General features: G+C 42.9%; 6 protein-coding genes across 10 annotated transcripts; 3 read left to right on the forward strand and 3 right to left on the reverse strand.

Moving 5' to 3' along the window:
* The first annotated feature begins 8,995 nt into the window (after positions 1-8,995).
* On the forward strand, positions 8,996-12,455 carry nkx2.5 (NK2 homeobox 5). The gene is made up of 2 exons (XM_057042546.1): positions 8,996-9,591; positions 10,002-12,455. The coding sequence occupies exons 1-2, from the start codon at positions 9,234-9,236 to the stop codon at positions 10,610-10,612; spliced, it is 969 nt and encodes a 322-aa protein (XP_056898526.1). The 5' UTR covers positions 8,996-9,233; the 3' UTR covers positions 10,613-12,455.
* Positions 11,908-14,309, reverse strand: bnip1a (BCL2 interacting protein 1a). Its single transcript, XM_057042547.1, has 6 exons — positions 14,161-14,309; positions 13,791-13,883; positions 13,623-13,714; positions 13,416-13,520; positions 13,197-13,315; positions 11,908-13,059 (listed from the first exon to the last, which is right to left on the reverse strand). Exons 1-6 carry the CDS (start codon positions 14,239-14,241, stop codon positions 12,863-12,865), a joined length of 687 nt encoding a protein of 228 aa, XP_056898527.1. The 5' UTR covers positions 14,242-14,309; the 3' UTR covers positions 11,908-12,862.
* Positions 14,310-14,466: 157 nt separating this feature from the next.
* On the reverse strand, positions 14,467-16,306 carry atp6v0e1 (ATPase H+ transporting V0 subunit e1). Of its 2 annotated transcripts, none has more exons than XM_057042550.1 (4): positions 16,093-16,306; positions 15,687-15,734; positions 15,015-15,129; positions 14,467-14,785 (listed from the first exon to the last, which is right to left on the reverse strand). In XM_057042550.1, the coding sequence occupies exons 1-3, from the start codon at positions 16,194-16,196 to the stop codon at positions 15,036-15,038; spliced, it is 246 nt and encodes an 81-aa protein (XP_056898530.1). In that variant the 5' UTR covers positions 16,197-16,306; the 3' UTR covers positions 14,467-14,785; positions 15,015-15,035. The 2 variants fall into 2 exon arrangements, with proteins under 2 accessions (XP_056898530.1, XP_056898529.1); XM_057042549.1 differs by having other exon boundaries at positions 14,467-14,788.
* A 741-nt stretch (positions 16,307-17,047) lies between these two features.
* rpl26 (ribosomal protein L26) lies at positions 17,048-19,558 on the reverse strand. Its single transcript, XM_057042548.1, has 4 exons — positions 19,443-19,558; positions 18,644-18,815; positions 18,419-18,559; positions 17,048-17,213 (listed from the first exon to the last, which is right to left on the reverse strand). The coding sequence occupies exons 2-4, from the start codon at positions 18,809-18,811 to the stop codon at positions 17,085-17,087; spliced, it is 438 nt and encodes a 145-aa protein (XP_056898528.1). The 5' UTR covers positions 18,812-18,815; positions 19,443-19,558; the 3' UTR covers positions 17,048-17,084.
* A 605-nt stretch (positions 19,559-20,163) lies between these two features.
* Positions 20,164-53,757, forward strand: ppp2r2ba (protein phosphatase 2, regulatory subunit B, beta a). 4 transcript variants are annotated; one of them, XM_057042543.1, is made up of 11 exons: positions 20,164-20,572; positions 37,695-38,012; positions 44,832-44,929; positions 45,473-45,638; positions 46,226-46,338; positions 48,030-48,207; positions 48,292-48,456; positions 50,473-50,642; positions 51,172-51,263; positions 51,353-51,476; positions 51,973-53,757. In XM_057042543.1, the coding sequence occupies exons 2-11, from the start codon at positions 37,943-37,945 to the stop codon at positions 52,126-52,128; spliced, it is 1,332 nt and encodes a 443-aa protein (XP_056898523.1). In that variant the 5' UTR covers positions 20,164-20,572; positions 37,695-37,942; the 3' UTR covers positions 52,129-53,757. The 4 variants fall into 4 exon arrangements, with proteins under 4 accessions (XP_056898523.1, XP_056898521.1, XP_056898522.1 ...); XM_057042541.1 differs by lacking the exon at positions 37,695-38,012 and having other exon boundaries at positions 20,165-20,572; XM_057042542.1 differs by lacking the exon at positions 20,164-20,572 and having other exon boundaries at positions 37,340-38,012.
* Positions 53,758-53,877: 120 nt separating this feature from the next.
* gpr151 (G protein-coupled receptor 151) lies at positions 53,878-56,759 on the forward strand. The gene has a single exon (XM_057042545.1). The coding sequence runs from the start codon at positions 54,915-54,917 to the stop codon at positions 56,232-56,234; it is 1,320 nt and encodes a 439-aa protein (XP_056898525.1). The 5' UTR covers positions 53,878-54,914; the 3' UTR covers positions 56,235-56,759.
* Positions 56,760-57,860: the final 1,101 nt, after the last annotated feature.

Genomic DNA, 57,860 nt, shown 5'->3' on the forward strand with positions numbered 1-57,860 from the left:
TAAAAGGGGAAAAAAGAGCAAATAACAGTTCTTAGAATGTTTGGATTGTGAAACCAGAACATTAGCACAAACCATAATGGCTGGCCCAGAGAGCCCATCATCTCTCCAGAACTTCACTCTTACATTCAATGATGTAACGCCAGCCATTTCATGAAGCGTTCGCTTGTTGCGCCCCTCAAAGTCTATTTATACATTTTTTCGTCTACTTAAAATAAAGCAGCCTATGTTAGCCTGATGCCCTTTAAATAGTCTGTTTGTCCAAGCTGAGGGGAATTAGCATCCCACTTACTGGTGGTGGTAGCATAGCTTTAATCCTGGAACTTTGAATCATATGCTTTCATAGCCTCATCAAATGACGATGCGTGCAGTACCAGCACGCGCCACCACCTCTTTACCCCAGACTACGCTATGCCACAACTAGCAACGCTCCCTGATGCAAATGCGTTCTGCACTGATGTTTAGAAATGCTGGATTCCAGTGTTCATGAGAGCAAACAAGGGCACAGCAACACCATCCCAGAAACACTCATCTTTAACCCCGTTATCTCTGCTATAAGCTTGTGTTTCTTTCTAATATATTTAGTAATTTCTCTTTTGGGTCACTTTGGCTGCAGAGACCCTCAGGTTTGCCATATTAATGCCCTCATACACTCAGATCTGGTGTTTAACCAGAAGAATCTCTGTGTTCTTCTGTCTGGCTCTCCAGAGTCGTCATGCCATTGGGGCCATAATTGTTTGAGCTGTGGGTGTCAGAATTAGCGTAGGAGGAGATTTCCAGAGCAGTAACAGGGCGGTAAAATGAAGACTCAATATGCTTTTAACTGCTTTTCTTTTGGGGGTATTTTGGGTCGGGGCCTTTATTTTTGGAGCTTGGGTGGTTGTGTGGGTTTTGTCAAAGTGTTACAATTTCCTCCCGCAGTCCAAAAACATGCAAAATAGACTCTAAATCAGTGCTTTAGTGAATAGTGAATGTCCTGTGATGGACTGGTGACCTGTCCCGGGGGTGTTGCTGCCTCTCATCCAGTGACACCAAGAGCAGCTGTCAACACAAAATAGATGATTGGATTATGGTGCAGTGATGCCAATGTTAGTGCACCTGAATGTGACACAGTAAGGTTTGTTTTTTAAATCTTATTAGCATACATGTGATCATGAGCTGGGGTTTTATGATGTCGGCCCAAATGTTTGCCCTCTAGTGGTGCAGTCTGGTCAGCGTTGGTAGTGCACCCCCCCTTGTCAGCTGAAATGCCCCAGCAACAGCTGTAGGGCACAGATGAATGAAGAGATTTTAATGTTTAAGCAAAGGAATACGATACACACTGAAAAACACACTCGGGCACATCTGGACCCGGAAATTTGGAGTCTTATAAACGTCCTAAAATAACTGCAGGTAACATCTGCATCTGTTCTAATGGAAGAATTCCATAGCTTCCATAGGGAAGGACGTCAAAATGAATAAATAGCTGCACATTCTGCTCGGGGTGTGAATGTGTATCCATGAACATGTGTACATCCGCGTGTGCGCGTCAGTCACCAAGCAGATCCCTCTGGAGCCGGTGATGGTCCAGAAGTCCCACGCAGTTCCCATGCTCGCTGACACCGAGCAGCGAGTCCCACCTCTCGCTCGCTCTCTCTCACACACACACGCACTCTTTTTCTCTCCCTCTCTCGTTCGCCCCTCACCACTCTCACCATCACCAACACTTTGTTTTCAGCTGATTATCAGCCTGTCCCCATCTTTGTGCCAATAATTACCAATTGAGGGCACCGTGATTTCATATGATTTTTGAGGTCAACAGCTTGGTCACAAGGGCTTGTCTCTTTGGCTTTTTGCGAGTGAAACTCACCTTCGCTTCCATACATTAGTCTGTGGTCAGGACGAGCCCGAGGTCTGGAGTCTCCCACCGAGGAAGACGGCACGGCACCACCCTTCACTGCACATTAAAGATGATTATTAATCCACACCCTCCGTGTCTGCACTGTTTAAGTAATTCCTGCGAAGTCCTTACATCAATGTGCAGTACGTACATTGCATATGCAGCAGCTGTTCTATTTCTGGATTGCTGCCAGAACTTTTCTAGCAGGTGAGGTCTTCCAAGATTTATTTTATTTTCCACTTATAATGTTTGAAACTTAGGGGCCAACCTTCCACTTCCATTCCCCAAAATTACAAATTTCTTGGTCAACAAACAAATATCAAGTCCTGGAATGAGACCGGGTGTTGGACTCTCGCCAGTCTGGTTTCCATAAAGTAGCTTCCATTAAAATGACATTCCTGAAAGGATCAGCTGTAGTGTGATTGTCCACAGTTGTCCTTCAGTTCATGTCTTAGTGCAGCAATTTTGATGCTATTGACTATCAAACCTTCATTCACAGACTAATTGAATGCATCACTGACACTACATTAAGGTGGTTTTATAGAATCATCTCAGTGTTTGTTGCTTTATCCTGTGGCCCCCCACACCCTCATTAAGGCCAATTATACTTCCTGTTTAAATGTTGCCTTTCACACTAATACTCAACAATCTAATCAGTATTTCACCTCGTTTGTATGCTGATGACATTTATCTATATTCTACTCAAATAACTTTCATAAGTTGTTTGTACTGAAATGTCATTTTAAATGTGACGGTAGTGTTCAACTACAGGAAGATAAAACATTTTTGGTTTTTGGATGGCTTTGAAGTTTAGGTCCTCGTCTTTACATTTATATTTATTCCTTTGAATATTGTTATTTCTAATGTCATATCAGGAAATGTAAATATCCTACAAAATCATCCCAGCCATAGAATGGCCAAGATTAGTTTTTTCTGAAATATTATATATCCAAAAATATAAATTTAAGAACAGAACAGAGTATTTTCTGGCTGTGTTCAGTTAAACTGATTTAAATGATTCCCCTCCAATAATCCACAGCCATCACTGCCCCATTTGTTCCACAGCAGCACCCATCGCTGTCCTGATGTGTCGGTGTGAAGGAGCAGCATTCATGGAATGCGAATCATGTCGTACGTGCCTCGAGGTGGCCGCAGATATTAAGCACGTAGGTGTAAAGAAATGCCAGGCAGCCTCTCCATGGCTGTTTCATTCCACGTCCTGGCAGAACTCTGGCAGGGCCTGCGGCCCAGGAATGCTGTACCCATCCGTCAACGTGAAGCTACCTTCCCCAGCAGATGTCAGAGAGGATTTTTGCGACCTGGATTTTCTGGCTGGACAGCAAGACAAAGGATGCATACAGTGTGTATAGGTGTTATTAACTGGGAGGGGTTTCAGAGTGACGGGCAGTTGAAGCCTTACTTCTTTAGAATATAATGAAATAAAACTTAAAATGGACATTAGCAGCACTGCCCAGCTTCCTCTCATATCTATTCCCATCACTCTGACTCTGCTGTAGCTCTGATATTTATAATGAATGGCGCTCTCTATGTGGAGGCTGAATGTGTGTGATGGAGCCAAGGGAGCACCACCTGAGTGATGATGCTGTCCAAGTCTCTCTCCCTCTACTCTCTATATCTCTGTTACACACACACACACACACACACACACACATACACGCCTGAACTGCCTGGAACACAGGGTCTCGCTGTATCAGGCCTCTGTGGCAGGGGCAATTAGAAAGGTCCAGACGGAGGACAAGCTCTCTTCTCATACTGTCCCCATTAGAGCGGGTGAGATAGGCGGTGACGAAAGACAGGAAGAGAACAAATATAAATACACACACACACTCTCACACACACACACACACACACTGAGTAACCCTGCAGTCTCTTGCAGAGGCGGCTTCAAGTCACTTCGAGCTTGGCATGCTATAATTAGCTTTTCTTTTGTTTCCTTAGCATTTTAACCTGCTCAACAGACATCTTGCGGAGTGGCCAAGCTGTGGGTCGAGCCATCGTGCACCAAGTGTCTGCATGAGCCACATTCAAATTCTGAGAGGATTGTAATGACAATACAATTGTGGATGAATACTCTATAAGCTGAGTGACCCACTGTACAACTAGAACTGCCAAAAATGGATTACCAGTTATTGAATGAATGCATGTATCTGTACACCACCAGAGTTCTTCCAGGCGACAATGCCAAGGACATAGTGGCCTCCCCAGAAAATATATCACTGTGTGTGTTAAGCACTACCTGATGCGTGTCATATTTGACCAGAGACGTGTGGAGAGACCAGTGCCACCATATGAATTATCCATCAGGCCAAACTGGTAATCAAGCTGCTCCAGCAAGCCTTATTACAACGTTGGTCATTTAACCTATTAGCAATGCTCTTACCTCATTTCTTGGTCAACTCCAATTGCATGGAAAACAGAGTAGTCAGCATGTTAAGTGGCTCTGGGATTGCTTGGCAAATTAAGGGTAATAAAGGGATGGCAGCTGATACAGCAGAAGCAGACTTGCGGCATGGTGAGCTCATGAAAACTAATATTTAAAGAGGGCACAAAGGAGAATATGGGGTTACGGTTTTGACAAACACGCTGAGCTTTTATAGCTTCTGTAATTCCTAAAATGCCAATAAAACATATTCTTAAAAAAACTACTTTAGACCAGTCAATTATACAAGTCATTTTAATATCATCAAATGATTTCATAGTTCTTTTCTCAAGACCTTGCAAAAATGTAAACTACTGTGTGATCCTGCCCTCTAGTGGTAAGTTTGAGTAACACAAACAATAAAAATTATGGGGGGGACTAAACAGACGTCTGTTACATATGCAATGAATGTATTATATATGGATACTAGTATGCAGTATGAATAATAGGTGTAAATACTGTATATTGAATATTCAATGTAAAACTTTGTTTTGAGTTTTCTTCATTGGTTGTTTGTATTCACGTTATGGAAAAAACCCAAGCGAGAACTACAGACCTACATTACGTATCACCGTAAATATGTATATAATCTGTAATTATTCACTGATTATATGTGAGAAATTTTGAATGACATCAAATGATTAAAAAAGAAGTCTTTATTCTTCACACAGTAACAGCGCTCAACCTGTCCTCCAGAGTCCCTTCATCACCTCTCTGGCTACATCGCAGCAGTTCCCTCACATTGACCTCAAACATCAGCTGTAGACAAAACTAACGTGGGCGTGGAGAAGGAAGCGTCCTCTAATGTCCCTGGGGTGCTTAGACACCACCTTGAACCCAGCAGAAACGTTTGTGAAGCTTTGCCAAGCCTGTGAACATGACCAGGGAAGTGAATAAGAGAGCCGTATAGGGAAAGATTAAGGGGATGTTGCTGACTTCACCCCTGACAAGACAAATGATGCTCAGACAGATGGTACTTGACTTGGATGCTGTGTTCTTCTGAGTTTTCTGTTACAACCAAGCTAGCCCAGATCGGATGAGGCATGTCATGCAATATAAATAGTCGCCTTGTGCTGACTGTAATCAAGGGAAACACTGCTCATTTCCCCCTAAAATAAATAAATAAACAAATCGTTACACAAAATGCAGTAATACAAAAGGCCACATGGTGGGAGTGTAACTCATAACTCTGTTGGTAGATTCAGTCAGGTCTCCGTGGGAGTCTTTTTTATACACAAAAACAAACACTATTTTAAGTAGCCTCATGCTTCTGAAGAAACTGAATAATAAGAGCTGATCACAGTAGAGAGGGTGAAATATTCCCATGTGGGAATATTGAAGCAGGATGGGAGATTTGATACTGTATGTAGTGCTCTTTAGAAAAGAAGGATGGAAAAAGACAGGTGGAGCCACCAAATATGCTTTATCTAGCCTTACATGATCAACAAATGGGGCAAAAAGGAATTAAAGGGGTATTTTCACCTCAAATGAAAACCAACTTTTACCAATTGGGAGAAAGGGTGGTCAGTTTGTTTGTGGTCAGTGATGATTCAGGAGTGCACATTCTCCTCAGCTTTCTTGGCTCTTTTTTTTTTCTAATTTGCTGATGGTCAACTCCTCCGCACCTCAAATCACTTGCATGTGTTTTCCAAGAATCATGCAAACAGTGAGCAACAGCAGAGAGTGATTAGTGATAAAAGTGATTAGTCCTCGTGTTGCTCTCTCACTCTGCACATTGTCTGTGCAGAGTGACCGTTCTTGACTTGCAAACGTGTGTGGCTCCAACTCTCAGGCCCCTGAGCAGCACATCTTTGAAAAGCACGAGGTGAATGATGCTGTTTTCAGCTGAATTTGAATAATGGTTTTTGGAGCAGACATTTAGCAGACACTGCCCCCCGCCCCCCCCCCCCCCCCCCACACACACACACACTTACACACATTTGAAGTAAGTCAGAATTCACTGGGACTCTGTGTCTCCAGAAGTTCGTGTGTTTGATCTTAGAAACCTCTCCCACTCTATAATCATCATGGTGGTGAAATTTTAGTGGAATACTTCAAATCTTTTAATTTTCCTTTCAAAAGCTGTTGATACTCGCTTCACCACTGGGTCTCAGTGACAAAGAAAATTGTTTATATTTTTAAATGCTGGATATGATGGTGCTAATTGAAGATTATCTTTTACCACTGTTATTTTAGTCATTCATTTGGCAGGTATAATACAGAAATGTGATGCTACATCTATAAAGTGCACCTCATACAGTTATCTGACACCTATATCTGCTTTCAGAGTTTGCCACAATTGTCAGAATGAGTATAAATCAAACAGACTTTACAACTGTAACTGATCTTTCATGTAATTGTTTTTAAATGTTATAATATGTACAGTTGAAATACTAGATACATGAGGTATGGGTGCAATTGGTTGGACATTATAGAATATATATAAGGTATCATACAAGTATTTAAGTGTTTTATTTATGCTGAATTATCAGTATTCTTAACCATAATTGTTGTCTTTACAGACTGTTAAATTATCTGCCTAACTGTGATTAAGGGTAGTTTATGACACGTGGGCCCTTTTCTTTCGGGTTCTCCAGAGATTTGATTCACAATAAATGACTTTCTGATGACATGTAAAGCCTGAGAGCTTCCTGTAACAGGCCAACGTGCCACGCAGGTAATGGCCATTCTTATTCTGTCACGGATGAGTCTGCTACGTCTAACTTTGCCACATAACTACTCCGTTAACGGATCTAACTCACCCGGAGGACCCCGGATGACCAACCCGTTAACGGCGTCACATACCACCAGGAACGTTTAAGTAAGAGACTATTTTTTTTTTTTTTTTTTTTAAATTTGGGGCACACGTGCACGCGTACACGCACGGGCTCCTTAAAATACACACGCGTCCTTGCAACGGAAGTTTTTAAGCAACCTTATCAGGCGCTTTATCTGAGCTGAAGATGTGCTGCAGAAAGACAGGTCAAAGGAGCCCGCGGGGCCGCTGCGGGACGAGGGACGCATTAAGGATACGAAACACACGCCTGGGCTGTCATCTTAAATTTACAGTCAACGCCACACGATTTACTATCCAGCAGACTTTAGTATTTGCTTGGACCCTCGTGCGGACTTTGCGTTAAAATCGGGAAAATGTCACTGTCAAAGCGCGCCACTCAATCATGGATAAAACGTTTTCCCATGCCTGCGCCCCCCCTCGCTGCCGTTTACTTATTTCACTAATTATTACAGCATAGGCCGGGACAGTGTTGACTCGCTGCGTCCGAGAGACTTAACGGCCATTCATCAGCTGGCGAGGCGCACAAATAGTCTTTAAAACTATAAACACCGCTGCTGGGTCGGAGACAGGGGGACCCATTTACCCCGTGGCTGTGCTAAACGCTCAAGATAAAACAAACGATAATACTGTCTGTCTCCTGTGACCGTCTCCACACGCATTAATAGCAGGTTTAGTGCCAACCCTACAGAGGAGAAGCGCAGCGGCTATGCGTCATTGCGCACAGATGTCCCGATTTAACTGCTGTCGAGCAAATTGATATATGGTGTTATTGTTAATCTGTAATTGCTCATTAATTGACAACAAATGTAGACAACATGCTATGGAGTTAGAAAGGACGTTAAAATGTTTAAGGTTTCGTGTTAAAGGTTTAAAAGCCGTATATGACGCATCTTTAACATGGCTTGCAGCGTGGGTGGGATGGTGCATTATGTGTGTGCAGGTTTGTTGGCATCTGTTATCACGTCCTGATAACGCAGACAGTGGCTCCAGAATCTCTTGGAGGCAGACAGCTCACAGTGCGTCTCCGCTGGTTTCAGGTTCCGTGTTTTGGGGCCCGACCTGTTGTCTGCTCGCCTCTGTTGATGCTTGTCTGCCTCGTTTCCCGACGGGCGACGGACGTGCCAACACCCCAAACACCAAAACCGGACCTGACGTCCCCCACCGACCCCCCCGTCGATCACCAGAACAACGGAAACTGATGTAAACACATTTAACTTAAATATCTTAGATATGCATAAAAATGTCCTGCTTTAATTTGCGCAGAAGTCGGAAATGTCATTAATACTCCAGTATCATACGCGTAGTTTACTCAAATACAAGTTGACTCAAATTACCCGGATTCCACTCAGAACAGTTGGCAACATGTGTTGAATGCATAAACCTTTCTGTCGCAGTATATTTTTCCACCCCATTTTTTCACCCTATACAACGTTCAAAAGCAGCCAAACAACTTTAGAAATAACTTCTGGGGATCCCTGGCCAGCGTCTAAACTGTCAACACTCCAAAAAGTGTCGGGTCATCACAAAACAGTCAAGTGTGTTTGAGCCATTTATGTTAAATTAAATAAACCCGATTACGCTTCATATCAATAAAAATCGGCCACATTTGAACATCAATTTCACATTATACAGATGGACATTGGTTTATTTGGGAACCATCTCGTATAATCACTACGGAATTGCTAACTTGAAAGGACAAATATAGGAGATACCAGTATATATAATTCATTTTTCCAATTCTTTCATTATCCACGTTCAACAGATTCACGCCACAATCTGGAACTAAATTAGAAATGAATGAGCTCTGTTTCGGGGATGGTTATAGGTGTGCGCCGCGCAGTGATTGAACACACAACTTTACGTCATAAAATGGGAGTACTAATGGCTCCATACAGAGGGTCCCACTGGTTTCCCTCCTTCCCTCCTACCATGCGTCATCGGGAGGAGAGAGAGGCTAAGAAAAAAAGTGGAGACAGGGTTGACTTTCAAAATGCACCCTTCACTCAAGATCGGCCTGCTGTACCAAACTGACACTTAAATCTGGTAAATATTACCGGGAAGCAGAGGGAGTCTTCTGCTGTCATATGACAGGTTAATAGGTTACTCTGGAGCTCTTGGCAATGTTTCCTAGTCCCAGCACATCCACTCCCTTCTCTGTAAAGGATATATTAAACTTGGAGCAGAGTCATGATGTTATAGTGTCTTCTCTGGGTGTCTCTCCCCGTATGGACTGCTGCGCCGCGCCGACCTCTTCCTCCTCCTCTTCCTCCTGCATGCTGGCTCGACTGAAGCAGGAGCCTCCCCGGGACATGTCCACCACCGCAGCCTCGATGTTTGGAGAAGACCCGCAGGACACTACCAGAGGCGGCAGAGGCAATGCTCTCTGCTTCCCTGCTACCTTTTATGGGAAATCTTTCATGGAAATGGATGCAGTGAAAGGTGGGAAATCAGATGCGTTTGAAGAAAAACGGAGAAAAGGTGAGCTAAATAGAGACTTTTTAATTTTTTTACGATGTGGCCCTGTACCAATTGGGGCCTGCAGGCTGTTTCATATGTGCAACACTCACTTCATATGCGCGAAACTGGTATTTGCAAAATAGGTAAACTACACACAGATGTAACACAGTTTAAAAGTTTGCTTTTGTAGGAAAGAGGTGCCTTAATTTGGAAGCAAATCTTAAAGGTCAAAATTGAGAAAAATTAAATCGCGTTTTTTTTCTTTTTGAAATAATTCGGTCTTGTTTTAGGGGTTGTCAAAAGAAAATGAACAACCAAGCGTAGATGTAAAAGTAAAAATAAAAATAAAAGTTAGAATGGTGCTGCGTATTCGGGTGAATGTGTTTTCAAAAAACGAATTTCATTGTTTGGCTTTTCTGTGGTGCCATCAGAGGACTTCAGTCTTCCCTCCGAGTCCTTGGGGGATATAAAGTCTGAAGATCCGGAGCGGCCAAAGGCCCGGCGACGCAGGAAGCCCCGGGTACTCTTCTCTCAGGCGCAGGTGTACGAGCTGGAGCGTCGCTTTAAGCAGCAACGGTACCTGTCCGCCCCGGAGAGAGACCATCTGGCCGGTGTGCTCAAACTCACTCCGACCCAGGTGAAAATCTGGTTCCAGAACAGGAGGTACAAGTGCAAACGGCAGCGGCAGGACCAGAGCCTGGAGATGGTGTCTCTGCCGCCGCCCCGGAGGGTGTCGGTGCCGGTCCTGGTGCGGGACGGGAAACCTTGTCTGGCGGCGGACACGGCCAGCTACAACCCGTCCTACAGCATGAGCCACATCAACCACTTCACTTACAACAACTACCCAGCCTTCAGCAACTACACCAGCCCCGGCTGCAACACAAACTATGCGTGTAATTATCCCGCAGCGGCCACCATCCAACCCATGCAGGGGTCCCCCAACAGCGGCAATTATGTGAATTTTGGAGACCTGAATAATGTCCAGAACACATTTACCTCCACTAATGGAGTGTCCTCCTTACACGGCATTAGGACGTGGTAAAGAAAATACCAATCATCCCTGTTCAATATTTTGTTTTTTGATCGCATGGGTTGAGACTTGGAAGTTTAACTTCTTTTATATTTAATAGCTTTTGTTTTTTCCTCGCACAATCTTCGCCCAAATGATCCAAAAGAGACTTATTTAAATGTATTTTAGCGACGCACGAGAGTAAAAAATGTAAATATAGTTATTTTAAATCTCAAATAGTAGTTCCAGGGGCCTTGTTGAGGTTTTATACGGTTCGATGATCACTAAATATATTAAAAAAAATAAAGCTAATTTACATCTAAGATTAGAGAAATTAATTATTTTTGAAGTTTAAAAAAATATATTGTTTTTTATAAATATATATGTATATACGCCAACTTAATGTGCCGATCAGCCCCAACATTTTTTCAGATTCAGATTCAGGTCCTTTATTGTCCCACATGGGGAAATTTACAGTGCAACAACAGCAAAGCACGCAGAGAAAAATAAGATAAAATCCAAACCAAACTAGGAAAATGTTAGAAAATTGAAGCCAATAATAGTGAGTTAAAACCACGAAAAAAATCCTGGTTGAAGGTCGAAATAAAAGACCCCGACCCGCGCAGCCTTCAAATGGTTTGTGTCAGGTTAAATTGTTCAAGTGGCTGTTAGGGAACTTCCTTCAATGTGCTTAAACAAGGTTAAAAGGTTGCTTAAAGTTTACGCTTTTTTACAGCCCGCTGTCAGCCGCACAAGCTCTGCACGCATGTTTAAAGTTGCTGCCACAGAGGTGGCCTGACCTTGACCCAGCAATGATGTGTCAGAAACTCAGCTTCTGCTCATTCAGTCTGGAAATTCAGCTTTTGTGAAGCATCCTTTACAATAGATATTTCAAATGTTGAGTAATTTAAATTAAAAGTAAGAATGGATATTTAAAGAGAAAAAAACTCAGTAAATAACAGCAGTCTAAGTTATCTAAGTTACCTTTTTACAGTGTACAGTGCTGTGCTGAAGCTGATGCTCTGATGCAGAGGTGCTGAGACCCTTTCCTGCTTATCCAGACACAAACTTAAAAAAACACTTGATCGACACTATCGCAGCTCTAAATGCAAGAATAGTCCAATTTGCTTTACAGAGAGCTGAAGTCCTCGTCTAAGTGTGCAGTTATATGAACAGGCTCAGAACTATAGCTCCGCTCAACTGCCACCACTTTACATGAGTATGAGACGCTTAAACGTCTCTCAAGTCACTCCACACTGTACTGTGTGTTTTTCTCCATCATTTTGGTCAACACATGCTCACAAACTGAGCTAGGGTAAAGGCATTGAGTCAGTTAACGTGCCATTTATTGAAGATCGATGTTGACATTTATATAAAGTCAAAGGAGACAGCAATGCAAGGGCAATCACTGAAAGGGTAACAAGGTCATGTGATTCCTCTGGGCACCGTCTCCTCCCAGGTGTTGAAAAGGCAAAGTCAGATAACGGCGCCACACAAACCTAAAAATATCTGCTCTCGCCCTCCACCCACATCGGGCTGGGAGAGGAAAACAGGTCGCAATAATCTGCTTTTCCGGGTCTTATCTGAAGAAAGGCAGGGATGCATGCTGCTCTATCTCTGCCAGTGTGACCAGTGGCACTGAGTTTTTTGAACTTTTCTCCATGGCGGGCAGAAGTTTACCAGCTGTGGAGCTTTGGTTGTAATGTTTAAGGCCATTTCAGTATTCTGTAATCTTAAAAAAGGTGAGATTTTAAGTATAATGTAAAAGCCATCTACCTTTAAGTGCTCAAGTTTGATTAGATAGAAGGATCTCTTTCTGTTACATAGAAAATTCTGATATAATATTCTCAACATTTAAATAAATTCAAATAACTACTTTTCTACATTATTGTATAATTTGTTATTGTTTTAATTACACGCATGCTAATAAAACATTAAAATGGAATTTATGAGAAGTGAATTTCATTTCTGGAAGGAATTTCTGTACTTATTGTGCACTTAGAAAAGTAATTACACAGAAAAGCACACTAGTTTATCAGAGGAATGGTTTTAAAAAAGAATGGATCTTTAAGGAGAATCAACTATTCTCATAGCAGATTTGGGGAAACGAAATGCACAGCATTAATTGCACAAAGAGGAAATATGAGCCCTCTTCCACATAAGGGATCATCGCCGTTACGACTTTCAGAATCACAAACAGGCATTTGTCGTGCAGCGCGCGACATTTGGACTCATGCACTGATCACAAGGTGAGAGCTCCTATCATGCAGTACGGTATTTGGTCTACAAGAAGGGGAACAGTCTTTTTTTGAGGATGTATAAAACGGTGGCAAGGAAGAGGGCGAGTGCCAGGAAAATGAGCAGTTTATCAGTGAGCTCTCTCCGGTTGTACTTGGTAATGAGCTTCCTCCCCAGTTGGATGGTTCCCGTCATGGTTTTAAATTCATCGTTGGTCTCTTGGATCGTCCTCGACGAGGTAGCTTTCAACAGAATAAAGAAAAAAAAAGCAAACATTTGTGGACAATCTATCAATTTATCTGTGGCATATTTACTTGAAAGGAGAAACAGGAATTTTGCAACACTCTGTTTCTCAATTGGTTCTGACTTCTTCATATACCTAATGAGGTCACTGTCTCCTCACTCTGCTGAACCTGCTGCGCCATCATGCGGCTGATGCTCATGAGGTTCTCCGTAATGCCACTGGACGTCTCAGCCAAGCACTCTTTTGTCATCTTCCTGCAAAACAGAAGCAGAATGTCAATAATTGCTCAGTAATCATTAGAGCTGGTCAGTTCATCTCTCTGAATGCAATCAATAGAGCGTTAGCTAGCCTTACCGGTGCCTGGCAGCACCATCTGGTCCACAGAGAAGTTCCTGCTTCTCCTTGTTGTCGATGGACAGCTTGCTGGCCAGGTTGGCTTTCCTCCAAGATGTCTGGTTACTGCAAAACAGTGAAAATTTAAGAACCACACATTTTCTTAAATAAACAACTGATCCTCTCTGCATCACTTGGGCAGTTATTCGGGAGATGACGGGACATTACCTGAGCATCTGCTTTCTGTGTCCCTCTACTTGACTGAGAATAACCTGCTTGTCTGATTCTCTGTCCTGCTCCATGGCCATCTGCTCTAAGTCCTTTAAAACACAAGAAACTTGCTGATGGACAGTTCGGCTGCTGCCTTTTCATGTATGCAGAATTATAAGTTCTTACCTGAATTCTTGACCTGAGATTGTGGAAATTCTTTTTCACATCTGCATTTAGCTCAGTCAGCTTACTTTGAGGACCTGGGCACTCTTTGACGTCCTAGAGACACATTGAAATTCTACTTATAACAGGTTTAAGGATTTCAAGTCAAATTTGCTGGTATTGACTTCTGGATAGTGAATTTTCCCCTGTGCTTAAGAATTAAATAATAATGGCATAAGAAAAATCAGTTATTTATTTTTAAGCACCTGACAGCAGTTGCACAGTTGTAGCGCGGATGCTAAAAAGCTGCAATGCGACACTTTTATACGACAAGCTAATTGTCAAAGGTGTCGCAAAACAGCAGTAAATAGTCTTACCAATGAAATACTCGCACCTGGATGAGGGCTTTGATTTCCAAGTCATATTTGAGTATCTCTTGTTCACATATTCGTACGTGGACATCGGCGGACGCCATGTTGCCAACGCTATCAAGAACTACGGCAAGCGGGATACCGCATCGTTCTGACCTTCGACATCCGTCAGAGCTTTTACGACCATTATAACGTACGGTAGTCATAAAACTGCAAGTAGAAAGTTAAGAGATTAATAAGTGAATCCTGTCACAAATGCATGTTTTAAGAGATGACATTTTCAATACTGCTTCACTATATTTTCAGCAAAAGAAAGAGTAGACACAAAACACTATTTGAGTATTAGTTTATTAACAGGTCACTTAACGCTCAAATTACACTGCACAGCATCCACTTTAAAAAGGCCAGGGCACTTATGGGGACAACAGCAATAAACACAATATACACAAGCAAATAATAACAGTATATTTTTCATTTTAATTTAATGAAAGCACATTCAGTGAAATCTCTCAGAAGATCCTTCAGGAATTACTCTGAAAAAAGGCACCAGTGTTGATAGCCCTCAATCACACATCCATTTGTTTAAGGGTGATTTAGAAGAATGTCACGCTGATGAAGAGTGCATAATGCAGCAGGCCCACAGCTCTCCTGAGAAACATAGAGAGAGCTCACGTGAATAGAATAGATGTATTTTATTGCTCCCAAAATGAGACGTTGCAAAAGAAAGCCCAACAAGGAATAATTATATATATATATACACATACACATATGTATATACACACACACACACACATATATATATATATATATATATGCACAGGCCAAATGTGACAAATGTAGGGGTTGTTATAAACTCTTCGCTTAAAGCATAATTTACCTTGGAGTTCTTGAAAATAAATTAAGACCAGTGATAGTTCAGGTACCAGATAGTGTCATTGGACAAAGTAGGTCCGAGAAGTGGGTTGAGCTGGGCCAAAATTGCTATCAGCCAGCTGAAAAGATCAAAAGAACATCATTATCATCGCATTCACAATTTTTTTTTCCATTAATTCAATCAGGCAAGGCAAAGACTCAAAAAGATCCCAAACTCTGATGATAAAGATGCATTTGCACCTTTGATGCTTACAGCTATATGCTGAGAATGTTCTACAGCTTGCTATTCTATTTACCTTATCTAGCAGCAGATAGACAAAATAGAATTTTAAAAAATGAGAGCCCTCCATTTTCTTAATGCGAGGTGTCAAACAGGAGGCGCCAGGTTGGGCTTTACTTTATCTGGGACAGCCTAAATGTGGACTGGAGAGGATGAGAAACAACTGCGACAACTTCTTAATATTTCACAAACTTACAAATGCATAAAAGCATTTGTTGAAAGTAGCAAGAAATGTGGGAGTAAGCCACATGTAACTCATCTACAGTGTCTGACAAAAGGAATGCATTCGATTTCATAAGCAGGTAGAGATAGATATTCTGTTTAATGTCAGAAAAGCCTGTCCCGATGGAAATTCTAACGCTGCTGATGTTAAACACATGTCCAGGGGTTACTTACAAGAGATAACAGCAAACTGCAGTTAACACCAGCATTGTGACAATAACTCTGTAGAAATAAGAGACAGAGTGTGAAAAGAATACGCTAAACGTCATGAATAAAAACCAAATAGCAAATATATTATTATAGCAGCTTGATCCCGTGATGCGAGTGACAAATGCGCAAATAAAGGAAGTGGGGGGGGGAAGATCCCCACGTTAGCTTCAACTAGCTAACCATCACTTTAACTTCGTGATTTTACCAGATAAGGTTTACATTTCTCAAACTGCTCAAGTGACACTCAGAGAAAATGCACTGGTTGATGTGGCCACTTTCAACAGTTTAAATGCGACTACCATGCCATTAAAGACGAAACTAAAATTTTAGCTTTCTGCCATTGAAGCAATGAGTTAGCTAACAAACTTACCCTCTGTTCGGTCCTTTCGGGATGAACCAGGGAACTACTCCTCCAACAATTCCCCAAAACAGAGTCATCACTGACATGGCGATTATAAACCTTAGTTCAGCCATTGTGTTCGTTTACTTTAATTCGAGGATGTTGGAGAAATAAGAACTATTGCAAGCACAAACTTGTGTTTCCTTCAACTCCCAGCGTGTCACATGACCGGTGACCAGAGGGAGGAACTACAGCGAGCCAGGACAGTACAGATGTTCAGTCTTCTAAAATATGCTACTTTTATACTCTTTCTCTACATTTAACCCCAGAAGAAAATAGGCAAAAACACCAGTAGCAATGTCTTGCGACACGCTTAGTGCGGATAATTTAATTGCCGTTACTATTGCTTTTCACCCGCTTAACTGTGAAAAATGCGACACCTATCGCTCAAGTTAAAAACTACAACCTCAGCAACGGGTGGATATGACGAGTGCCCTTTTGTCATTTAAATGAGCCAGATTATAGTAAAATAAAGTGATTCCTTCCATGGGAGGGGGGTGCTCAGTCTCTAAGGGACTGGGCTGACTCCCTGGGATAAAACGGTGAAGAAAAAAAGATTCCTTCCATAATTTAGCTCTGTAAAATCACATACATCTAGCAACAATCATTTTTGGCATTTAACAAGTGCTGGTTAACCATGGTAACTTAAATTACTTCTAATTACCAGTGGAAATACAGCCAAGATGGTTTAGCTTTAACATATGTCATTAAAATCTATTTTAAAGATACCACCAGCTGAGGCCCTCATCAGAACAGGTGTGTGGTGCACAGCTCCCGTGTTACGCCTGTACTCTGATGATCCTCGTTCATACAGGCTCCCACAAATATAGAACTAAAATATAAATGCTAATTTAAATATAAATGTTCAATTGGAGACACAAGACAAAAGCAGCACTCTAAGAGAAACGAGGCAGACAAGAAAGAGTCCATTTTTACAGTTTATTGATAGCAAAAGTTCCCGTTCACTCCTGCATCTTCTCGATGGTCTCCTCCTTGTATTTGCCCTTCTCCTTTCCATCACTGCGAGATTTGGCCTTGCGCTCCAGGATCTTCTTGCGGTCTTTGTCCAGCTTTAGCCTGGTGATCACCACCTACAAAAAAAGGTAAATGTTTCATTGACAGGGATAAAATCTCAGAGATTCTAAAGTATGTAACATTTATAATATTTCTCCTAATTAAAAGAAAACATATTTAACAGCCAAACTGGGCTGCCTGTAGAGCTGATCCATTCACCATTAGGTAATCAACTACACCGATACTGCACATGCTGAGATAGAAAACATGTTTTTGTAGAAATGCAGTTATGTAAATAAATTAAAATGTATCATTTAGAAAACTAATTTAATAATGTGCTCCCTACAACAGGAGCACATAACTGCTCCTAGAACACACATGCAGGCACAGATCCCAAACTGTCAGGCTGCTACCTGAGCTAATCAAGTACCAGGAATGAAGCTCACAAATGACAGCGAAGGGCAACTATCAATGAATGGTATACCAAAATGAACACCACTCTTTAAAACACGCATCAGCTCAGAAAGGACACACGGCAGGATTCCACACGTCACACCTTTAAGGTGCACTTCCAGCATGGATTTAAATTTTTAGTCAACCTTCACTTAATATGCTAGGTGCAGATCATAAAACAGAACTCTAGTTAGTTAGTTGAGGCTCTGTCCTCATGAGGATGTAGCAAAGGTAAAGTTTGGTTTTTAGTTTGCACCAGTTCTTTACATTATCCTGTAGTAACTACACACAGAGTGTTTTATCCTGACAGCCAGTGATTATGCATATCTTAAAACACTCTACTTCCAGGAATGCAGATCTGTTTGTCACTATACTTTTTTGTACATCCCAAACCACAGACCACACATTTACATATGCTATCCAATTCCTTTGAAACAGCCCAATCTGCCCTGCACCGACTTATCACAACCAGGGATGTAATAGATGTGAAATGGTTGTGTTGGAGTGGTTGCAAAAATGAAATTACAAATGTTACAGAACCAATGTCAGCAACACAAAAAAGACACAGAACAGCTTTAAACATTTAGTCTCACAATAAACATGAGCGCCAGTTGTCACCAATCTTTCCATCATTCTACCTGACACCAAGTGGTAGTTTCTTCAGACAAACCCATTGATACATGTTATTTATGCTAAAGCAATGCAACCTTTTATGACTTGATTTAAATGTTGAATGGGACAGAGTGTTATGTCCATGTGTGTTGAATTCCATCAGGTATGCTGGAAAAGTCAATGCCAACACAGACTAAAATTTAGACATCCGTCTCACCTTGCTGGGGTGAATTCCGACATGGACTGTGGTTCCATTGGCCTTTTCTCTCTGCACACGCTCAATGTAGATGACATACTTCTTCCTGTAGACCTGCACTACTTTGCCGATCTGCTGGCCTTTGTAGTGTCCACGGACAACCTGTTGTCAACATTACAATGAAATCAAGCAAATGCATAAACACCTGTGCTATTCGGACAATTTTAACATTTTAGGCTACAGTACCTGGACTTCGTCATCTTTCCGGATGGGCATGGACCTCACATTGTATTTCTGGCGAAGTTCCTTAGACAGGGGGGAAGACATGATCTTCCTCCTGATGTGTGAGGGGGCATTGAAGTGCCTCTTGCGATTCTTGCGGCGGGAGGATGTTACAAATGGGTTCAGCTTCATGATGCTAAAAGGACAGGATAGCTTGTTAGTATGTGAAATGCATGTTGTTTAACATACTGTAGGAGAAACACCCAAACTGCACTTCTTACACTTTGGACAACTAAAATTATCAAGTGAATGATACTCTGGTCTCAAATGCATCACATGTAAACATCTCACTCCATACCAGAACATTTATATGCAAAAACAACACCGATACACGCAGTTAGGTACTAGGTCTTGGATAGCTAACCCAAGATGTTACGTCGCGTCTATGCTAACTGTGCTAAGCTAGCAAAATTACACAGTTCCCACTACACAACGGACAAGCAATTGCGTCTCTACGTGTAAATGAACAAAATCATGCCGAACTTGAGACAACAAATCAGGTCGACCGAGAGCCGTGTATCGACAAAAGGAAACATTTTCCTACAGCAGATAGGCAACATGCGGATACAAATGGACTGACAGGGCGCTCTATACGGACTCGTTTTAATTATCATTCTCCCCACAACATAGGTTCAATATTAGTCGTTCTAGAACTGCTTTATTGCCTTCTGTGCGTTGAAACTGTAATATGGATGAGAAAAGTATATTGTGGTGTGGATGGATAGTGATTACTGTTATAGATTTATCAGCCAGGAATTCTTACCCTGCCGTCTACTCCTCTATGGCCGGCGGAAAAGAGACTCACAAACTACTTCCGCTGGCATTAGTTCACACTCAAATCTCGCGAGAAGTCACTTGTTGGACCGGTCAGAAAGGGAACCTAGCAGAGAATAAAATACATAAAATCAATTTATGTGAAGGGGTAATGTCTCCGCGTGTAGTTACAATTTTATTAAATCATTTTGCATCACGATTAAATCTTTCTTTCATTTAAAGTCTAAATTACCCAATACCTTTAAAGGAACATTTAACATATCTATGGCATTTTGTGTCTAAAATAAAAAAAATTCGTTATTCACATTTTAGTTAATCATACTAATGCAAATTATTAGTTCATGTGCCTAACTACATGCAATTTATTGCGGCGTTTTAAACACATACCTAATGCGGCCACGAGATGGAGCTAACAGCAAAACCAGTAACCTGGTAAACAGTTGGTAACAAGTTGTGTCTATTACTCGTGAAGTTTTGCCTCGATTCGCCTCTTCTTTACGTAACTCAATGTTACAGTGCACTGGTCTGCCACGCTGACATTTATAACAAAACACATATAGGAAGGGGACATTTTGTGAAAATAGTGGTCTGCATACTGCTGGTATGCGATGAGGACATTATGATCCCAGGGCACCGTGACAGTCTGCAAAGGCATGTTTACTCCAGGCACCTAACAACCATGGTGGGAAGGTAGTGGCAGACAACGCATAGGATGACCTCCCCTCTCAGAGGACAGAGGCGACCCCTCGTCCTGCACTCATGCTTCGCACACGCACACACACACACGCGCGCGCGAAGCAGCAACACGGAAGCTGAGGCGCCGTGCGCAGTTAGGAGTTGTTTTTCCCCCCTACTGGAGCCTGCTGTCCGGTTGCTCGCTAAAAGTGATGCTGTCATCTCCTCCTGCGCCCTGGACGTAGAGCCACTTTCCCCCTCCGCAGCCCTCCGGTTCTGCCCTGTCTGAGCGGCTGTCGCGGCGGCAGTGCGGATGTGGAGCACTCCAAGCAGCGCTCTTCACCCTTCCGCAAGCATCGGAGAAGATGAAATGTTTTTCCCGATACCTCCCGTACCTTTTCCGCCCTCCGAGTACCATCCTCTCCTCTACTTGCCACACCGAAGGTAGGGTGGGACGCCGGCGGGCAGCTGTCAAAGGCTGCGAGTTACTTTCTTTGAGCGTGTGACATGGATGTCTGGCTGGTGCTGATAATATAGTCAATTCTACTGCTGTGCAGAAGTTAAGCTCGTCCAGTCGCGGGGCTGTTGACACGCAGCCGACCCTCACAGTGCATAAAGCTATTCTGAGATCTGAACATGGGTTATTTACTGCTGGGAACTGTCTATGGATGACTGTTTGTCTGGATACTGTCCGTGTATTCAAGGCTCGTCATTTTGATTTTTCAGCTGCAAACACGCAGCCCAAGTGAATGACAACTAAGAGACTAATTAGCATGCATGCAACTCTTAACGTGCATGGCAGTAGGCCCCTCTGAGACGCCACATGAGACTTAAGATAAGATGGTGAATGTCACTCAAGCAGCAAATAGCTGTATGTTTATAATGACCCCCGAATCACTCAGTATGTTCAAATTTCCTACCTTGGGGCTTACACTGTTGAAATCATGAGTGATTTGACCCTGGTCTCAGTTGCCATAGGGATTTGATTTTACTGTCAGACAGTCTGAGTGTTTGTATAACCAGACATTTACTAGGTCATAATGTGGAGACTGAGCTTGCTGCATTATTTAGCTGTGCATGGTTGCCCTCTTTGCTGTACATGCTCTGGCCTCAGCCCCGTGGCACAGGAAGGAGCGTGATCGTCTGCAGTCAAGAGTGAAGGGGTGATCGACACGGCCTTTCAGAGCTGAGCTGACCTATATATATACACACACACACACACGTATGTATGCAATCATAATGTGCATATACTGTACATTTCTCACTCACTCACTCACTCACTCACTCACTCACTCACTCACTCACTCACTCACTCACTCACTCACTCACTCACTCACTCACTCACTCACTCACTCACTCACTCACACTCACTCACTCACTCACTCACTCACTCACTCACTCACTCACTCACTCACTCACTCTACATATATCTTAATAGCAGCCTGGCCTTTAGAACAGTGTTTCTGGACTGTTGACTGTCTACACAGATTGTGTGTGGACTGTAAGCATTCCTGCTTCCATACCGCTGGTTTGATGCTAGGATAAAAGCGGAGATGATCTGATCAGGAAAGGCCCGGCTGAAGTGCTCCGCTTCAGTAACGTGATACGTGAACCCGCATTGCTCTCTGTGTGGAGAAATATGAAGCAGTTGGACACAGAAAATCAGTGAGACATGTTGAGCCGCGGATGCTGGAGGCGAACGGGCTGTGATGACACCGCAGACGACCTTGGAAGTAGGATTTGCGAAGATGAACGTGGTCATATCATCTGTAGGCTCTTCCTTGTGTTCCAGGGTTTTTTAAACGGGAAAATTAAGCATAAATCCAAACTACACCCGTGCTTGCAGTTCCTGTGTTAGATTCCAGTGGCAGTGCTGGTGGAGGAACATCCCTGTAGTCCTCAATGTTCCTCTCACGCTACCCCGACCCTGACTTCAGTATCAATCATGCCCGCTGATCAGAGTTCATGCCGGGGGAAGATGAGTGTGCAGTTACCATGCTGAGGGAAAATGCATTATATAAGCACTGAATCAGCTGCATTTGTCCGTGTGTGTGTTTTTGCATATCTGGGGCAGCATCACATCACCTGAGTCCAGTCTGTCTTTTTTATTTCCCAGTGATATATTTCCTAGATCAGTCTTTCGCCTCTGCTGTGATGGATTAAGTCTTAAAGGTTTCTGATGGGATGCACTGTAAGTGTGTGTGACTTCTGCTGTCCTGGGTCTGAGTCAGGGAAAAAGGTTTGTCCCTAACGAACACCATGTTTCATCTCACGGTGCCATCAATCATCCGAGCTGGTCCTCCCGCAGCATCCTCCACCTCATCATTCTCGCTGGAAAGTCATTATTTTCTCCAGTCTGACAGCAAAAAAAACAAGAACAGTACAGAGACAACAATTGTCTCACAATATTGACGTAAAGCTGTATACTACCTTGAAAAGTATTAGGAATTTGTCTCATTTTTGACACCACCATTCAGTAACAGTGTGTATGTCAAAGGTTATGAGTTATAAAAGTTATTTCATTTTATAATAATATGAATATCATCTGGATACCAATCATGCAGAATTTTGTTGGTTTATGGACCTTTCAGATCAACTTTTTAATACTTTTAAAAAAAAAAAATCACCTATTAGTCAGCTAAAATATCCATTAGGATTTATAAAAAGGGGAGACCGGTGTTCCAAAGGTTTCTCCAAATAGCTGGACCTAAATTTCAGCAGTCTGCTGCGGCGCCTGACTGAAGGGGTGTTGGTAGAATACCGTTATCATAAGTCTTGCTTGGGTGTTATCATGACAGTTGCCCACTTCACAGCTCCCAACAGGCTCCTCCCACCTGTTCCGTCATTGCGTGCCGCTGAGGCCAAACACCCTAAATCACCACACACACCCTCGTGGTTCCACACGTGACGGCTCTGTTCCAGTGTGGTCCGCGCTCCGCTTCAGAGGACTGGAGTCCAGAGAGCAAAAATTGCACTTAAATGACAGGATGAGGTCCTTGATGGATTAATAAACCCAGCGGCAACGACCTGAGGCTTTCCCCCAAAGCACCACATGTATTTAAAAGTTAGCGGCTTGCATCATCAACATTACTTTAGCATTATTTTGCAGTTTTGTTTCTTATTTTTCATGAAAGTAGTTTTGCCTGGGGTGTTGTAAGCTTAAAAGTCATGCTAAATGTCGCCAAAATTATAGACCATTAGACCAAAACAACCTTGCCTAACCTCATTTTTCATGATTAATACTATAATAAAACAGGTCTACACTGTTTTTATTTAATTTAATTTACAGCTGCAGAAAATCACCCCGTTCTGCAAACTAGAAAATGTAAGTGCTGCAACAGATTTGCTCTAGAAATTTGATTCAACTAATAATTTGGCAATGGCATGATCTCAGTTTGTCACTCTCCTGAAGTACTCTAAAAAGCAAAAAGCAAAAAACAAACAAACTAAAAATTAATGAGCCTCCTGTCTTGTTCGTGTTTGTAGTGGAACTTTTTTACACATCACTTTCCTCACCATGTGAGGTGGTGACTCATAAACATATATGACCATCTATTAAAAATGATGGCACAGTAACATAGAACAATAACATTTGGATAATTTTTTGTTTTTTTTATTGACCCCATCTGCCGTAGAGCGAAATCCAGATCTGCTTGGAAAAATGGTGAGCAGAGATACAAATTATCGGTGACGCTTCATAGTATTAAACATATCCTTTGAATCGGGTGGATCTGAATCTTGTGGGAACTGATATTAACGTGACGCAGAAGGGCGAAAACACCAAAACATAACAAGCTCTTTCTCACGCAGCACTAATCCGCAGTCTCAGGTAACCACAAACACGTCCTGCCACGTCTCCATAGTTGGTCTGTGCGAAAACAAGGGAAGAGCGGAGCGCGTTTGAGTATCGCTGACTCGCACTTTCACTCGGTCGGCCCAGCGGGAGTTAGCGTATCATTACTGTAAATGCTGGGACGTGAGGCGGATCCTCCCTCTTGGTTCTTCTCAGTTTCACAACCACAAGTATTTCACCTCTGGCCTGCTTGCAGATGGCAGATCTCTTGAAAACACCCTGTGTTGATATGGCATCATCTCCCCAAGTGGGAGGAGTGGAGCCAGACAAAGAGGCTCCTTATTGAGGACCGCTGGGCCTTTGCTGCAGGTCAAACACCAAAACACAGACTGCTGTTGGGTTTGATGTATATATAGAACATCAGGATGGGATTCCTTTTTTACTGCCTCCTCTCAAACCCCAGCTATGCAGTGCTTTATAGGGACCTATTCACACTGTTGTAATAAAATTCTCGGCTCATTTCAAAATGTTGAATAATATAAACATATTTGTTCACTGTAAATGCAGTATAAAAGATAATCTCAGTGTTAAACATGAGATGTGTATTTATTCAGAGATAACACGTACTTTTAAAAGGTATTTCTATTTGTTTTATTTGAGTATGAATGTTCATCCAAAGCTGGTCTCTGTATACCCAGGTGGCACATATGTGAGGGTTTCTTTGTTGTGTCAAAGCTTTTTATACAGGTTGCGTGATTTTTACAGTAAAAAGGGGCTCAGATGAATCTTTGATAATGTGCTTCAGCAGTAGGGAGGAGAACAACATAGAAGGGGATACGCAGGTTTAAATTTGTACAATGTAAAGAAAGAAATATTGATTTTTTTTGTAATGTCAATAAAAATATGTATTGGCTCTGAGAGCAGATCAGAAATATTGATGAATGCAACTGTTATTATAGGTTGTATAAGTCTAAAGTTCTGTAGATTAAATGAATTCTCAGTGATTTGAACAGTAATTGTTCAAACAGTATGCTGTTTCCTGAGTATTTTACAAAAACAATGGTGTAATGCCAAATATCAAGGCTGGGGAATGATTTTTATTTTATACTGTTTTGATATCTTGAACCTCCCACCCACACATCTACTCACAATAAAGAATGCAAATTGAATTTGATTCCTGACCTTGACCTCTTTGTCACTTCTGAACAGTGTCAGAGGAACTACGGTGGCTGTTGAGGAACAAATAGCTATTTTTTTGACCCAACTGCATCCAGAAATAGTTCCTGTCTGGGTGTTTGTTGTAGATATCTGCATATTCTTATACTGCATGAGTTACAAGTTTTAGCTGTTGAAGAGCAATAGTTCATATCTAAGTTTTGATGACCGATGAATAACTTCATATCTGACCTTGGGATTTTTTTACAGTTCCTTTATGCTGCCACTAGAGAATTAATCAATGCAAGTGTAAAAGAGTAATATAAAACAAGGCCAAGAAAATAGTGTCAAATGATGATTTGACCCCATGTCAATGGCTCAAACACTGAAGAATTCAAGGACAAGATCATATTCTCTGGTCAAGATCTCTCTGGGAATCAAAATGAAGTATTTGAACATTGTTAGGAAAATTATCCATTTGAATTATGATGCATTTTAAGTTTTCAGTCCGTCTAAACAGCTCTGAGAAGTATCAAACAAGATTAAACGGGCAAATTTCAGAGCACATTATGCTTTGATTAAATTCTCTGCTCCCACAGCTTCAGAAGCATTACTGCTCCCCAGGGAAGAGAGTCATTGTCCAGGTTTTATGGAAGCCATGCCATCCTATAGGAGGCCTTCTTAATTTAATTCTCCTCGTTGGTGTCACATCCATTCTGGGACACACATTGTAATAATTACACACACGTGCACACCACCTCCACACACACCCCACCAGAATGCTACAGGAAGTCAAAGGTCAGGACTAGAAATCAGACACAGTCCCCTTTTATAGGTTCTGTGCATAGTTGATATGCCCAAAAATAGCTTGCAAATGTTGTTTGTTTCAGAGAGAAATCTGAGTCCAGCGATCGATCGGGGACAAGGCAGCAAACTGAAACAGCCGCTATAGATAGAAAGCTGCTTGTTGTGTTTTCTGTCAGTCAGCACCATGGACAGGGCGCGATGGTCACGAGGGATCGAGGGAATGACTTGACCGCGGTGTAGTGAAGGCTTATTCTGTTCTGTCTGAATGGTGTTCCACTCATGACAGATGCTGCTGGGTAAATGATGGAGACTTGTGCAATTGTGAGTTAGTGGGAAGTACGCGGAGTTCCCGTCCGGCTCTTAGCCGCTTCTTCATTTTGGACAATGCACACAATCTGGATGGATGGGTGGATGATGATGTCATACAATGAGTCATAGACCAGTAAAGCAGTTGTCTATTATATATATATATATATGACACAATGTTTTAAAAAAAAAATCTATGTGCACTATTTCTCCTCAGCGAGGTGGCAGGATACAAATGCTGTCTTAGCGAAATTATTGAAGGACGGCGGATTACCTCATTAGTGAGGGAGTTTGTTTTAATTAAATAGTTTATTCAATTTGTCTTTGTTAGCTCAGCACAAGCAAAGCATCCTGTCATCAGCACTAAAATTATATTGACATGGTTAGCGCAGAAGCGCTCCTCTGACTTGCACACACTTCAGCGATGGTTGAATTTTGCTCCACCATCTGTGCTTTACTGGAAGCTAACCAGATTTTAAGTGTCACGAACACTGTTGCCCATCCAGCGGGATTACACAGACGTGCCGGCTGAGCAGTGGTTATCTCATTTACCTGACAAATTCAACCACAGACTCCAGAGACTCCCAGATGGGTTCTGTGACAGGCCGATAAATCTAAATGTTAAAAAAACCCAAAACAGGTTGGATTTACAGAGCCTGCACTTTAAAATATTGCTTAGTTCCACTTTACAGTTTAAAGCTTTACATCTCTTTGCAATCTTATCATGCCATTAGGTTTCCATTCTGCCAATCAGAGTTTAGCCCTTTAAAATTGGTTGATTTAATTTTCTTCCATCTTAGCTTTAGCTTTTTTGAGGTCACATTGATCTGTTAAATTGATGTGTGACCTAGCAACCCCAAACGAAAGCTTCTGAATGAAATGGTTTTAAGGGCCATGACCCAGCGCACCTAAACTAATCCAACCGTCTTTCCTGTGTCCTTCACTTCACCCCAAAGTGGCATTGTGTTGTGTTTTTATGGACACATCAGTAAAATGGTGTCTGTTAATGAAGTAGCTCAGGAGGGAAGAAGATTTACGTTGATTCAGAAGGATGAAGCTGCTGGAAAGTTTTCCACTGCTCCCATCTGGACTGTTTAAAAGTGTTTGCTGGGGTGGTCGTGTGGTAGTGGCTGATGGATGGTGTGATGTTGTTGGGAAGAGGAATAAATGAGAGGATGAAGGTGCAAATTGAGTTGAAAAAAGGAGTTGGTTTTTTTTTTTAAACCGAGTGCTTGGCTGGTGCACACAGCTCTGCCTGTTTTCATACCAAACAGCCTTGTCTGGCGCTTGACCAGCCTCAAAGAGACCAGTGAACCCAGTAGCTCGCTCACTTTATTTCCCTTCTTGACGTTTTGGCTCACCATCGACTTCCTCTTCTTCATCTCCCATTCACCACTTTGTTCTGTTCTCGTACCTTCACTTTCTCTGTCTCCACCCCCTATTTGGACCCTTTTATCTCGTGTTCCGGTAGCAAGAACGGGTCTGGGTTCAATCTAAGGCCTCCAGGTTTCCATAGCAACGTTTTGTTTCCTGACGTCATTAGTATTGATGTCGTGTCGTAAGGCCGAGCTGTCCTGGCACAAGGCGTGTTTACTGTTTACCACAAATGTAGACTATTCTGTGTGTGTGTATGTGTGTGTGTGTGTGTGTGCGTGCGCGTGTGTGTGACATGGTAACAATAAACGAGTCAGCAGTAGAACATTATAAAACGTGCTCAGTTTTAAGTAACATCAGAGACTGTAAGCATTTTAAATCAGATGAGACTTGCGAACAATTGTCATTAACTTTTTGGTAGTTTGAAGGACAAACTAATCACTCTTTAAACATGCATATTGCAGTTAATAAATCAATGTGTGTATGTTTGTTTTTATCCTCGTCATTTCAGTCCGTTTAGCATCATCCACATCAGTTGTCTTAATGGGTTGTGTATTTTATGGTAATTTTAGATTTCATTTTCCCAGTTTTGATACACTCTAGGGTCATTTTATTGTCTGTTAAAAAATGAGATTTCATTGCTCTTTTCATTGCTCCACTCGTTCAGTGAAATCCTTGGCCCACCAATAACCAACACAACCTTTTAAACGTCAATGCCTTTTATCAGGCACTCCTCAACCATTATGTGATCAGCTCATTTTGCTTTTCTGTCCAAATGTAACAGTCCATTCAGTCTCTCCTTTTCTCATTGTAGACAGTCTATTTGTCCAGCTACATCCAATTTATTTAGCCCTACTCTCCCATTATACCTCCATTTAGCCACTCTCGACCAAGTAAAAGCACTTCATTTGTCATCTCTGTCACGCTATAACAAGCCTATTTATCATTTTAGGAATTATCCACAGAGAATTTTAGCTTTAACATCAGCTAATCTTGTAAAGTCAGGATGTGTTTGATCTGTGATTGAATGAATTTGCCCATTTTCAGCCACTTTCTGACTAGACACATCATTTCTGGCTATAATCATAGCTTTATTGTATGCATGGGATCGTTGTGAATATTGTAGAATTTGCCTTTTTGTGAAGAACCAAGTCTCACTCCCACTTCCTGTCTCCCTCTGTGCCCCTCTGACTGCTTCATTGGCTCTGAGAGGATAGATGTCACCTCAGAAAATGTCTTTTTGCTTGCTTCTGTGCGCACATTTGTGACCTCATGCATCTGCAGTGACTGCTCAGATCACAGCTCTGCTCCCAGCAGATTTCCATCTCTCACTATATGCTGAGTGCACAGCTCACCAACAGGCCCTCGGCGGGCAGGTTGTGGCCTCGGCCTTTCCACAGTAATTAGTTCTGCTTGGAATATTTGGTCAGGGGTGGACAGAATATAGATCTCATATCGACACTGTTACATCACATGTAGGATGTGCAATTCCCACCCACAACACCACCATTTTCCTTTCAGGCCCAATTAAACTGGCTTGTAATGTTTTATGTGTGACGCAATTGCTAACCGTTGTCTTTGGGATGCATGGGCAGGATTTCCTGCATTGATGTGAAATGTGAACCAGGCCTATTCCTTACATAATCGGTTTATTTTCAGGAACATTTGATTTGAGTCTGACCAAGACCAGGGATCAAATTCTGCTCATAACCACTATCTCATTTTTCCTGTCCTCACAGATTCTTATTACTTCCAAAAAAATATATTTAGCTTGTTTTGTATAGTAATAGTGTGATTTGTGTCATTAATAGTAAGTCATTATGCAGTCATGACAGGATGTAGGCAAAGAGAAAACGTGGGTATTTGAGACAGTTGTTGATTGCTTCCTTGTCTTGATTGTCAGCTGAGGGGTCCTCCTTGAGACCCGGTCCATATGTCCTCCTATTGCCTGTCAACTTTTAAACTACCGTGCATTGTCTGTGGTATGCTGCTCATATTTGACTCATAAAACTTTTTTCCCAGCTGGTTGGAGGTGTATATCCCACATACATACAATTCACCAATGAGAAGGGAAAAAAACACATTTGAAATAACACATTTTCTGTAATGTAATACATCCTTTTGCCAGGTAGTGGCGCTATAAGTTTAGGTGTTAATGCAACACTAAGGAGAGCACTCATTTGTAACTACTTTCATTTATTTCATTTATTAAATATCCATGTGTACATGGCACAAAAAATGAACAAAACATATATTATATATCTTTAACACACAGAATATACAGCTTCTTTCAGATGTGGTCTATAAGATAATATACTATTACATTACTTCTGTTTCTTTCCTATTAATATTCTACTTTAAAGAATAAAAGTGATTTTCACAACCAGACAGCATGATTAACAGACAGATGGACAGACTTCATTTGCCAGCAAGCACAATCCATCTCTCCTATGCAGAAATGGTAAATCCCTCAGGCTAGTTTGCAGCAAAATCCGTCATGCCAGATCAATATTCCCGGCAATAAAGAATAAGGCCCTGTTCAAATGAGAAACTGGCCTGTTGAGCCAATCGACAAGCTTCTATGAAAACAAGTGGTGTATATTTATCATGTTATAGCCTGTCTTTAAGTGTGTGTGTGTGTGTGTGTGTGGTGTGTGTGTGTGTGTGTGTGTGTGTTGTGTGTGTGTGTGTGGTGTGTGTGTGTGTGTGTGTGTGTGTGTGTCAATGATAGAATGAAATGGATGGTGGACAGCTTGCCACCCTGTGGGTACCACGACCACAGCATCTCCGCGATCCTTGCTGGCAGCTGCTCTTCCAAATGGGATTTTCTTGGAGATTACAGCCTCTAAGTGTGACATGCCTCTTGTGTTTATCATTATTGTTGACCAAGTGTGTGTGAGGACTGTTTGTTATAAAGCCGCGTCGGCTGTGTGTGAGATAGATTAAGTGTGGTGGGGTCTTGAGCTGAGGTCCAAAGAGAACATGTTCCATTGTCACAAGGGGCTGGTTGGAACATGAGCAAACTCTCACTAGCAGGCTGTACCAAGAAATAGGGTGGGGGGGCTGTTCAGATATGGGGTCGGGCATATGTTGTGCTGCTGCTGCTTGTTTTAATATCCACATTAGCAACAACCAGACTGCTGTGGAGGATTCAGACTAACTTAACTCAGCTACGATCAGTAGCTCTTAGTTCATTAAGACCATGTGCCAACAGAAATGACCACATATGTTATTATACGTTAAGCAGCTGTATTTAAATGGGGGGTTAATGCAGTTGCCGTTGTGACACTCAATCTATCAACATGTTAATGGAAATCCCCATTCGATGAGCATTGTGCTAACTTCCTAAGCACTCCACCATAAATGTGATGGATTTGGATATTTCTTTAATCATCTCATCACATTTGCATTTCAGTTAGTGCTGGAAGCTTTGCCGACAGCCAGTAAGTTACAGTGTAGTAGTGTAGTTTCATTTTTCTGCCTTTGTGTTTGAGGACAGCCTGAAATATGTACATTTAATTCCCCCACTACTTCTGCATCAGTTGTGCCAGCCCAGTAAGCCCAGAAAACCAGGTAAGATTGCATGTTTTGAATGCATTTGAACCAATTTGATATCAAAGTTAGGGTCAGGATTGGGGTTGGTCTTTAGGGTTTTGGGTTGCAGTTCATTTGTACTGGGTGTGGGTGAGTGGAAAGGCTGCATTCCCTCCCCGAGGGGGTCCACATTCAAGGCCAGGCCTTGGCAGGCAGAAGAGGAAGAGCCGCACAGTCCTGTCGCTATATCATTGAACAGCTTTTTCAAAAAATAAAAGAAATAAATAACTTGGGTCGGGTTAACTCTGGTTTGAACTGATTTGATATCAAAATACTGATTTGGGTGCCATCACTAATGAGTTGTGATGTAAGCAGCAGAGACAATTAGGCCAGTTTGGTGTGGTGCGACTTCCATTCACGCAAGGTGAGCACTCTAATTCGGTGTTCATGAAAGCAAGAATGTTTGCTGCCACTGAACAAATAGCTTTAAACAGATGTCCAAATCAAGATTTTCAGTGTAAATCAATTTTGATTTTAATGTTCCATTCTGCAAACAAATCAAAGACACATTTGTCAGACTTTAAAGTCATTTAGAGTAAATTAGAATCAATCAATTTATACATTTATTATATGCTTTTTGTGACATCATAATTCATAACTTACCCTTTAAGTGAGATTGGCTCAATCATGGGCTGGAAAATATTGCATGCAATAATCATAAAAAGGTAATAAAACCGGGAAGTGATGTTTATTTTTAACTTTTGCTAAATATTTACACTCTATAAATATATAATATTTAATCTTCATAATATCAAGTGCAAAACAAGAAATGAATGACTTAGTTGGTTTTGAATGCAGTCAAGGTTGTAGTCATATCCGAGGGCAGAAGCTACTGAGCCAAATGACACCAGGCATTTTATGGACTACAATACCCAGCTGATGAACACTTCATGCGGTGTGATACATTTAAAAAATAAATAACTGTTGGTTTAAAAAGTGAAACTATAAAGTGGATGTTTTATTATGAAGCGGTGACCTATATTTTCAGGGTAAATCTTTAACCCATTTCTTTGCTGGAGATTCTCCTCAGTGAAGAGCCACCCGTGGTCCTGAAAGGAAGGCGCGCATGGCTCCCTGGTCTTGTATGGGCTGGTGGCTTTGTAGTCACTCACTAACCTGCTTAACCCACTTTCCACTTGCCGGTCTTTCATCTGTCCACAGAGAGGAAATTACAGGAGGATAAAGATAGCATACGTAAGCACACAGCATCCATCCAAGCTTTCCATCCAGCAACACAAATAGTTCCACACTTGCTTGCATCGCTTGTATTCTCCCTTCTTTATGCATCACAAATCATTTCACTAATGAATTCCAGAATCAGTCTGAACACGAGCTCCTCCTGTTCGGTCCATTAACCCAACTGGTAGAAAACATGTTGGGACGCGCTTGATCTGGTATTGAGATGAATATGACCAAAATTACAGCAGTTTAAGGTTTTAATTGTGCAATTATGTAGACAGCTGTTGTGCTGCATTGCATTGCCATTTCAATGGCAGTTTCCTAGCAACCAGAGAAGTGCAATGCAATGATTTTCTGTTAAGTGCAAACGTGTACCCCCCCCACCACCCTACCCCACCCCCACCCTCCAAGACACGACTGTATATTGAACAATAAAATCTGTAGCGCGTGTCTATCGTTCCATTCCTCTGTTTCCAGTTGTTGAAAGCAACAGAAACAAGTGTGTGTGTGTGTGTGTGTGTGTGTATGTGAGTGTGTGTGCGTATGTGAGTATGCAAAAATCAAAATTGTAATTGTACATTAAAGCTGATGCATTTTAATTTTGAATGCACCATTCTGTGATAATCATTGCGCACGCGCTGTTGTTTTTTAAAAAAAAAAATTATTTCATTATCTGGGGAGGGATGGAGAGGCTGGGGGAGGGGATGGAGAGCAAGAGAGAAACAGAAAATCAGGCTCCACTGCAAGTCTCAGAGCAATGCAGCATTAGTCTCATCCTGATGTAATTGGAATGACACCAAAGAGTAAAGTCGGCTGATTTAGGAACAGCCTCTAGGCTTGATTTAATGCCCTCTACCAAAACTAGACATCCATCTTTTTTATCTTTTTTTCCATGCCCTTTTCCAAGCGAAAGGATCTCCCCTGTATTCCTCCCCCACCCTCTCATGTATCCATTCACTCAGTGTATTTGTTTTTAATAGTCGCTACCGTGAATTATTAACATGCAAAATGTCATCAAGTCCCAACAAATTGTGCATTTTCTCAATACTTGGTTCTATTTACAGAACAGTTGAACACACTTTAGTCTCCCAGAGGTTACATTTTAAGACTGAATACATTTCTGTGGAGGAGAGGGCAGACCCTGCAGGTGCATCCGTGTCAGGGTGCTGCGCCCCTGCGGTTTGCTGCTGCTCAGTCCCCTGACAGATGGAGTCCTCCAACAATCCTATTACCCTCATGTGTTTAGCTGTTCTTAATACCAGGGTGTGTTGCATGGCTAGTGGAGGACAATAAATGTTTGGAGGGAAAATCTCATGCAAATCTAAAACCAGTGACACGTTCAATTAGCTCAGCCGTTAAACAGGATCTCATCTGTGTCCAGCAAAGATGAAGAGAGTTACTTTAAAAGAAAACCACTTCCAGGGGAGGTTCCAGGTTTTATAAAGTTTATTTTGACTGTTGGAGACTACAGACACAGCAAGTTAAGATGCACTCAGGGGTTGAGTTACAGCTACTAGACTGTTTAACTGCACACCTTTCTCCCTGTTTACATGCTCCAGGAGAGAATCCATTGACAGCCACATGTTTCTGGCAGTAGGAGATGTGTGTTACGGACTAAGGTGTAAATATTGAAGCGTTTCTTCATCCCCATTATGTGGGTATAAGTTTATTCAGTATACTATCACCTTGGTCTGGAATTTCTCTTTTTGCATTAATATGGTGGTGCTTTCTATATAAATGTGTGAATTGCCTGCTTTTCAGACATTCTCTCTCATTTTAGGCATAAATAATCATTCTGTGACTGACAAAGTAATCTGTAATTACCCATATAATTCAAATTTATTAACATATACTTATATTACATCATATATATAACATATGCTTGAAATAATTCTAATATTGTGTGGTAATCATAATTCCTACATTTTTCATTATATTTTTTAAATCGTATATAATTTCTGGAGTTTGTTTCATTAAAACATGGCAAAAATGCACTCATCATTTGTATAAGTGTTTTATATTTGATTTTTTTTAACCTTCTAAAATTCATTTTTACACTCTATTTGGAAGCACCATTAACAACCCGGCTCTCAAATTGATTTTGCATTGACTTCTACTAAACTCATCGGATCGATTAGGAAGATGAAAAAGTCAATACTGTTCTGCATTTATACCAGACATCATGAGGCCAATATATCACCCACTGTAATCTTGAGATATGAAGAAAATATATAAGCATGCTTTAGAGCTGCCGTGTGGTCCAACATCTATCCTCAGGTCTCCATGTGTGGTACTTGGTATGCAGACATCATCTTGACTGCCTATGGCCTCCCTGGGTCAAACAATTACCACACATCAAGGAAAGCAATTGGGCGTGACTAAAATATCATCGCCATGTGATCGTGTCCCTATGTTTGGGCTTCTACAGCCTAATTTAACCCACTTTGTCCACACGATTGAGGCGAATTGAGGACACGCTCTCCAATTCTGCCGGTCTCCCCCGAGCACTTCCTACACGCCCGACATGCAGGTGGTTGTGCTGCTGACATGCTGTCACTGGTTCGAGCAGAGCCGAGATGGGGAAGTAATGAACAAGAGAACTGAGGTAACCATGGAGAACATGTTGCTAGACAGAGAGACAAATGAGCATTGTGGTGTAGAAGCTCTTCTTCTGAAAATACTGTGAATGTGCATCAACTTGGGTTCACCTGTTAAGTCGTTCGATTGCTGCAATTTAGGAAATCGTATTAGTTTAATTTGGGGTTGATTTTCATATCAATAGGAAATGGAAATGTGGGAAATACACAGGAAATGCAGTAGTGGGGGCAGGAGACGAGAGGTTTTCATCTGCATCTCAAAATGTATAATTTCTAAATTCAAAATTGATTCATATTAGTGGTTCATTAAACTCATCCTTAATTTCCTAAATGAGTAGTTCTTTTTTTGTACTGGTCCCAGTTTTTATAAGTTTAGGTCCTAAAATGAACCATTTCTGACATGAACACGAGCCCCACTCATAAAATGATGCAGCTCATTATTATAACTTTAATGTTTTAAAATTGGGAACAATTAATCAGTCCTGCACAAAGAACAATTTGTGGTTTGTAACAGCCACTAGCATTTGGCATAGTTAATAAATGAACAATCTCTGCGATTCCTTCTGTTGCAACAAGTAAATATTGGGATGTTACTATTTGTGGGCTCGGTGAGAAGATTGAAGTTAATGACATCCAGAAAGTGCCAAACACATTCTACAAAACATATTTGTACTCAAATGTGGAGATGTGAGTCATCTAATCAGAAATTAGGTGATTAAAATTTGGTTGGGGGACATACTGGAAAGTATACAAGCTTTTTATTGTCCTGTGTGCCTTCAGCAGTGACAGCATTAATATGTAAAAGGTATACAGTAATGGAGGTGGTGGATGTTATTAGTGATGCAGCACCCTCCACATATTCCTTCATTATACAGTCAAATATCTTTGTGCCTTTACTTGTCACCCATGTCCCTCAGCTCGAGCTCCCTCTCACCACCTGACAAACCCAGACAAACCCCAACCTCTCATCCATGCTGTTTCCTTCCACTAAATCCATTGTTTTGTTTATTCCATTTCAATTCCATCAAGTCGTTGCTGCTCAGCAGTGGAAGAGGAGCGCCGCGTGTTTCCTTTTGTCCTCTAGACCCTGTTTAAATATTGATAGAGATTGGAAGCCCTGCTGACTGCTCAGTCACATCAGAGGGGGTCAACGATGGCAAAGTTTCCGTGCAGATTTCATTACGGGGGTAGAGAACTGTAAATATGAAAGCATATTTCCCAACACTCCACCAGCTTTCATTATCAATCTGCATGCCTAATAACACTGTAATGTATTCCAATGGAAATGGAGGTGGTATAAGGTGATGGGGTGTAAAATAGCATGTGTAGAAGGCCCCTTTCTTTGCTATGAGCAGCCTGCCACTCACACAGCCAGATTCCCATTAGCAGAGGAGCAGAGGATTGAATGTGCAAATGGTCCTGTGGATTAGAGCTAATGCATTTACGAGAGGGGGCTCTACACAATCTCTTTATTTGTGTGTGCATATGTGTGTGTGTGTGCAGAGGCTTTTTTGAGATGGACACCGGTCCCTCTGTGGAGTCTGAGAGATTTAAGGTAAAGTGAGTTGATAAGGGCAGGGATGTGCTGCCGGTCCAAAGACTGAACCAGAGGAAGGCTTGTGCGGTTTCATTAAACTCAGGGTGGAAATGAGATCCTTTCAGGGAGAGAGGCACAGACGGCAGTCCTACTAATCTAATTAATCAGCGTCTGGGCTTTTTTCTCTTCTTCTGCATAGTAGTTTTTCAGTCAGCTCTCTCTCTCTCGCTCTTTCTGACCCTCCTTAATTTGAAGTGTCCAATGTGAACTTTGCATAGTATAAATGTAAACAAATGCACTTTATATAATGTGTCTCAAGCAGTAGGGGTAGCTACAAACGTGTTGAACCAGGCTGTTTAATATCTCTGCAGAAGTGTGTACTGTTGCATATATATCTATATATATTAAAGTTATCCCGTTTGTTTTTTTGCTGTATTTTCATAGATACGTTTGGTCTGGAATGACAGTTGACATCTTGTAACGTAAGATTCAGGATCTAAAGGCTTAACTGACAACCTGCTAACAAGCCATAAGGCAGCTGTCGACTTTACACCTCGGCGGTGGTCACCATGCTGTGAGCGGACAGGATCCAAACTTCTCTGGTGATGGGGATGTGTGTGAGCTGCATTAGCAGTTCGTGGCTATTTAAAGCGCCAGCAGCCTGGCAGCATGGGAGGGGCAGAGCAGCAGCAGCAGCAGCAGCAGCACCAGCGATGGCTCAGTGGGTGTCTATACAGTACGTGCTGCTCTGCGCTATCCGGAGTGAGTCAGCTCCGTGGGCTGCCGGTATAACGCAGAATGAATGAGAGGGGGGGGGGGGGGTGTTAGAGAGTGAGAGAGCGTGATAGAGAAAGAGAGAGAGAGGGAAGAGAGAATAATAAAGACAGAGACAGACGAAGTGCTCCTGTGGACTTGCGAAACGATTCTGACGCGTAAATATTGGAGTGAACGCACCAAGCGTGTTGACGCATAATCCCACCCGCCCCGCTGGCACTGGGAGGGGAAATCGAGCCTGCCTGCCTGCCTGCCTGAACTCAAATCCTCCAGAAGAGATTTACCGAGTGAGCTTCTGCTGCGGGTTCATCCACCTCCAAGAAGACAACGTTTTTTTTTAAATTCGTCTCATCCAAAATTACGCGAGCCCTCTTGCTCCCGTCCGAGGGTTTATACACAAGTTTCGACCAGGACCTGCTGCGTTTTTAATTTGGTTTTTAATATCCGCAGTTGAAGTTGGGGCTATCACTGCACTGCGTTGGTTGGATGTGCCGCGAGTTGTGGACGGGATCTGCGCGTCCATCATCGTTACCGGCAGCGTAATTACCAGAGGTATTGGATCGAGAGCGCGTTGGTTACACCGGAGATTTAGAGCCATGACAGGCCCCCTGCTGGTCCCACAGCCCACCTGCTGACGGTACCGGGCATGATGGGAGCAGACTTGCCGCTTTCAGGATCCCGAACCAGCCGATTCATCAATGGAGGAGGAGAGTGACACCCGGAAAATCAACAACAGCTTCCTTCGCGACCAAAACTATGCAACCGAAGGTATTTGAACCTATGAAGGCAGAAATGAATGGAACGTGGAGGATAGAAATACGAATCATTTAAACAAGAATTACACAGATCTCTGCAGCTATATATCACAATGTGACTCCGCAAAGTTCCTAAAGATGATTTATATTATATTTAATCGAATTTAATCATGAGAAAGACGGACAATAAGTGTTACAGGCTGTTCAAGGCATTTTCTGATCGTTTGTCTTAAATATGGAGCTTAGCGTGTTGGAGACGATGATGAGGATGATGATGAGGTGGCTTCCCGTCATACCTGCTATTTTAGGATGCTGACCGAGGAGAGTCAGGGTTTTAATCTGTATCAACTGGAAGGGCAGCCGGGGAAATAATGCCTTCTGTGCAGACAGAGTGAACATGCAACATTCCAAAAGTCATTTCAATTGTTGATGGGGAAAAAAAAATCACTCACTTCTCATCCACCCACGTTGAAGCAAGACACCGGGAGGGCGTAATTCGAAGAGAAAGCATTTTCTTTTTCAGAAATTACAGCCTTATTTTTTTTAGAAATAATTTACTGTGAAGTTATGATCAATGACTAACAATATATTTTCAGTGTAGGCTCATAGCTATAAATGCTGCTCCTCCTGCATGATTTTTTTCCCTTCTCATTGCCACGCAACAGTCACTTCATTTTCAGCCCCTTAGCTGTCTGAAGCTTAATAGTTCCCTTATGTTCTACCAATCAGCTCCACCTGTCTCCCACAAGCTGCTCAAATGGTTGCTCAACATAAAACACTGATCTGCAGGTAAAGGGCCATCGTTAATCTAATTAGCACTGGGTCCCCATTTAGCAGTAATGTAGATTGGTTATGGACATTAACTGCTGGGCTGATATGACTATGATAATAAAACCATTTAGGGGACCGGGGGCGTCTCATTGCAGCAGATGGATCCGATTAAGTCCAAATAACATGCAGTGAACGTCCCCTTGAAAGTTCTCTCTAGGTTAAATGTTCTTTTCACACAAATCTGAAATTTAGTAAAATAAATAGATTTCTTATTTCTTTTGAAACCAGCTGTATTTCAGTGGTGTACTTGCTTCGCGCCATGTACTGGAAAATCACATTTCTGTTCAAAAATCAAAATGTATTGTTTCCCCTATTATTACATTACGCCAATTCTTACATAAAGGGATGAATGGACCGGGCTGATATTGAAGGCACACATTGGTGAAGGGTATGTGTGGCTGCAGGGTGGATCAGTCACCCCTGCCTTTTTTCATTTGCCATCAGCACTGATGCAAAGAGAATCGAAGCGGAGTCTCCGTGCTTTCTTGAAACGTGGCAGCGCATCACGCTTTTCTCTGCTCTCGTGGTTTTCGATGATTTGCTGTCACCGCCGAAGCTAGTGGTTCGGGGAAAGCGGGGTGGGGGGTGGGCGTGGGTGTGATGGATATCTTTGTTTGATGTGGCCGCTGAGATGAAAAAACAGTAGGGGAGCTTCTTCATCCAGCGTCTCTCTGTGTCAAATCTGCACTTTGTTGCTTTCATTTGATCAGCAGCAAACGCATGTGAAGTTGCACGTGCATGAAATCTGTCCCTTGAAAGCGTGGTCACTGGCCCATCTGCGCTTTGCAAACAAGCAGCAAGTACTTTTGTTATTTTTTTACTGCTATAATTTATGACGTGGTCGTCACACCTCATATATAATGAATGAGTGTGTCTGTGCCCATACACTCTCTTGTCTGTTTTAAGTGGTGTGAAGCCCGTCTGCCACTAAAGATCAGATGGGTCGCTGTCTGCGTGTTAGTTCTCATAAATTCAGCAGAGTACACATGTGTCATCAGGACCTGGCAATTTAGCTCACACACACACAGGCAGAGGCAATCGCACCTTTAAACACGTTGTCCATGGTAGGGATTCCCCCTCAAGCCATGCTTGCTCATACCAGCAGGGCAGTTTAATGATGTCACATTTTAATGATGTCACTGCCTCTGACCTTTGGCTTGCACCAATCCCATGCCTCAGTGGGTGTGCGGGTGGTTATATCGACTGCAGCGGCGTGAATGCATGCATGGTCAGACTGGCTGTAATACTGTGTTGGTCAGCTGTGGTCATAAGTGAAATTAGAATCCTCAGGTTTACTGAGACATCACACACATTCTCAGTTGCATTAGGCCTCTTCCTGCTCTGACAATTTGCTAAAGGTGATAAAACAGATGCAACTTACTACCGGCGCGTATGTTAGTTCAGTCGGTGCACTATTCAGTTAATTTATTAATCTATACCTTGGATGTTTCTATAACAGATGGAATTGCTAAATTGCTGAACACCGCTTTGGGTGTAAAAATGTAAATAGCTTCCTAGCTGCCAGGCAGGAGCAAACCTGATGTCTGCTTTGGTATTGATTTTTGGTCCTTTACAATTTAGCCACTGGAACAATGGCCTAAAGATCTATTGGTAGGACATGTAATCCCTTCCTCCTGCACTCCCCCCTCTCATTTCCTTTCGCTCTCTCTGTTTTGCTGCTTGTACCACTGTCTGATGCAGTCGTGGGCTTGTGTGTGATGTGACCCCTCCAGCCCTGCTGAATACTGATGCAGTGTGCCATCACAGCCTTTATTACAGCGGCCGGTTGCCTCTGCCAAGGCAAACGCCCCGGGGCCACACTTTAGGACCTCGGCATAAAAAGACTTAGCCCACCATACCCCCAGGTCCCATCCATTATTCACTATGAAACACTCAAAAAAGGCTCCGCCTTGGCACAGAAAGATAGTGTCTGTGTATAGCGGGTGCTGGTGTGGGGGTGCAGCAGGCTATGAAGTTGGGGCGAGTAACACTCCTTCAGCGTCTGCTTTCATCCCCTGATTAGCTTCTTATTAAGTCTGGAGCGCCATGAAAATTTAATGAGAATTTATTAAAGATTACTTGCGGTGTTGCCTCGTTATCATGGTTATAAAAATATCCAATTTCTTAGCTGACTTCCTGGTCAGTAGCTGCTGGTGTGATAGATTTATGTTAGTGCTCGACTAGCCTGCAGGCTGAGCAGTGGTTGACCTTTCAGGACTCTGTAATGGGACACATTTGTAAGTTTTGATAGCTAATTCTTGTGTTCCATCGGAGAGGCGGTGCTAATGTTTCGGTAATAAGGTCGCCGTGGGTACAGAATTTCAGCCTGTATCGACACCGTGCCGACTTTGATTCGCACCTTCTTGAAAACAGGGAGATGAAAGAGACTGCACAGACAGACAACCAGAGAGGAGAGAGAACAGCTTTTGTTTTGGCGGAGGATTTTAATTCTATGCACCCCCACTCGCCCACCATCCCCCTCCTCCGTTTTCAGTTTCTAAGAGAATAAATAACCAGCATTTGAAATGATCCCCCTGTGCACGCAGGAAGCGCTGATTGGAGGTCTTTGCCAGATCCCTTCTTGTTCCGTCCCGTCCGGCCTTGTGTCTGTACGTAGATTTGTGCCACGCCGAAGTGTTAATGAAGTGTGAGAAGTGGTGCGGGAGTGTGTCTCGTCCATTTTGACCTCAGGGTACAGAAAAGCCAGCACGTACATTATGTGCAAAGAAAAAAAGAGTCTACACAGAATATTCACACATTCTGTATCATCCTCAAGGGGCTGATTCTGGAGAAACCAGGTTAATTAGCTTGTTCACTCCAGATCTTACAAAGAGTCATGCTCTTTGGATGAAGAGAGATGCTTTGTGCTCTGCTGCTTTGTGTGTAGCTAATAAAGCCTAATAAACCCTTAATCATATGGCTGGCAAGCAGTAGGTAGAAGGGTTTATTCAAAAAATGTGATTCATCTCCATTGTTGGTGGCGGTGAAACAAAGACATTATCAGATGCTTATTCAGCACTGCGATGATGAATTGAAAGTCAGCTGAATGAAAGTAATTAAAGGTTGATGCACATCAACTCTTATGGATGGAAAAAGAGCGGTGAGTGATTTTAGGATCAGACTTGTATTATCTTACTATAGCCTGAGCCTTTGACGCAGGCAGCTCAGGGAGCAGTAATCCTCTCCTCTCTGTATCTAACAAAGCATCTACACGAAACTGCGTTGCCAACAACCTCCAATCTACCCGGAATTACTGCACAACACTTATGCAACTGGCTTTCTCCACTGCCAACCCTACCTAGCACCAGGATCTAGCTTGGATTTTTAACACTGGAAATGTTAAATCAGGAGAGCTTAGCCGGGGCGCTACTTTTTTTTTGGCCATTTCTTCTTATGAGACTCGTTGCACTCATTTTTATTGACCTACTTTTGAGAAACAAACAGCTCTTCCTTAGACTTTTCACCCCTTTTGTTTTAGCAGTTGGCGCTGTGAGGTGTGATAGATGCTATGTGTGTGAGCCTCTATAAATACATTCAATATCCCTACTCCCCCACCCCAATGCTTCTGGTTCTTCGTGCCCAGTTTTCATTCCAGAATCAATGCATATCTATGTTTCCATCCAATTGTTTTCAGTCGTGATTCTGTATTGTATGCTGAAGGGCAGTTAGATTAACAGTCACAGCTGTGCCATTCCTGTTTTATTCTGGTCATATAAAGGCACGAACTCCTGCACACACCAACCTCGCAGCAGCCGTCCAACAGGCTTGTCTTTGTTATTACCGGTGATGGATGTGCGTTATCTCGAGCATCCCTCTAAACCGCCGCGTCGCCGACCCATGTGTCGGACCTGACTGGCCACAGGATTTATGGGCTTCATCTGGTTATGGTCTGTTGATGAAGCTGCGTGTATGTCAGGGAGTGTGTGTAAGTACACATTTGATCATTTCTCCACACATTTGGGTCACACGAAGGACCTGCTGACGTTCAAATCATTAAAAATCCGTCAGAGTTTATTGTAGAGAAACCCTGCCGACCTGCTTCACTGAAAGGCTTGTTTGTTCTGGCCATTTATTAGGGAAAGACAGCACCTATGGCACATCATAAACAACATATGCTGTATATTGTTATGTTGGCTAGTCTTTGTCTCCTCTGTTTTTGGAGGAGCTTCTTGAAATTGATCTGAAAATAATGTACAGCTCCATGGCTGTGTATACATTGTCTTCTATATTTTGAATAAATTTGCATGATGGAAAGACTAATTTCTGGATGCATTCCATCATGTTCCCCATGGTTTCAGCTTCACTGGGTCTCCTCACTTCTTCATTGAGAAAGATGACTGAAGGACGTCTCTGTGTGTGAACTCGTTAGACGGCACACATCAATTACTGTTTCTCTTCACTGGCTTAATGTGCCGCTGATGAGGGAAGGCGAATGCAACTGTGGAGATGGGTGGGGTGGGGGGGCAGAATGAAAGGAAAGCTATGAAGGACAAAAAGAGAGAAAAAGCAAAAAGCTTTGATTCAAGAAAGCTGGCTGCTAAGCCGATTCCATTCGATTCACACCAGTGGGTTCTGATGGCGGAAGGGAAAGACGGAGAGAGAGAATGAGAGAGAGAGGGAGCACCTGTGTGTGGGTGGGTGGGGATATGTGCACGTCAGTGTACATGTGTGAATTCGACTGCATGTAGGTGCCGAAAATAACTGTGCGCGGCAACAATATGGTGTGTCAGTGGGGTGCTTCCAACTTATAATTAGGTCATAGTGCGCCGTGTGTAAAACGTGATTCGTTTCCAGGTTCAGATATGAACGCAACCCCCCATGACGCTACATCCAGCCCCGTGCTCCTTCTCTCTCATACTTATTCGATTAAAGGACAAAGGCGAGCACACGTACACAGTCAACACTCCGGTTCCACCATCCGCGGCAGCTTCAAGGAGAGAGAGGAGGCCGCCAGCAAAGACTCCATTGTCTGAAATTCAGAGCTGCATTTGACTGCAAATACGCCCCCAGATGCAGGTTTTCACTCTATTGCAGCAATGGCCCAGTCTGCTGAATTACAGCTAGCATCAGCAACTAAGTCTGAGAGCTATATTGGCACACGCACTACACACCACTCTGACTCCTGCTAGAGATGGAAACGGTCTCCATAGCAACATTCCCCTCTTCTGTTCAGCACTCCAGCAGAAGCAGGTCCACGGAGGGCGTGGGGGTACAAAACAACAAGCTCTTTTTCTCTCTGTCCAACATTATTGCCACTATTATGGAGGGGGGTATCCTCTGCTCTGTCGTGCAAGGGTCTGCATGAGTATTAGTACGTGTGGGTATGAGTATGGTACAGCTTTTGTAGCCTGGGGCTGTATAATAATTACAGTCACCAGTCGTGTCTCCTATATTTAGTCAGATGTATGTCTTTGAGGAGGAGAGGAAAAGCCGCCTTAAGGGTAGGTCTCTATTTTTTTTGCTTTTTTAGCTTTGCACATTGCAAAATTGAGTATGGAACTATAGCTGTAATATTTTCAGGCTCATTTTGACGCATTATAGATTAAGTGTGACAGGTGCTACACACATAGATGAGCACCTGCTTTCACTTAAAATGTAACAGTTCATGACAGGGCAACAGCAGGGACAGGGAGCACCAAGGGTTCCTGCAGCCAGCAGGGGAGAGGTGAACGATAATTAGTTTTCTAAAATGCAGGAGTGTGATTAAATGACACAGACTGGCTCACTTTAATCAGAAAAATGGGCTGGTGAACTGGTTGATTTCATGCTGGGAGTCCTCTGGTGGCTTTTAACCCATATTTCACCGAACTCGTGTCTGTGGCAGAGATTCCTCCTGTGGGTTAGAAATTACATTTCCCCTCAAGTTACTCGCAGTTTTTCTGATTCTGAGAATCACACCAGAGTTCTGGGACATTTGTCTTTTTGTTAAGCGGATATCTTTAAATCTTTGTGCACATCCTTGCTGACTTTTTCTCCCCTCCCTTTGTTTCCTGTGTTGCAGCTGACATTATCTCAACGGTTGAGTTTAACTCATCAGGGGAGCTGTTGGCCACCGGGGATAAAGGAGGCCGAGTGGTTGTCTTCCAGAGGGAGCAGGAGGTAGGAAATGCCAATAATGTCACACTAAATGTGCTTCCGTTGAAGGGATCTGACCTTTTTTTGATATTTTTGTTTTATATTTTTGCTTTAGTAAGCTGGATGGAAATTAATTGACTGTGTAGCTTAAAGACACAATTATGGAAACATCAGTTTTTCAACAAAAATCCACTTGCACACTTTTCTCCCCTTCCCCTTTTCATTTGTTCTCCTTGAATAATCATTCTACTTATTCTGTGTTAATCTTTGAATTCCCTTTTCAAGAATAGAATATTATCACACAATACAATATGTTGCATTTTGCATCAATAGCTATTTATACAGCTATTTATACATCCCAATCAACATATGCTAATGCTATTAGTGGAGTGTCTTCACATGCATGAGCTGAAATGTTTTATCTAATGCTGCAGCTGATTAAGTTTAAATTTAAGACTAAGAGAAGGATGTGTGCTCAAATGTTGGTCATCTCATTAAGGAATTAAGCTCTTGCAGTTAATAGAAAGCAGGTCAATCTGATGCTGGATTTGCTCTGATGCTTTTCAGAGTAAGAGCCAGCCTCAGCGTCGAGGAGAGTACAACGTTTACAGCACATTCCAGAGCCACGAACCAGAGTTTGACTACCTGAAGAGTTTGGAGATTGAGGAGAAGATCAACAAAATCAGATGGCTTCCTCAGCAGAATGCAGCCTACTTCTTGCTGTCCACCAACGGTCAGTCAGTCTACCGCTGTGGTGCACACGAAGGCCTGCTGTTTAATTTTCATATCATGTTCTTCATGCACGACTGCCATTACGGGAACACATACCCACCTATGGAAGAGCATACATACTTGTAAACAGACGCCCAAGCAGATCACAGGAGAGGCATCTTCCAGATTGCCGCCGTCATGCATGGCTGGTGCAGAATAGCAAGAGTTAGGTGGAGCAGATGGCAGAGGGTCCTACTTTTCTGACACCAATATTAACAGCAGAAGTTAAAAAAAAAGGCAAGCGTCACCTTCCTCCACTAGACCAAGAAAATGAGATTTTACTGGTGTTTGTGTAATCTAGAATTGAAAATTGCCCATATGGGTTTTTTTGGGGGGGAGCTTATAATGTAGACAGGAAACATAGTGAACTCGTAGATTAATATCAGAATCTTCACAGAAGCCACCATTCATCATCCTCCCTGGCTCCTGCCCAGCTACGTGCCATATTGGCTGCCCAGCCCCCACCTGTTTCATCCATGTTGTATCCAACGCGAGGCGTGATCTTACAGCATTTGTTGCGTGCCTGTTTGTGACATGTATCCACCACAGACAAGACGGTGAAGCTGTGGAAAATCAGTGAGAGGGACAAACGTCCAGAGGGCTACAACCTGAAGGACGACGATGGACGGATCAGAAGCCCATCGACCATCACTTCGCTAAGAGTAAGAGACCCCTTGGAACTGGTTGAGTCTAACCGAAGAAGGTCACAGCTGTTCAGGGCCTGCTGTGGTGTTTAGATCATGGCCTAAAGCAAAGTACATACAAAATATTTCATTTCACAGAAAAACTGTTTTGAAATCATTTAATAGGAGCCCTGTAGGAAAAGAACTGATACAAGTATGATTTGTAATGCTTAAGTGTCTTACTTAAACTCAACATGTTGGCTTGTTTTTACATGAAAAAAAAAACATGTTCTGATTTTATTTGTATCTGGCATTTTCCTCAGTCTGCACATCGAACTCCTTGAGCTCTAGTAAGAGCTGCTCCGTTAAGCTGATTAAATCAAAATTTAGCACTCCGCCATTATGCTTTGATAACCTTAAATCCTCCCTAAAACTTCTTAGACACTCTGGCGCGCTACATTTTTTTCACTTTAATTAGCTGTAGAGACCTTGCTCTCTTTAAATGGAAGCTCAGATTCACCAGCGAATCCACATTTGTTTGAGAATTTTGAACTGAGACAGTGAGAATGAGCAAAGAATGATCAAAAGGTGTATGTGAGACCACGAAGGGATGATCCTTTCTGCTCCCCCTCCAACCCCCCATTCTTATCACACCACTACCTCTAATTTTCACACAAAGCAGCAGCCACGTCAAGTACCGTGTGTGTGTGTGTGTGGTGTGTGTGTGTGTCTGCCATAGTAGATTAGTGCTGTGTTCAGCATGTCTGTCCCTCTTTGTCTGGCTGGCCGGGGGATCATAGCAACCTGGAGGACAGGCCAGGACTGTGGCAATCCTGTTAGGGGCTGTGAAATCCACAGGGCATAAAAACAGGAGGGGTAATGGGGAAGGGCTACCAGCAATCATTCAAAATACACCAGCAAAGAAATCCAAGCCACTTCCTAATTATTTTATCATTTGAAATCAAAACATTTTTCATGATTTTTTTTAAAGCAAGCAGAACATTGTTGCCGTTTCTGTTAGAGGTGATGGGTTAATATGGTTCTTGTCTGCCTGGACGGCCAGTGAAAGACATGGAAATGAAGTGGCACCCATGGAGATACAGCAGCCTGCTGGGCTGCCTTGTCTTTCTGTCAGTGCCAACAACAGACAAGAGAAAAAGGGAAGAAGCAGTCAATTTGTTCGCCTCGCTTTCTCCCCTCCTTTCTCTCTTTGTCTGGATTTTAGCTGGCCAACGGGGGGGTGCATGCAGACTTGTACTGGGTGTCTTTGAAGTCCATAGCTCGCTGCATCAGTGCGTGTGTGTGTGTGTGTGTGTGGGAGGGGGGGCTCATCTTAATTCTTCAGAGTTCAGTTATCATTCCTCGGCAGGGACTAGCAATGCCCTTTGGCCGTCTTTCCACATCCTTCTCTGGCCCAAACGCTTTCATAAGGACTTCCTCGCCGCTCTGCATGAGGGTGTGGCGGTGTAGCCGTGTGGCAAATAGATATTCTCAGTCCGATTGCACCGGCTCATAAAACAGCCTCAGAGCACTGCCGCAACTGACTGTTTCTTTGAGATTTGTGAGGCAAATGTCACACAAATCCCTGCAGTCATATAGAACCACACAGATGAATATCTAAGAAGGCCTTAGATATTCACAGTGAATATTGAATCAGTGTTGCAAAATACATCAAAGCCTTCAGTGAAAATCTCTTTCTGTTGTTTTTTTCTCTGTAACTCAACCGATAGGTGCCAGTGCTGCAGCCTATGGACTTGATGGTTGAGGCTACAGCCAGACGTGTGTTCAGCAATGCCCACACCTACCACATCAACTCCATCTCTGTCAACTCTGACCTTCAGACGTTCATCTCCACTGACGATCTCAGGGTGAACCTGTGGAACCTGGAGATCACCGACCGCAGCTTCAGTATCCTCTCAAGCCACGCTAGCTGGGGCGAGACTTGTCACCCATCTTGAAAATTGCCATTGTTCCTCAGCTCCTCTCTCTTAGACATTGTGGACATTAAGCCAGCCAACATGGAAGATCTGACAGAGGTGATCACGTCTGCGGAGTTTCATCCCCAGCAGTGTCACACCTTCGCCTACAGCAGCAGCAAGGGCTCGATACGGCTGTGTGACATGAGGCAGGCTGCGCTCTGTGACAAACACTGTAAATGTGAGTACAAACAGTGTCACTCGGAAATTGATGATACATATAGATTTTCCTTCATGGGATTCTTTTATCATTTGCACCATCCAGAGGCTCACCACACAGTCTGAAAGTTAAAATCCAACAAAGTGTGGAAAAATATCTACAGTATAATACCAATCGGTCATTGTTAGGGTTCTTCTGATCCTCATTCTATATTTGCATCTTCACAAAAAAAAACATACGTTCCTCAGAAAACCAACATTAAACCCTCGCTAGCGAAAGCCACTTTGTAATTTGTGAATAACTATAAAAAATAAATTTTAATTTCATCCAAGGATCTAGAAGACAGGAATATGTATAGAAATACAGTAATATAAGCTTCAGTTCTACTATCGTGTGTGTGTGTGTGTTGTGTGTGTGTGTGTGTGTGTATGTCTGTCTGCCTGTGTGTGGGTGTCTTGTGCCTCCAAATGTCAAGCTGATAACGCATCCGTATCTCTCCCAGCCTGTTTCAGACAAAGACGGTCTCCTCTAAAGCTTTATAAACACTGCGCTCAATTTGGGTGAATGAATTATGAATACACTGACATTTTCTCGTCAGAAATCAATGTCTTAAGAGCCGCCGCATTAGTCCCTCATGACCACACCTTGTTGTTCAATAACGCCATTCATTTCCTCAGACGTATTGATGTGCTCACTGGACCGTGCACCCTGTTGAATTTCCTGTGTACATTAGTTGAAGGCTTAACAAGAAACAAGAACGTGATCGAATAAATTACACAGTGTGGGACTCTGTTAGTTACTGACATCTGTGTGTGTGGGTGTGTGTGTGTGTGTGTGTGTGTGTGTGTGTGTGTGTGTGTGTGTGTGTGTGCCTGCCGAAGCACACACACACAAATAGAAAGAGAGAACATGCAGGTGTTCTCATCAGCCTCAGGTGGCGTTTGGTAATCCTGACCTACTGTCTCGCTGCTTGAAAGATGCACTGCATGGCTTAGAGCGATGCATGATGCTCTTCCGCCCACACACACACAGCACCCCTTTCCCCCAACACACACACGCACATGCAGGTACTATCACACACAGACTGTAGGAGCATACTATAGGTTTAAAAAACACGTTTTTTAAATAACCAGGCCAAACCATCATCCTACGTGTGCTACCTGAGAGATTGGATGGATGGATGGATGGATGGATGGATGGATGGATGGATGGATGGATGGATGGATGGATGGATGGATGGATGGATGGATGGATGGATGGATGGATGGATGGATGGATGGATGGATGGATGGATGGATGAGATTTGACAAAGAGTCTCTGGACAGAAATTGAGGGACCAAACGCCCCCCAATACCAACTCCCAGGGGAACTTATTATGTGCTGGAAGCGAGGGCAGGGATGGACACACATACATATACATGCACACATTGTGCACGCCCGCTCATAGGCGAACTCATTTATCGACACGAACACAAATCCAGCAGGGCCCAAATGGGCCCAGCACTTTGACATTGATTTGTTTTTCTCAACCCCCCCCATTTTTCATCTCTCACGCCGCATCCCTCGTTAGACTCCCCGCTGGCACATCACAGAGCGATTCTCCTGCTTTCAGCTGAGGGGTGGGGGTGTGGGGGGGATTGTAGGGGCTTATTTGGAAAGATGGAGAGGAGCGAGGGAGGGTGGGAGTGACAGGGGAGGAGGAACAATAAGTTGACAGCAAACGATGGAATGCCTGGCTGTTATCCCCAGTGAGCTGGCCTGCACACAGATCAGCAGCTGCCAGAATCAATATGAATCATAACCAATATTTACACAGTGTGCTGACCCACCGCTGCCTCCCTAAACACGCAGACATTATACCGTGAATAGATGCAGCTGTGGCAGATTCTAGGACTCATTGTTGTCGACAGCACCCGCCAGCCTGAGCCGAATCTTCTTTGTGTCCCTGTGAACGATGGAAAAATGTGCAGGAGGGAAAATGTCACCTTCTAAGCAGAGCTCCTGTGCTACAGCTTTTTGTTCTCCCTGTCGCGGCAGACTTTGAAGAGCCCGAGGATCCGTCCACTCGCTCCTTTTTCTCCGAAATCATCTCGTCCATCTCTGACGTAAAGTTTAGCCACAACGGCCGCTACCTGATGACAAGGGACTACCTCACTGTCAAGGTGTGGGACCTCCAAATGGAGAACAAACCTTTAGAGACGTACCAGGTGAGCTTTCATTTCATGGATTTTATTCATCTGTTGAACAGTTTAAAGATTAGTTTCAGCTGATGAATTCAGTAAGTAACATTTAGGCAAAGACCAAATCAAAACTTATTGATTTCAGGCCAATCACTCAGTGTAATCCGGTTCCACCGTCACTGAGGTGATCTGTCCAAGTCGTCTCCAAGGATTACCCCAAGAGATCGTATTGAACCAACTGTCAGTTTAAAGACAGATAGTGGCGGTGATAATTCAACCTGAAGGGCAAAACCTCCCACTGTGCGGCCACGGGGGTCGCATCCACGCTGTCTGATCAGTGGAAACCATTTTAGGGCAGGTCATGACTGATAAGACCATCAGGTGGACTCAAGGGATTCTTTGTCCTATTCCACTTGTGCCTCCACCTGCTACCGAGGCTGTTGGCGTGGGTCAGCGGGTGTGGTGGGATTATTGAAAGTAGAGCAAAGGCAGCAAGGCTTAGGTTTGCACGATCATGTGATGAATGCACATGCTGATGAACCCTCTTGTCGTCCAGGTCCACGACTATTTACGGGGCAAACTTTGTTCTCTGTATGAGAATGACTGCATTTTTGACAAGTTTGAGTGTGTCTGGAACGGATCAGACAGGTGAGACTGTTTTTCTTTTGTTTAAATCTCCGTCTCTGCATCTGTTGGATCATCCCCGTGACCTTTGCCCTTTTCTGTTTTGTCATCAGTGTCATAATGACGGGCTCGTATAACAACTTCTTCCGAATGTTTGACCGGAACACTAAACGTGATGTCACGCTGGAAGCATCCAGGGAGAACAGCAAACCCAGAGCCATCTTGAAACCTCGCAAGGTACGTTCATTACACTGACGCCTAACCTTATGACATGAAGCATATCATGACCCCCAGATGAGGATGTGTGTTTTCTGGGAGGAAAGGAAATAAATAAAATAAAGATTGAAGCTGATTCAAAGACAACAGTCAGACAAATAAACACTTTTTGGAACCAATGTGTGCAAGACAACTCTGAAGTTGTTGAGCAGACCACACTGAAGTCTGCTTAACTGGAAAAATGAATCTTACACAGAAACACCAATACTGAAAAAAGGGGCAAACATTGTCTGGTCTAAGTACTAACTTATATTATCACACTCAAGTGCTATCAGGGCTCTTACTAAACCAGAAAAATCCTAAAATATCAGTACTTTTCTGGTGGAGTTCAAGCCAGTGGCAGATAAAACTGTGTAATAACAGTACTGACGAAGTAATTAACATGAACATGATTTAATTCATGAGGAACTAGAGCAAGAATGTGCCACATCTCGATGTCTGCTTCTTGCATCGTCAGGTGTGTGTAGGCGGGAAACGTCGTAAGGATGAGATCAGCGTCGACAGCCTGGACTTCAGCAAGAAGATCCTTCACACTGCTTGGCACCCCCATGAGAACATTATTGCTGTCGCAGCCACAAACAACCTGTACATCTTCCAAGACAAGGTCAACTAACCACTGACCCTCCGCATTAAAAGGTTGGTTTGGAGGAAATAGAAGGATGGACAATGTATTTACATCCTCTCCCCAAATCTGCCTGTGTCCTGTTGCTGCCACTGGTGAATTTGGATGCTCTGACAAAATGCAGAGATGAGCGTCCCAGGATATGAATTTTTGATACAACCATTGAAAAGTGTTTCCTAAAAAGAAAAATGACAAAAAAAAAAACAGGAAGAATGGACTTTGATTCTGGAAGATGACTTCAGACTTAATTATTTAGCCATGTGGACACCTGGAAATTCCAGCAAACATATGCAACAAAGAGACTTCTACACCAGTAGCAAAGCAGCCCTCTGGCCCTGGACAAAGGGTCTGGATGTGAGGACATAAACTAGAGGACACGTACACTTACTAAGCGTACATGATTGTTGCTCATAGCCATGCAGCAACAGCGCCCCCTCGTTTTCAGGTCGTTCTTTTGTGCATGTGATTAACTCTGCAGAAGAGGAAGAGACCGTTGTCCTCTGGTCCCAGAAACCGGTGTTTCCTCTGCCTCTGACACGTCGTGGACAGTCTTTCTCGTACCAGTTTTGCGTCTCCATGGTGAGAGCGCCGTAGTCTGTAATGTGAATGAAGCCCCTTTCAGGCTGTGTCACTGGTTTAATTTATTGCTGTGTGTTTTACTGAGGAGTCCTTGTCTCGGTCAGTGAGTCTTAAGAAGCTGTGGTGCCTTCTTTTGGTATGTGGGGGTTTGATGTATTGAGGGTGGGGGAGGGAGGGGACTGCATACAAGGCAGGAGCGTGAATGTTTCATATGAACTGTCAACTTTTTTTTTTCTTTTCTGCTTAAAAAAACCAACAACCAACTTTAATGAGGATTCAAGTGGAAAAAAATGCTTGGAGCGTTGTAGTCGAAAGGACATTAAAGCACTGGCTACAGGCTTGTGAGTTCAGGGAAAGAGATAATGTACAACATGACCCCCCTAATATCACATTGCACATCTGATGTCATCGCCGTTTTCAAGAGATGCAATGGCAAGTCAAATTTTTACCATTTTTCAAATTGAAGTTTTGAAAATAAATAAATAAATAAAATGTTTGTTTTTATTTGCATTGTTCTGAAATGATCTGTAGATGACAAAAAGCAGAAACTTTTCATGAATTTAAACTTTGTTTATCGACATAATGTAATGCTAGCCTAGCTCTCTTTTTTTCATGTAATAGATTGTTACTCGGATAAAGCAGACATGTTGAAAACAGTTTGGATTTCTGCAGATCTTGGAAGTTACTTTGTGGGAAACCCCTTCTGGTTTTCTGCTAAAATACCCAGTGTTTCTTTTTGAGTGTCAAGGTAAATTAGCACACTTACTTCCTGGCTCGAGTCATTGTTTGTCACTTGTCTCAGCTTTGTTTTGAGAGCCAGTTCCCCTCAAAGAAAGCAGTCAAATGTCTACAGATCAGGGAATTATTAAGTCTGATTCCTTTGGACAGCAACTGTCTTCTCAAGAACCTCCTTTGTGACATCAATTAAAACCAACAAAGTTTTATAGTGCGGAATGTACTGAAATGCAATGAATTGCAATGCAGTCTTTATGCTTACTGGACTTTCTTTGAATAAAAAAATAAAGTTTGTTCAACTCCAAAGCCTGGAACCTCATCTGTTTGACTGACTATATGGAATATCTTACATATGGATATTAATTACTTACGTGACCGCTTTTGTTGCAAGAGCGCCCTCCGGTGGATAAAGAGGAACTGCGCTGGATTATTCTTTCATTATATGTGTTGCACTTTCTTTGCACAAATCTGTGGGTTTGACTGAGGTCCATCCAGTGGTGAGTGTGTTATTACAGCAGGAGAAGAAACTTTAATACCATAATTATGAGCAGTCACACCAGCCTTTGAACCCAGAGGCCAGATCAAATCTTCATTGGTTTGTTGATAAAGGGAAGCATGTTCTTCCTGTCTCCGGTGTGTTTTTAGGCCTATAGTAAAGAAGAGCAACACACAACTGAAAACATAGTTAAGGAATATGGTGTTCATTACAAATCCTCATTTAGTTTAACTTGCTTAAACTGAATAGGCAACTTGTAAAGGTTTAGAATTTTACCCACCTTTGACAAGATAAATTGTCTAGTTATGTCTCCATGACTAGTGATGTTCATTAGGTATAGTTGCTTTTTATGTATAGATAATTGTCAATATATATATTTTTCCTCTATTTTTATCATCCTGTTCACAAGGAAACTGAAAACAACATAACACCAGAGGAGTCAAATGCAAAACTGAAGACGGGTCAATGGCTGCAGAACTTACCAGAAAGTTTAGATCCATCTAAACTGTGAGCGTTTTTATGTTTTGTAATCATAAATTCTGAATTAGCTTCTCTACGGTAACAGTGAGATTACACCTTTCCTCAGTCATGACCATTAAAGCAAACACATTTGCAGAAATTAGAAATCCAATGCATTCATCTGTCGCACTGTGCACACGATGCAGCTATGTTCTAATTGGCCCGCCGAGACTGTGGACTGCGCACATTTTACCAGCTGGGAACAGCAACTGTCAATCAAAAAGCATCTTCATAACCAGCTGCAGAAGCTGAATCATTGCATCTCAGGATAAACCCGAGGACAGACAGGAGCTCCACTGCCACCGTCGGTCCATCTTCTTCTGTGACGCAAATCTGCCAGAAGGTTTAGATGCAGAGCAACATTTTGTGAGACTAGATGATTTTTCTTGAACTGGTTTATTTAAAATCTTTTTTCATCTCTTAACATTTGGCCCTTTTTTAAGGAAAGATGGAGAAATGGAATGGAAACAACGTGACATCGGTAAATGACTCCATAAACAAGTGGTCCTTCAGTAACAGTTCATACCAACATCTGGACCCCGGGGAGCTACGGGTTCTTATGCCGGCTATTCTGGGAGTCATCGGCGTCCTGGGTGTGGCTTGTAATCTCACTGCGATGGTCATCTTGTTCTCCAGTGCCCACAGGGGCAAACTGTCTCTCATCAACTCCCTCGTCTTTAACCTGATGTTTGCTGACGGCTTGGTGTTGGCGTTTTCGGTGCCTTTCAGGGCGGCCTCCTACTCCAAGGCCAGCTGGAATCTCGGCTGGGTCGTCTGCAAGACGGCCGACTGGTTCCTCCACTCCTGCATGGTGGCTAAGAGCTTCACCATTGCAGTCATGGCCAAAGCGTGCTACCGTTACGTGGCCAACCCAACCAAGCAGGTGAGCATCCACCTGGGTTCCATCCTGGTGGTGTTCTTCTTCATCTGGCTGTCCGCCTGCTCCGTCACCATCCCTCTCTGGTTGTTTGCCAGGCTGCAGAGGGAGATCCACAGGTTTGTGTGTGCGCTGGTCGTTCCTCCTGAAGCCAGAGATTTCATGTTTGTATATGTCAAGGTGTACCCACTGGGGGTGTACTGTGCACCCCTGAGCTTCTCCCTGATGTATTTCTGGAAGGCTTATGGCCAGTGCCAACGTCGCTCCAGCAAGACACAGAACCTACGCACTCAGATCCGATCCAGGAAGCTCACTCTGATGCTCTTTAGCCTGACTGTAGCCATGGTTATTCTCTGGCTTCCACAATGGGTGGTGTGGGTTTGGGAACGCCACATAGCAGAGAAGGGAACTGAAGGGGCTCAGCCCCTGGTAACCTCCCTTCCTCTTCTTTTAAGCCTCTCTGCTCAGCTGCTCACCTTTTCTCTGTCCCTGGTGAACCCCATAATCGTTTTGTCCCTCTCTGAGGAGTTCAGGGAGGGTTACAGGGGGTTGTGGAGGCGCCTCACCCTGCGCAAACAACCTCCCTCCAAGCCAAAAGCCGGACCTCACCAACCCACAGGCCTCCGCTCGCCTTGTCCCAGACGGGATCCTTTCAGCCAGCTGCAGGGGGAGAGGAGGCTTCGATCAAACTCCAGACAGGGTCCCAGCGGAGAGGTGCAGCCTCAGCCAGAGCAACAGGGAGGAGGGAGAGAGGCGGACACAGCGAGCCTCAAAGATGGAATTGCCTTGCCTGACGTTGAGCAGTTCTGGCAGGAGAGGGAAACCGGATTGCACAAGGAGGAAAACGATCCCGTGCCGTGGGAGCACCAGAGCACAGCGGGAGAAATATAACTGTCCACACGTGTATGATGGGTTCAGAAGGACCGGCAGACAGGAGCAGCTCTACAGAACTCGCTTCAACGGGCAGCTGAGTCCTATAGTGTTCTGTCAACATTGTAATATTCAACGGTGAGCCGTGCAGTGTGGAATACAGGTATTAATAATCTGTGTAATGCTGTGTTCTCATGGTAACTATTGCATGTTGTGTTTTTGATATTGAACATAAGATGACTTTTGATGGTGGTGAATTTCAACTTCTTGTACATTCATTAGTGATACTTTCCTACACAGTACTGTTGTTTTTGACTTGACTGTGTGTGATATTTGAAATACTGTGACAATTGTCAGCACTGTAACAGCATAACAGCACCTCCATTCAAAGAATTGTAGACCTTTACCTATACCTGTGGCTGTTCTGTGATGGTGACGTATGATATCTCTAGTTTTAAATGATAGATATGCGGTACTCTTTCTGTGAGACATTAAAACTGTTGTAACTGTGCATCAGGTTGTTCACAATAAAAGTTTGAGAATTTACCCCGAAGGTGACAAAGCCTCTTTTTTTCTATTGAACTGGGCAACTGGAAGTTAATGATAGAATCAAATCTGCTTTCAAATTACAAAAGAAACTCTATTTGTGTTGAACTCATTGGTTTCTCTTAATCATCTACACACGCACACGCACACGCACACACACACGCACACACACACACACACACACACACGCACACACACGCACACACACACACACACAATACAATTATGTTCCTAACCCTAACCCTGACCAAAACCTAATTCTAACCTCAACCTTAACATGACTTAACCCTCAAACTGACCTTTGATGTTGTGAGGACCATCCAAAATGTCCTCACTTCCCAAGAAGGTCCTTACTAAGCTAGTGAAATGAGTAGTTAAGTAGGAAATATATACAAAACACACACGCAGTCTTAATAAGGTGAACTGGGCATGGGTGGATGATCTCCTGCTGACCGTCATTAAATATTTTTTATAAGGTCATCCTCCAGAATTGCCAAGGGTTCTCATTAAAGGCAAACAGCACTGGTCAGAGTTCAGGTGGGGGTCATTTCATTGCCTCACCTCTGTTAGAGTTTATCAAGGAATTCTTGTTTCTTTGGCCTGGATGCACATTTTGGGTCAGAACCTCACGGTTAGAATCTCCAACCACATCCAGACGTTTGAGTGATTTGGTCAGTGTGATGTAACTGTACGGCTGGACGTGTGAAAGCGTTCAGGTCAATGAGTTCAGATCAACGACAACCTTCAAGGAGTTATTTCAACATCATTATAACAAGGTCAGAAGATAAAAGGCAGAGAATGAGAAGAGAATGTTACATTTTAAGTGCAGGTCTTTTCTTACTTTACACCTTTGCCTACCCCACCCCACCATGGCCTTTTCATCTCATTCATCATTCATGCTGACCTTTCACTGCCAGAAGCATATTCCAATCATACATAACACACCCTCGGTCCTCGGGTTACTGACCTGGCCCAAGAACGCCGCTGTGACATGGCCAAAACTGCAAACTTTCTGATTGTTGCAGGAAAACAAAAGCCTTTTTAGAGATTGACGACTATTGATCCCAATTTCCATGTCAATTAAACCATTTTTGTAATATT

The sequence above is a fragment of the Takifugu flavidus genome, chromosome 9, assembly GCF_003711565.1.
Source record: "Takifugu flavidus isolate HTHZ2018 chromosome 9, ASM371156v2, whole genome shotgun sequence".
Lineage (NCBI taxonomy): Eukaryota > Metazoa > Chordata > Actinopteri > Tetraodontiformes > Tetraodontidae > Takifugu > Takifugu flavidus.

Bases quoted from the DNA above. Each gene is read 5' to 3' on its own strand.
- rpl26 (XM_057042548.1), bottom strand. From the start codon at position 18,811: ATGAAGCTGAACCCATTTGTAACATCCTCCCGCCGCAAGAATCGCAAG. The intron at 18,560-18,643 runs GTACTGTAGCCT...TGTTGACAACAG, and splicing joins GGAAAGATGACGAAGTCCAG to GTTGTCCGTGGACACTACAA. The intron at 17,214-18,418 runs GTGAGACGGATG...CTTTTTTTGTAG, and splicing joins TCGGAATTCACCCCAGCAAG to GTGGTGATCACCAGGCTAAA.
- ppp2r2ba (XM_057042541.1), top strand. From the start codon at position 20,494: ATGAAATGTTTTTCCCGATACCTCCCGTACCTTTTCCGCCCTCCGAGT. The intron at 44,930-45,472 runs GTAGGAAATGCC...GATGCTTTTCAG, and splicing joins TCTTCCAGAGGGAGCAGGAG to AGTAAGAGCCAGCCTCAGCG. The intron at 45,639-46,225 runs GTCAGTCAGTCT...TATCCACCACAG, and splicing joins CTTCTTGCTGTCCACCAACG to ACAAGACGGTGAAGCTGTGG.
- gpr151 (XM_057042545.1), top strand. From the start codon at position 54,915: ATGGAGAAATGGAATGGAAACAACGTGACATCGGTAAATGACTCCATA.
- bnip1a (XM_057042547.1), bottom strand. From the start codon at position 14,241: ATGGCGTCCGCCGATGTCCACGTACGAATATGTGAACAAGAGATACTC. The intron at 13,715-13,790 runs GTAAGAACTTAT...TGTGTTTTAAAG, and splicing joins ATCTCAGGTCAAGAATTCAG to GACTTAGAGCAGATGGCCAT. The intron at 13,316-13,415 runs GTAAGGCTAGCT...TCTGTTTTGCAG, and splicing joins GATGGTGCTGCCAGGCACCG to GAAGATGACAAAAGAGTGCT.
- atp6v0e1 (XM_057042550.1), bottom strand. From the start codon at position 16,196: ATGGCTGAACTAAGGTTTATAATCGCCATGTCAGTGATGACTCTGTTT. The intron at 15,735-16,092 runs GTAAGTTTGTTA...TTATTTCTACAG, and splicing joins CCGAAAGGACCGAACAGAGG to AGTTATTGTCACAATGCTGG. The intron at 15,130-15,686 runs GTAAGTAACCCC...TGATCTTTTCAG, and splicing joins GCAGTTTGCTGTTATCTCTT to CTGGCTGATAGCAATTTTGG.
- nkx2.5 (XM_057042546.1), top strand. From the start codon at position 9,234: ATGTTTCCTAGTCCCAGCACATCCACTCCCTTCTCTGTAAAGGATATA. The intron at 9,592-10,001 runs GTGAGCTAAATA...TGGTGCCATCAG, and splicing joins TGAAGAAAAACGGAGAAAAG to AGGACTTCAGTCTTCCCTCC.